Raw genomic sequence first — 72,089 nt, forward strand, 5'->3', positions numbered from 1 at the left:
CAACCCATCAATCCCATCATGTCAAGTACATGTCAAGTACACATCACATTTCACCCTTTCCCAAGCAAGCCCCAAAAGTCAAAAAGTTCTTACAAGCCCATACCTTTCTTACACCAAAAATCTCAAAAGTCAAAAATCTCTTACACACCCATTACTCACCCCATCCATCACTCCATCACCCATCACTCTCTCTCTCCCTTTACAAGTCTCTCTCTCTCATTTTCAAACTCACCTCCCAAGCAACCCAAGAGCACCATCCATCCAAGCCTCTCCCATTCCTCTCAAGCTTCAAGTGTGGCCCATTTCCCACCCTCTCATCTCCCATCTCAACCATCCAAACCTCATCTCCTCCATTGGAATCGAAGCTAAGGAGCTAAGGAAGCCAAGGGAGCAAGAAGATCAAGCGGTGGGTGCTTTGATAGGGTAGTTTTAATATTTTTAAGATGGGCCAAGTGAGGCCAACCGATCAATGGTTTGGATCTCACTTTGGACCCTAAGTTATGGCCGATGGCCCACTTGGATCATCATGATCATTCCATGATGGGGCCATTTTCCATGGACCCCATCATGATGTTTATTTTACTTGCATACTTAGGGTCATCTAGACCGTCTATTTTAGTGGAGAAGGGATCTCCACCATTGGATTTCGATGTAATGGGCCCACATGTAATGGGACCCACTTGATTTATATTGTAGATCATTGAAGGGAGGGCCCATAGTGCCGGGGTCCCTCCGTCACGCGTGTCTCACTCTCTATCTCTCTCTCTCTCCCTCTCTATTTCATTTTCTTTTATGAGATCATGATATGGTTGTGTGGCCCACTTGAATGGACCCCACCATGAGGCATGTATTCTACCCAACCATCTACAAGTGGGACCTACTTTGTGTGTGTTGTATCCACACCATACTCCATGAGGTGGCCCACCTAAGCAGGGCCCACTTCAAATGCACATGTAAGGCTAAACCATCCAATGTCCCTGGACACTGGACAAAAAGGGAAAACACAAAAATATCAGCTTGTTTCCAAGCTTATGGGTGGCCCACTCATGTAGGCCCCACCTTGATTCATGTGTTCAATCCACGCCGTCCATCCTTTTCCTCAGACTATTTTAGGCGTTGAGCCGAGAAATGAGGTTGATCCGAGTATCTGGTGGACCATAGCTTTAAAAACGGTGATTTTCACCTTTCAAATTTGCTTAAAATTTCTTATGTGCCAGGACATGTCCAATATTGGACTCATTGGGTCTGTCTTGAGTAGTAAAGACCAATGGCTGGGGTGGATTTACATGATGCGGGCCGCACACCTAAAAAAATCTCAAGAAAACACGATTTTTAAAAAAAAAAAATTGGGCAGCAGCGTTGCGGGCGCTGCCTGCGCACCGGCTGACGAGCGGGTGGTCAGCAACCCACGGCTCTAGCCGTGGGCCCACCCTTGATGTTTATTTGTCATCCAACCCGTTCATGAGGTGGGCCACTCTCAGTAGTGGGCCCCCTCCAAATCTCAGCTCCATCCACAACTCAGGTGGCCCACACTCCAGGAAACAGTGGGATTAAACTTCATCTAGGCCCACGTGGCCTTACCAACGGGTTGGATGGAAAGCAAACATTACGGTGGGCCCCACATGGAGCCCACAGTGGTTTATGTGTTTTATGGCACCGTCAGACGGACGGTGGGCTGCGGTGGAGCCCACTGTGAATGTGTTGTATCCCCATCGTCCAGGGATGGTGGGTGTGTTCAGGTGCGTGCGTGTGTGGGTGTGTACGTGTGTGTATATATATGTATATATATATATAATATTATATTATATATAATATTTTATGTACTATATATATATATTATGTATACTATACTGGTGGTGGGAGGCCCATCTCAGTTGCTGCATCCAATCTGTCCATCCATTTTAAAAAGCTTCTTTTATGGCATGGGCATAAAGAATGAGCCAGATCCATAGTCCAAGTGGACCCCACCTTGGCATGTTGTGAGGCTCATTTGATGTATTAGGGGCCCATGGTTTAAGGCCCATTAAGATGTATTGGGGCCCCATTGGTGTGGCCCATTTGATGTACATTTGAGGCCCCATTGGTGTGGCCCATTTGATACACATAGACCCATGAGATTAGGCCCATTTGATGCATTCTAAAGCCCACGGGTTATGGCCCATTGCAATGCACATAAGGCCCATTGGTGCGGCCCATTGATGTGGCCCACTTGATGAATATAAGGCCCATATGATATGGCCCATTTGATGTATTTAAGGCCCAATGGGATGTACCTAAGGTCCATTGCAATGTGCGATCCCAACATGGTTTATGTAATGATGTTTACGACGGGCTATGCCTTGGGAGCAATGGTGGTTTGACGTCCACATTGCAAGTATAATGTTGGTTAAATGTCCATATTACAACTCTCCCTAGGGCCCATTGATAGGCCCGTACCTGTTGTGTGTAGGCCACCTGGGCCATCTGTGTTGTAAGGATAGTGCATTACTTTATAACATGTTTAGTTCCATGATTCATGATCATATGCATCATACGTATGCTTGATATGAGAAATGACTGATCATAGCATATGCCTTCGGGCAGATTGTTTAGGGGCTCCCGGATAGGGGGTGTTGCCCTACATGAGCGCACGATACGCGCAGGATTGCTGTATGACTGGATAGTGTGACTCATGCATTCGCATTGTGTGATATGGTTACTGTACGCCCTAGCAACATCAAGGCCGTAGCCTCCACAGACGTATCGTGGTTGGTAGGATTGGATACTGAAAATATTGTTCTACATGGGATGCTATAGATATCCCTGGGTGAAAGTCCCTAAACCCTTATGGTACCAAGAAATTGCTCCAACATCTAGACCGAGTGGGTGCATAAGCGCCAAGTGCCGATTACCAGACGGTTGCGCTTTCCACTGTGTCGTGGTCAGTTGGAAGGGGGTGTGACCTTACCCGCTCGAGAGGAGGGGGCAAAGCTAGGCTGAGTCTGACCAGCTTGAGGAATGGGTCCGCTATTGACGAGCCGAGCCCGATATTGGCAGGCGGATAGTGAGGTCTTTTCCACTCACCTTATTGCGCGCGATGGGGCGGCAATCTGGCTTGGAGTGTACTAGACCCCGGTGATATTCCAGATTTGAGCTGTATTGATATGTGGACTTAGATGAGGATTTGTATGCTTGAGTTGTATTTCGCATTACATGGTCTTGGTATGGCCGACATCATTCATGCTTTGCACCGTATGGCCTTGGTACGGCTAATGGCATTCTTGGCTTTCATCAGCATGTTCCGCATTACTCTGATACTGCATAACTGCACTACTACCTTACGCACACACTTACACCACCCTCTAAGCTTTCTATAAGCTTATGCACGACCGTTGCGTGCAGGTGACGTTGGATCGCAGCAGCGCTAAGGCAGGAGCACTTAGCAGATCATTTTGGAGTTTTTGTTCATCATCATTGTATTTCCCTTTATGCTCATTGTACTTGTAAAGTTTTTTATCATAGTGAAAATGTGATGGAGTTTTTGGTTGTTGTTTGTGGGTTATACCTTTGGTTATGCTTATTACGAATCAAAATGATGTGGAAAATCCTCCTCGTAGTATCCCAGGATTGGAATCTGGCGAATGGGCACTGGGAGCCAAGAATGGGGTTCTACGGAGGCTATCGGCGCCGGATTCGGCGATTGAGAATTTTGTGAGCCCGATTTCTAAGTTTGGGGCGTGACAATTAGGATCTCTAGATTTTTTTTAATTTTAAAAAATAAGTGAAAGTGGGCCTCTTTTCCTATAATAATCCTAACCATTCATTGTTTATATATATATATATATATGCATTATATGTTGATATATGGCTTGACTTGATTGTGCATATCTTGATCCAACCGTTCAACCACATGATTTTTATGGGGCCCTATTGATCCTTGATATGAGGTATATGCCATGCCATTCATTGTCCATGGATTCATCTGTAGGGGCCATGTTTTGGGCAAATTTTAGTGCAACAGAAAAATCTGCACATAATAGATTTAGACAATCAGATTGCATTTAATTTTAACATATTTTTAGACCTCTCTTGAGAAAAATAAACCATACATATGATAGTACTCATCGATAGCTTCAAAAGTAGTGGTAGCATGCCTCGATTGGATATAAGATGGCTAAGATCTAGCTAGTTCAAGTTGGGCTGTCTAAGTGCATGCAGACTAGCTGTTATGGATAGAGCTTGGCATCGGTCCGAGTCGGATCGGATTGGGTCCAACTTGATCCGATCTGAAATCTCAATGGCCTGACCCGAACTTGATCTGATCTGGGACAGAGTCCGGGTCACCTGACTTGAACCGATCTGAAATGTACATGGCCTGATCCGATCCGAGTTCGACTCGGTCAGGAAAACCGAGTCGGATCGGATTGGGCACAGTTCAAATCAATCCAAATTTAAATTATTAAAAATAAAAAATAAAAAAGCTTAAAATGAGGCAAATCCACGGTGGGAATTAAATGGAAAATGATGGAAATTTCTAGGAAGTGGAGCTACGTTTAGGATAAGCTAATATTTATGGTTTCCCTTCATCTAGGTGGGCTTAGGAAGCTTTCAACAGAGGGTGTCATTATCGTTCCTACTTCATGTGGTGTGGTTCACTTGAGCATTGGATCTGCATAATTTTTTAGCTTATACTCTAAAATGATATGAAAAAAAATTGGATGGATGGTGTGGATCATAAAGCCCATACATCACGGTGGGCCCCTGCCTGTGCCGAGCTGGGACAGGGGGGATGTAGTACCCAATCCATGTCCCTATCAGGGGTGGCTATCAGGGGTTGGCTACATATTTCTACAGGATTAGATGGGTATTTTCATCACTAGGTATCAACTGCCAGTCGTTGCCAAGATAGTCAGTTGTTAACGGTTTCCATATATCTATACTCATGTACAACCGATGGAAATGTGAACTAGTGCTGTAAGCTTGTCTAAAAACATAGTAGAGATTATGGATGAAGAAGCCAGCCAAACGCCCACAAACACTAACTACAATCTCCCACCAGAAACAAGGGAAGGAATCAGATGGTGGCTCCTCTTGCTAAATTACGCCGCTATGGCAACCGACACCATAGGCGGCCCACTTATCAGTAGACTCTACTTTCTCCATGGAGGGAGTCGAAAATGGGTGCCAAGCTGGTTTTAGATGGTATGTGAGTCCAACGCTGGGCATCGGTCCGAGTCGGATCAGTCCATATCGGATCCAATCGGATCGGATCGGTCCGGATTGGTATGGATCTGAACTCAACCCAAAAAGGCTTTCAGATCTGAATTGCCCTACTCGATCTGCATTGATCCAGGCCATCGGATCGGTTCGGATCGGGTTAGATCTGGTCGGATCCGGTCAGGATTGCCCAACTCTAGTTATGGACAAACAATAGCCCATTACTACCCACTTTTGGACCCTTTGATGATTTTCTTTGGAAGATTAGATTGGTTGATTTTGTATTTCTCATCAATGGCTTCTAAAATAAGGGTCGTTTGCCCTAATTCGAGTTCGGACTCCAAAGTTATTGGACAGAAAATATTGACTCTCCGGTGACTAAGCAATCATATCTATTGCATTGATCATATCTCATGTTTTGATGATCCTTTTGAGATGAAATTTTATATGAGGGATATTTTGGATGTGCTCTTTAAAATGGTTAAAGTGGATTGGATATATTTTTTCTAATCCTGAACCATCTATTGGCTCATCGTTGACCATTAACAAACTATTTTGATCAAATTAGACTAATTAGAAATCAGATTGGGCTGAAAATTACTCCCTGGCCCAATGGGCAGATTCTGAAAACATCCATTGGTTCAAATTAACCAAAGAATCACTCGATGATAGAGAATCGATTACATCTGTCCATGGGCCTTTCTTAATTTGGCTTGGACGGTTTGATCTATATTGTTTTGCTATCTACATTGTGTGTGTTCTTGTTTCATCCTTGATGGTTGATCTTGGTTGGATGTCGACTCTTGTGGGATGTGTGTGGCCCATCATACCCTTAGTGGGAGTGGTCCAATGTCTAGCCACTTATGGCAGTGTGTGGTCCTCACTTGTGTGGATGTACCCTCACCTACCATGCCATCTTAATGTTAAGGTTAATTAGATCTCCATTGATCATGAGGTTAAAGGCTTGGCCAAAGCTTCATATCTCTCTTCTTTAAATTAAAAAATTAAATTTAAATTTGGATATTTATTGTATTATTATTATTTTTAAAAAATTTAGGGTCATTACATTTTCCATCTGTATGTTGAAGATAAAAGATCGAGGAGGATTTTCACCTTAAAAACTAGTTTGGAAAGGACCTTGTTAGTATTGATATAAATTGTGGGCCCTACCATGATGTATATGACTTATCCACACTGTCCATCCTTTTTACTAGAGTATTTTAGAGCATGAACCCAAGAATGAGGTAGATCTAAAGCTCAAGCTAACCACCCCTTAGGAATAGCGGTCCAAAAGACGTCCAACGTTGAAAGTTGTTTCCACCCTACGACCCATAGTGATGTTTATTTGTCATCCAACCTACTCAAAAGGTCACATAATCATGGATAAGGGGAAAACAAATACATCACTACGCCAAAATCGTGAATTTACGACCGACCAAATCCATCGTAAAATAAAACAAAACGACGGATTTCGTCCGTTGTTTGGTCCATCGCTGTTTACTGGGTCGTTTTTTTCACAACGGATAAAATCCATCATTAATATGCGACGGATAAGGTCCGTAACATATTAACAACAGATAAGATCCGTCGCAAAAAATAAAAAATCCGTCACTAAAATTTGAAAAAAACCCACTTGAATTAGGCGTCATTAAAAATATTAGCGACGGATAAGGTCCGTCGCCAATATGAGTAGAGTGACGGATCTCAACTCAGCCATGCCGCGAAAATGATACAAAATAGATATAGAAAATCTTCTTTTGGGGGCGATTACTGGACCCTTTCCTTTATTTTATTTTATTTTATTTTATTTGGATCTTGAATACCGTTTTCTTTATACCTTTCCAAAACAAAAAAGAAATCCCTCCTTTTTCTGATTGGATCCGGTTGTTCTCTTCGATTGATTGTATAGTATTTCAAAACACACAACACCTAAAAACTTCCCTTCCCCTTCTCTAAAATATCTGTAAATTAACAAAATATATATCTTCAAATTTTTAATTTTATTTTATTTTTTTATTTTTTATTTTTTTTTTTGAATCTTACACCTGATTGTCATTAAAAAAATAATTCACTTGATTGTTTAACAAGAATCCTATTCACAAATTGGTAACAACTCGTTTCAATAATGAGGAAATGGCCTAAGTGGATCTAACCCAAACAACTAAAAGTCTAAGCCATCCTATTCATGAATAAAATCTGGTAGGCAATAAGGTAAGATAATAAATTTGCACTACCTGAGGGAATGATTTAGCCACTGACTCAGCATCAGACAGACAACTTTCTGATTGTGCTTCTGTACAACTGTCATTCTTCTCCAAATTTTGGATAGTTGGTCTAGAGACTGGGGTGGGCAGGGCATAGGGATTGCTTGCAGCTACAAGAATACAATGCTTCTGTCCATCCATGTTTTGTTGAGTTTGGTTTCCATTTGGAGTTATGGAGAACATCTGATCATGAAAAATATATTTAAAAAACGAATTGAAAGTAGAACAATCGAAATGCTCATATATCAACAAAGCATCATGAACACGAACGTAGCTGGTTGTGTTGAATTATTGATCCTTCAGCAGTCTCATTTTCCAATAAAAATGCTAAGACCGCAAGTGATAACCTCCTAATTTGAATATGCAAATCATCAAATGAGTGACAGCTATTTCGAATCATTGATCCCTCAGCAGATGGATACTCAGGTTTGTACTTCAACTAATGTTTGACTTGGACTTCATTAGGGTGGAAATCAAATCCTGTTTTTCAGAATTCCCAAACATCCTCTCCCACAATTTTCTTCAAAAGTTCCAAAGGTGGAAGGGCTTAGATCGCTTTTCCTCCATAGCGTTGTGGTCTGTCTCATTAGTGGCCTCAAGCATTCTAAAAGGTAGAGCCATGAGGTGAGATGTCTAGAACTATTGGAAAGTGAAATGTACGCCTTAAGGGGCTAAAACTTCCCATTGCACCTCCTGATTTAAATTTCTATTTGAAAATAGAAAATGATAGATAAATGTGAAAATTGAGGAAATTATACAAATACACACACACACACACACACACACACACACACACACACACACACACACACACATAATCATAATAATAATAATAATACAAGTACAAATACATAACATACTTCAACAACTAATGCATTGGAATAGCATGCACGAGCAACTATATTATAGTTAAATAGGATAAAACAATTAAGAATCAGATATAATACTAGGATTAGAAGGCTAATTCATACATCACATGAGGAATAAAAAAAAGGTTTCCGGTTACATTGCTTCAGGAAGTGAAATTTGAATTAATAGTTAGTAGAACTCACACTAGCATCTATATTGATATATTTTCGCATGTTGGGAAGGGTGCAGTTTAATACATGTTTGAGGACACTAGTTTGTTAGGGTAGACTCATTCAGTTCATTTTTTGGGTCTTCCAATTCACAATTCTACTTCATGTAGTTTTATGAACTGACTTGATTCTTGGTTTGAAACAATTCAATGCAAAAATTCAATTTGTGACAAGAAACTCTTGCTTTAGCTGCTAAAAAATGAAAATAAAAGATAAGTAATAATCGTTTCATGAATTGGTCCCATTGTAGATGTGAGTATAGCCCAAACAAATCAGATTGATTGACAATCCTAAGCTTGTGATGGATATTGTTTGCTTTTCATATATCTATTTGATGATCTATAATAAGATAATTTAGGGGTTGTTTGGATGCAAGCAAAGTTGTGACCGGCACAAGCTACCCAAGATTTAAAAAGAATAAATAATAATATAAAAAAAAACTGTCCATTTTTGTCTAAACCATTTATTATGCACACGAACCGAGTCCCCAAATTTTGACGGTTGGCAAGGATGGCTGGGGTTGTTTGGATGCAAGCAAAGTTGTGATCGGCACAAGCTACCCAAGATTTAAAAAGAAAAAAGAAAAAAGCAAAAAAAAACTGTATTTGCATATCTGTATTTGCATGCAACCCATGTAAATTTCATGTTTAAAATGCAAGTGTGATGCCATAAACTATTTTTCTTTTTCTTTTTCTTTTACTTTTACATTTTTATTAAAGCCATCTGCATATACAAGATACACACATTATCGTGAATGCCTTTGAATGTATAGAAAGATTAACCGATTGGATGCTCAAAATCACTGTGTCACATCGGCTGATGAAGTCGGCAATAAAGTCAGCTGAAATGCCAAATCGGGTCTTCTAGGGAGGCTAACAACTAGGTGGCAGTACCTACCCAATAAGTACAAAGCAATCACCACTCCGAAGGGACCACTTCAGTGGGTATGAGAAAATAGAGCCCAATGCCATCTCATCTCCATCAATATAGATTTTCAGATTTTTTTGAGTTCATTTTTTTGTTTTTTTGAGTTCATTCCTTTCTTGTTCTTACTGTTAGTGGACTTAACCTGCCATACACTACTATATTGGCAATTAGACATCAATATTTGTCATTATTTTGATCATTGGACTCTCGGAAGAAATTTCTTTCAGAGACCAAATTTGGTTTCTAAATTCTTCCTGCACTTTCTGTCACTCATCCCACTCTAGATTTGGAGCTTGCTTGCTTGGTCTCAATGCAAACTCTACTTTCTTTGTTAGGTTTTAGTTTATTATCATTGTTTAAAAATATATAAAAAAAAAAATCATGGGGCTATTTGTCAATCAAATCAACACACGGAAATTGCTAAAGCCGAGTGACACCAATTTAATTCATGTTGATGGCCAATCTTCAGTTGTAATCTCGTGCATTTCGAGTACACCTGAAGGTATTCTAGCTAGAATTTGGGGATTTTTCCATACGACTGCCTGTCATTTAGTACATATACAAAACACCGCTTTTGAAGTTTTTCTAAATAAACGCTACCCTTTCAAGTATACAGTCAAAAAAAGCAGCTACTTTGACCAACAGACAATTAATGAATGAGAAGGGCCATTAGCAGCCTAAAAGATAGTTTTGTCCCTTTTGAACATAGTTTCCATTGTTTTACTCCAATTGCACATGCCCGACCTGAGCTCGGATAAGCTAAAGTTTGGTGGGGCTCACTGCAATGTCCTTGTCACATCCACTCTGTACATTAGTTTCCTAAGCTCATAGTAGGACATGAGCTCCATACTAGGCAGATTCAAAACTCAGGTAAAGCCATATTGTAGAAACAGTGGAATTAAACACATATCATTGAAAATTTTTGGGATCCTCAAGTTTCAAATGAGGTTGATATTTGTATTTTCCTTTCATCCTTATCAGCATATGTTGCGATATGTCTTAAATCTGAGTCCTTTCGCAACTAGGATGCGAAAGGGTCCCTTCGCAATTGGGATGCGAAAGGGAAGTTGCCTAAACTATAAATAGGTGTTCCTAGGGCTTTTCTAGGGGATGAGAAATAATTCTAAGGCTTTCTAAAGGGGTTCTAGGGAAATCAAAGGGTGTAGCAAGGGTGAGATTCGAGGTTGTTCAAATCGGGTAAGTCCTCTCTCTTTGTAATTTTTATTTTCACGGTGAAAATCTGTCGCTTTGTGCCGTGGTTTTTTCCCGCAAGGGTTTTCCACGTTAAATCTTTGTGTTCTCTTGTGTTTACTTGCTACTCTTAGATTGCTATCTTAGATCCAAATTTATGTGATTCCGCATCACAAATCTCAACAAGTGGTATTAAAGCAATCGTTGGGGCACAGATCTGAATTTGAGGGATTAGTAATAATGGGAAGCACTAGGTATGATGAAAAATAATTTTGAGTTATGGAAGATCAAGATGATCAGTTTCTTAATCAAGGTGAAGTTGGTGCTCTTGAGTAGCGAAAGTCTACTATGACTGATAATAATTGGAATACTCTTGATAAGAAGGCCTTATCATCGATCCATTTATGTCTCACGGATGAGGTTCTCTACAATGTCATGAGGGAGAAAACTGCAGCTAAGTTGTGGGTGAAATTAGAGGATGTCTATGCGAAAAAATCATCTAAAAATTGCCTACACTGGAAGCGGCAGTGGTATAACTTTAAGGTGGCAGAGGGTGGAGATCTGGAGGCTCACATTAGTAACTTTAATAAATTGGTTTGCAAATTGCTATATATGGAGGAAGTGATGAAAGATGAAGAACAAGCATGTATGTTGCTGAATTCTCTTCCAGCGTCGTATGAGTCATTCAAGGACACTATGTGCAGCACGAATAAAACCCTGAGTGTCGACACCGTTATCTCGGCCCTTCAAGGGAAAGCTATGAGAAAACTTAACGTCGACATGGGGATATCTTCTGAGGCACTGCTTACAAGGGGTAGGAATTCTGAATAAGGTACAGGTTCTTCAGGTCTATGTCTAAATTCAAAGGCAAAGGCAAAGGAAAGGTAAAGTGCTGGAACTGTGGGAAGGAAGGACATGTGAAGAAGGATTGTGAAAATCCTAAATCAAAGAGAAAAGATTTTGAAGTTTTGTACAGGGAGGCCAATGTTATCACGTTAGATGAATTGAGTGGATGTGATGGTGATGTTTTGTCTGTGTCTACTATCAGGCGGCCATACGATGATCGTAAGGACGGATGCTAGACACAAGGGCATCTTTTCACATGACTCCTCATCGAAGTTGATTCACCAACTACAGGGAGTGCAATGGTGGACAAGTATTTATGGGCAATGACACTCCCTATAATGTTGTAGCTGTTGGTTCAGTGCGGATCAAGATGTTTGATGGGGTGGAGCGTACCTTGACTGATGTCAGGCACGTTCCTGATTTGAAACAGAATCTGATTTCTCTTGGTGTACTTGAGGCAAAAGGATGTAAGTACACAGGTATTGATAGTACTCTTAAGGTATCTAAGGGGGCACAGGTAATCATAAAAGCGCAACGACTCGGTAACATGTATAAGTTGATCCAGAGCACTTCAAAAGGTGGAGCTGCAGTGGATGTAGCGGATTTCACCTCTGCATGTGTGTGGCATGTTGGACATGGCCACATGAGCGGGCAGGGTAGGAAGGTTGAGACGCACGGACAGGGATACAAGCAGGTGGAGCAGCCACCTGTGAGAAGAATCACACAACATGATCGCAGGATATCGGCGAGGTACATGGACGACTCCAATATCGCAGGGGATTTATCTTCTATTCAGATGGCTCTAGGTGAGCCTGGTGCTGAAAAGTGAAAGGTGACTATGGGCGATATGATGGATTCGTTGTACTAAACCGACATATGGGAGTGGGTGGAGCTTCCAGTGGGCCGGAGAGTAGTTGGATGCAGGTGGATCTTCAGGAGGATACATCATAGATATAGAGCGAGGTTGGTAGCGAAGGGTTATGCTTGGAGAGAAGAGATCGCCTTCTCAGAGATATTCGCACCGACGGTATAGCAGGTGTCTATTAGATCCGTGATTGGCGCTGGTTGGCCAATGTGATCTTGAGCTGGAAGGATGGATGTGGAGTCTGCACTTCTGTAAGGGAAAGTGAAGAGCAGATTTACATGAAGCAACCAGAGCAGTTTGAAGTTAAAGGGGTTGAGAAAAGACTTTGCAGGAGGTCGTGGTTCGACCTGTCGCCTAGGCAGTGGTTTGATTCCTTCATGGTGAGTTAGGAATTGATGACATGTAGATCGCCAATTATGACATGTCTGAAATCAATGTACTGAAGACTCGGTTAAGTGGGACATTCAGGATGAAGGATCGGGGGGTTGCAAAGATGGTTCTCGGCATTGAGACTGAAGGAGGAGTAGGCTTTGGTAATCACAGGAGGAATACCTTGTGTGTAGGTATTGATCAAGGATGTGATGGGTCAGGTAAAGCCGGAGAGCGTTCCCTACGCGTCTCTCCTCAAGTTTTCCTCAGGACATGTCCCAAAACAGATGAGGAAAAGCAGGATATCTCATGAGCCTTATTCGAATGCGGTTGGCAGTGTATGCCATGGTCTGGATTAGACCGGTTATTTCACAGGCTGTCAGTGTTGTGAGCAAGTACCCCGGCAAGCAATATTGGGTAGCGGTGAGATGGTAAGAAGACTACGTCTTTCCTTTTGAGAAGACAGGAGCAAAGATGGTTGGGCATGTGGATTCTGATCCAATGGACATGCTCTCCTAGATCGTTCCTGTAGAGAAGTTCAAGGTCTGTAAAACTTCTCTGGGCTTGGCGATGGTGTAAAAGGAAGACGGAGTGTGCAAGAGAAGCTATGATGTGATGCAGAAATAAGAGAAGAGGTCAAGAAGCTACACGGTTGAAGATTGAAGACATGGTGGAGATTGTTGCGATATGTCTTAAATCTGAGTCCTTTCGCAACTGGGATGCGAAAGGGAAGTTGCCTAAACTATAAATAGGTGTTCCTAGGGCTTTTCTAGGGGATGGGAAATAATTCTAAGGCTTTCTAAAGGGGTTCTAGGGAAATCAAAGGGTGTAGCAAGGGTGAGATTCGAGGTTGTTCGAATCGGGTAAGTCCTCTCTCTTTGTAATTTCTATTTTCATAGTGGAGATCTGTCGCTTTGTGCCGTGGTTTTTTCCCGCAAGGGTTTTCCGCGTTAAAACTTTGTGTTCTTCTGTGATTGCTTGTTACTATTGAATTGTTCTCCTAGATCTAGGTCTGTGTGATTCTGTAGCAAAAATCCCGACAACATCACCTTATGAATAGGTTTAATGAAACATACAGATGATGGTGGGGCCCATGAAGATATCAGCAATGGGCATTTCCATCCCCCACCTCTTTCCCATGGTGTGGCCTATATGAGTTTTGGATCTGCCTAGTTTTGGGGTCACCTCCTACCATTAGCTTGCGAACCTGATGGATGGAGTGGATGTCATAGAGACATCGTGGTGGGTCCCTGAAGGTTTCAGCTGTGGGTGTTTCCATCTACTAGTGTTTCACTTGATTTTTTTTTTCTGCATTGTGTGTGTGTGTGTTTTTTTTTTTTTTTTTTTTTGGTCCCATAGTGAGTTGGTGAAATTGATGGACATAGTGGATGTCACAAGGACATAGGGGTGTGTCCCGTGGAGCTTCGAGTTATAGGGCCTATATGTCACATGCAGCATGTCGAGATGACATGGTATATGACATTTAACCTTGGATTAGGTAGTTAGGTGAGTTAAAGGGAAGTTAATAATGGGCTTTTTAGTCATTTAAAAAAATATCATACTTTATACATTTATTTGAAAAAACTTTAGAAGTAGTCGTGTTTTTTGTACATGCACTAAACAATGAGTGGTCATATGAAAAAATCCCTTTGTATTGCAGAAGAAGGGAGGTTTTGGACTTTGGAGTCTCATAATATGATGGTTCTTGGAGAGATTGGATGGTTTTTGGAGAGTGAATTTGGGAAAAAATAATAATTTTTGATGCCTTTTCACTGATTGATAGATAGTCAGAATGAGCTTTAGCTAACATTCCAGGCATTTGACAGCATGACATGTAGGTGCGAGATCCAATCCACCCATCAGGTTTGGTTACACAATTTACACATTTTCACAAAAACATCTCTTAGGCTAGGGCATTAATATTAGTGGTGCCTTTCCGATGTATGGATTGGATCTCAGACCCATCTTGCCACACTGGCACGTGTGGCGCGCAAAAGACCTTTTTCATGTAAGAAAATATTCAAATCTCCCTACCTATCATCCACATAGCAACAAGAACTACACAAGGATAAGGCTCGACACATTGGCAATGCCTTGTAAACGAAAAAGACGTGGAGGAATACAGTACCATAGAAATCAAGAAAAACCTATCTCTACTAGATACACTAGCTAGTCCATCATCAAAGGGCCACCAGGGATCAAAAGGCTAAGATGTTGGGAATCGATAACAATGCTAGAACAAGCATAAATGGAAGGAAAATGCAGATGTAATACATAACGTACAAGGATTTTTGTTACTGAATTTGTGAAGGCAGTTGAAGAACATCTCTCACCTTCTCCCCCATGGCCTCTTGAATGAGTATGGTATCCCCCGACATCCTCCCAATAACCTCTCCGGCTATCATTTCCTTGTCGAAGAATGTGATGTCCTACCTCAGTATGGTTTTCAGATACATACTCCGAATGTGCGCTGCTTGTCTTTCACCCATGACCATCCAGCTCGAAACCTCTGCAGTGTGTAATGGTTAGAAAACCACTGCCTACATTGAGATGGCAATGTCTTGTATCATGGTCAGATCAAGTCCCCTGGGACAAGGTGGCCCACCTAGTCCATTGGTTGATCCAGTGGGGTCCACCCAAGTCATGTGTTGTCCCACTATAGCTGATAGGGCGATGAACTTCAGACCATTTCCCCTTTCTATATATCAGAGATGTACTTTGATTAGAACTAACACTACAAGAAAAATAGGCTTTACCGGCGGCCAAAACCGCCCCTAAAAGCAGGGAGATTTTTTATTTTTGGAATGGGTCTTTGATTGCTGAGATGGGTTGGTTATGTTCTTGAGGTGGACTTTTGAATTGGAGCGAATTTCGAATTTGATTGTGGGGATTGGTTTGAGAAATGTTGTAAACTTGTAATTTGTATAGATGATTTGTTTTCCTATCCTGGCCAACGTCTCACTTGTCTAGAACATCTGAGTGGTGCTGGTGGGCCACAGCATAAAGATTGGCAGTGGCGAGAATCAGACTAGTCCACTAAGTGGGCTGCATCCGTACATTGAGTCAGGCCAACGGCTGTCTGCTGATTTGGATGGTGAAGCACACCTGATTACTTTGGTTTTTGCACTTTGTAACCTTTATATTGTCGACCACCATTTGCATGGCTACAGGAAAGAACATTGAATGTTATTCTGGAATGTTTAAGAGAAAATTTTCAGCAACAGTCCATATTCAAGGAGGAAACAGCAAAGGATCAAAGGGCTAGAATCTCCTAATCCAATAAAGGGCCCACCTGATCAATGATCTGAGTCATGGAAAGCCCCCCCTTTTCTGGATTTTTTTTATTATTTATTATTTATTTTTAAAACATGGTTTTGTGGTTCTAGAGCTGCAAATGTGTGTTATATGAACTTGTGTAGAATTGAAGTGACTTTGAAAACTTGAATGATTTTAATGAGGTTTTTCTTCTTCTTCTTCTTCTTCTTCTTCTTCTTTCTGGGATTCGAATTTCCTTGTTTGGTTTTGGATCTGTGATTGAATGGTGCAAGAATTTCCAGAGAATAGTGGTGACTTTGAATTGGATTTTGTTTTGTTTGGGTCTTTTCTATTGAACTATTGAGGTTTTTAGAGAGAGTTTTCTTCTGTAGTATGTGACTTTGTTTGGGGATTGGGATTTCTTTCTTCCTGAGTTGTGTTTGTTCAGAATTGTTGTTTTTATTGATTTTCATTTTCCTTCCTTTGGGTGCAGAAAAGCAGTATGAACCAGAACAAGTATATTCAGATCCAGGTATTATTGTAGAGCCTTTTCTTTTCTCTTTTCTTGATTTTAATTAAAGAATGAACTGTTAGTGATTTAACATGAAATAGGGGAATGATCACATAGCTATTAGGGGCTCACCGTGATGCATGAGTGCCATCTAACCTATCCATTATATGCATGACCCAAAAATCTAGCCTGATCCACAACTAAGGTGGGCCACACAAAGGGAACAATGGAGGACATTTGAGGGGGAGAGACACCATACAAAGTTCCAGATGGCATGTGAGGTCCACCATGTTGTGAAAGCAAGCCAGTTGAGAGAGTAGATGAGCCTTCCCCTATTTACAGTAAGGGGAGGCGAGTGGCTAAACCCCAAGCTGATTGGAAATTCAAAAGATTTTATTTTTGGGATTTTATTTTTATAAAAGTTTGAGTACTGTTTCTGTGATGGGTTTGGCTGAATTCGTATGTTGTTGGATTTTTAGTAACAAAGTTTGATTTAGTTTACTTTGATTCTCTTTTTTCCAAATCGATTTTGAAATTTTGAATGTTAGAGAAGTGCTATTGTGATTTGTCTGGATGTATTTAAGTGACTATTTTGTGTGTTCTCTACACCATAATGAAGGACCACAGCTGGTCACAGAAAGTTGTGAGGTGCATTGGACACAGAAAGCTGAAGGAGATCTAATAGTCCAATGCTCCTGAGCTTTCAAGAAGACCATTTTTCCTGGGAGCCTCTCTGCATTTATGTATTTTTTGTTTTAATTATATAGGACATGAAGATGGAGCAGGAATTCTAACAGCTTCAATTGCAGGATTGTCCATTTTAGCTTTAGTAGTCTAAAATAACTTGTTATATATATATATATAAATAAATAACTTGCTAGTAAAGAAGCAATTTGATTTGGATTTTTGCTTCTTCTTCTTCTTTTTGGTTTTTGGATTGTTGCAAAAGAAGGCTCTAAACAAATGTACAGCTCTGAAAATCTTGGTTGAAGTTCTCTAAGACATCCACCTATTTCCAATCTTGGGATAGGCCCCAATATATCTTGCAGCCTATGTATTGAGTGGACCAGATTTATTTTTTGGGAAAACATGTACAGGTCGGACCAACCTGATGGACGGATTGGATTTTGCATCCATTTGCCATGTTGGCATGTGTGGCATGTACATGAGCTTTATTGCACATGCGTGTTTGCTTAGCAAAGCTTTGCAATTTATTAGTAATAGGTTGTTTCAAGTTACAGAAATAACTACTTTTTGTTTAAACCAGGATCTACAAAGATTTGCTTGGCACATTTTGTCTTTGGACAACTAGTACAGGACTAAGAAAATGCTGGTGTCTTGGTAAACAGGTTGGGGATGCTGGGCCGATTCTTGACATTATGGCTGTTGTGTTGGAGAATATCTCAACCTCTACCATTGTGGCAAAAACAACAATTTCTGCTGTTTATCGTACTGCACAAATAATAGCAGCAATCCCAAATTTATCATATCATAACAAGGCAAGTTGATAGGGTATATATTTGGCTATTTAGTATTTCTTCAAACTGTCACTTGGTTTTTGGTTCTATTTTGCCATGGTTGCATCTAATAACTATTTTGACTCACAGGCATTACCTGAAGCATTGTTTCATCAATTACTCCTTGCGATGGCCTATCAGACAATGAGATCCTTTCTCACACTTTCTGTTTGCTATTGTGAGGGAACTATTTACTGCACTCCATTTTGTAAAGGTGGAATGTCCATTGACCATCTTTCTTTTTGTGAGCCTCCTTGATTGGCAAAATAAACCAAATGCTAGGTGGTTGGCTTTAGCCCTTCTATCTTTTGTGAGAAGGCTGGAGCTAATCAAATTTATGCTCTATTCACTTCACATTTATCTGCATTAGTGTTATTGAAAAAGAAAAAAAATCATGAATTTTGTGGGGGCAATTCCAAAGTTCACTTAGTCAGTTGGTGATGAACCAATCACCGCTGAAGGTGTACTGGGCATTGTTCTCATCCATCTCTAGCAAGGCCGACAAGTGGTGCTACATTCTACTTTCTTTTCATTAAAATCTATTTTACTTTTGAATATGTATGTGATGATTGTTTAACTCTCACATGAGGATTTTAGTTCATGCTATCAATAATCACTACAAGAAATCTCCTTATCAGCGGCGCACTCTCACTGGCGGCCCCAACGAAATGCCAGTGTAGATATAAAATGTGCGGCGTTTTTACATGATGAGCTGACCAGCCTGATTTTAGGCTAGAGCAATTGTGCAATTGGACCCACCTCATGATAGCTTGTTCTTGCACCCAATGTCAACATTACGGAGTTCATAAGCTTGGGGTATTTCATCTATTTTCCTGTTATTTCTGTTGTGGGATGAGGCTAGGATGATGATGATGGTGATGTAAATAAATAAAGAAAAAGAAATTCAAACAAAGATTAGTGACTGACCAGGGAGTATTGGTGTGAAAATGGAAAATGGTTGTTAAGCTATTAGCGGCTCTTACTTTTTTGGTTGGAGAGCATTCTGATTACAGTATATCTGCATCCAACATGACTGTTCATTTTCTGATACATATGTATCCCACCTTAGAGTTGATCACTTTGGTCTTTTTTCTTTTTTCTTTGGGTGAAATTGGGCAAGTTTGAGTTGAAGCTTATTGAGTTTGGAGTGTGTGGGAGAAATGTCGAACAAGGCTACTGTGTTGAAATGCATTGAAGCAATTGAAAATGCTGCTTAGTTCTCTATGATCATTACTTGGTGTCACCTTGAGTCACTCTATGATCATTCCACCAATCCAAACAGCTATGTAATTCAATCACCACCCTATATGGCCTCATGGAAGCAACAAGCACACGACATCGTTAAGCTGTAAAAGAATTTAGAAACAAACCTGAAAACTAACCCTGAAGCTTGAATCTAAGCAATTGATTATATATATAATTGCAAATGAAAATCTCTGCTTTCCCTAACAGCTCAGTACCTCTACCTTAATAGATTCCTCAATCTGTGGTATCTCATCAGCCAACTGCATCTATGAAAATATCTGCTTTCCCAAACAACTCACTAACTCTACCTCTTTTTTTTTTTTTTTCCTTTTCTAATTGCAATTGTATTCTGTGAAGAAGATTTGGATAAGGCTACACTATTGAAGTTGAGATCCATGATGGCCCATACAATGTCATCAAGAACTGGAACTACATTGCATTGATTGACGCCATCCACAATGGCGAAGGCAAATGTTGGACAGCCAAGGTAAGTAGGAACCTTTTATGACGCCATCCATAAAAACTTTTGAGGTTTTTATGCTCCCAATGGCAGGTTATTTCTATTCCCAGTTAGGACGGTTAGTTATGGATGATAGGTTATGCTTTAAACTTCGTTGATGTAGTGAAAAATAAGAGTTTCCTTGGTATTTCATTGTAGATTTTAATCAATCTCCACCATTCACATTACACATTTCAGCTCGATTGAACTGTAGAAATTTGTACATAGGCACATGCCCATCATTCGGGCACAACAGATTTTTTGTGTGGGTATTTGAGATCTGATAAATGAATTGGGTAAATTAAAGATGGTAGTTTGGAATCCTCATGATTCATTTGTTGTATATTTCAGGTTATGTGAAGGTGGGTAACACTTAGAATACTTTTCAGATGATTCTTTGTTGATTACGTTTATTAAGTTCTGTCATCATGGTTTCATTGCATTCAAACATGAACTCAAAAGAATCAATCCTGAAGCTTTTGAAATGGACTATTGTGTAGTTTAATGCATTCAAAATCTGAAAATTTGAGATTGGTGGCTGTTAAGTCGATTGATCTATGGCCATGGATTTTGTTAACAGTTTCAACCCTGTTTGCTACATGCCTAAAAATGATTTCATCTCATTTCATTAACAGTAATTATATTTTAGAGATTAGGAACTCTAATACAGAATTATTTTTAACGTGAACTCACAATGTATCAGAGCACCATATGTCTAATAAAAAATAAAAAAATTACAGTTAATTAAAAATGAGATGAACTCATTTCAGGCAACAACCAGACGGCCAAAATATTTTATGAATAACCTCTGCATTCTTCGAAAACTAATGTAAGATCGTTGCTTTCTGAAAAGTTAAAGCTAAGAAAACCATACTGCTTGGTTAATTTCGAAGCGACCTCCAGTTTTAACTTTTAAGAAAGAGCTAGAAATGGTTGGGGCTGTCAATGAGCCAGGCTGGAGCCATGTGAAATCAAAATTTTGAATAGGTCTGGTCTCTTGACATCCCTAGAAATATTGTCAATGAGCCAGGCTGGAGCCATGTGAACTCACTATGGGCTATAAGGAATGGCCTGGTGGTGATCTATTGGATAGGCTGTCAAGGAACCAGGCTTCATATTGCCAAATCCCAGTAAAAAGTCCTCAAAGCTAGCCCAAGCTTTGAAGACTATAGAGTTGTACTATTCTATTTCCGAAAGTAGAAAAAAAAGCTGTGTCTACCAAACAGGGTGAGTATAGATATCAATTGCTGATTTTTTTTAGTGTGATATTTTTACATATTCATATGGAAAAGATTACGAAAACACTGCATGAACCAAGGTCAGGCATAACATGTTATTAAAATTATAGTATTTTAATACATTGTACAGGAAGTATCACGTAAGAATTCTCATAGATACATAATCTAGTTCGGTCCAGATTCAAGCATGGGCAGGGGTGTAACAACACCTGGTGCATTTATTAACCAGGCTAAAAAACTTACCCAAACCCATGCCCATGCCCATTTAGCCAAACTCTAGGTGCAGGAACCTGTAGGGCCTAGCCAGCTCATTTACAGCCATACTGAAATGTCTTTCTTATCCATTTGCACGTTGGATTATGCAATATATGCTGATTTTTATGAAACAACAGTTCTGCATTCAATTTATTTTAGAAAGACCCATGTGATGCTTTGTGGAAGTTGCAACTCTTCTAGTATCGCCCATTGCTATAATGATAGATCTGCTGATTTCTTCCTTCTCCTGTCATTTCAAAATACAAAGGCACCCACTAGTGTTATAATATTGCCAACCCACCTCCATTATTTGAAATTCACCAAATTCTCTAGATGTGTTGAAAACTTTGTTAAATGCTCCTTATGTTGAAACTGAGTGAGACATTAGAAGTTTGAAGTAGCTCCAGATGAATTGAATAACAAGGTTCCAATGCATCAGGTTGTGTGAATCTTTTCTTTTCCTTATCTTTCTTTTTCTCTCTTTTTCCCTATTTCTTTTTAGTTCTAGACATCACACAAAGCTGGATACTCCAACTGGTTAGAAGTATATTGGATATTAGATGCATCATAAACCTTTTGTTTTGAAAATGCAGCCTGAAACTGACAGGGAAGCAGGAGGAAACAAGGAATCATCAGTGAAGTTTAAGTCCAGCTAGTCCTTTAGCCATTGTCTACTTATAGAGACCTAGAAGCGTTAGCGTAAGAACAGATACAAAGCAATAATTTATTTATTTGTACGGGGTTTTGACAAATCTCTTGATGTGGATCAGGTGAAGTTCTATAAATCCTTTACCTTTATGAGTGTATGCATGTGCTTGTAGTAGGTCTTGTACTTGGGAGTACTTCACTAGGGGTGTTAGACAACTTTATCTGAAGGAATGCTACTCTTGGACCTGCATCCATGGTCATTCACATGTGTAGAGTTGGCACACGTGCATGGTCCAAATTTATTTTGTCCTTTTTGCCTTTTTGTTTGTTGGTAATTTGTCTGTTATACCAAATCTTGCTAGTGACATTTTCGGTCACTGACCAATGGGCTCACTTGTACAAACTGAAAATCGAAATAGTACTCTGTAATCCTTCAGATAGAACAATGTATAATACATGTTGTACATCATGCATACCAACTGTTGGATGAATTACCTCAATAAAGAACATTTTGTGTGGATCTCACTTGTGGGACCATCTTTCTCTATCGATGAATGGGCACACATGGATGTATGGTTGAAGACTATACCATTGATGCCCCTTTGGATAAAAGTAGAGCTGGTCTAACCATTTAAACTTTCCTTTCATCATTATGTGTTTTTACACCTTATAGATTTGATGAACTTTAACCATTTTTTCTTTTAGCCCTGTTTGAGGGATACCATTCCTATGATAAAAATGCAATTGCCAAAGTAATTTTCAGTCTGTCCAGATACATAAGGATCCATCAGAGGAGGGATGTTTCAGATCATCAAAATATACAATCATGTGTGCTTGGCTTGTCCATAATTGCTTGAGCCAAGATATGGACCTCAACCACTAATTATTCTTATATCGAATGCTTACATAGATGCATTGAGGTCGGAAAGCCTCGAGCGTGTGCAACCCAGCTCTCTTACAATCCAACACAGGCCTGGATAGAAGGTGTGCAATATCCAAGCTTTCCATCAGGTGGTTCCCCACTTCTTGATGCCACGGTTCAAAAATCAGGCAAGTCCACTCCATGTAAGGATCACCAAAAGCAAGGGCTCCACACCCTTGGCTTATTATTATTATTATTATTATTTTTCTTACCAATCTTCTTTGCTTCAATATAACGAAGGGTTTTCATAATGTTTGACTTGTATTATGTATTTATCTTTGGTTATAAGATGCTTATTCAAAGTGGAAGTAACTATATAGATTGTAGGCTCAGGGGTCCACAATGCTTACATGGATGCATGATCAAAACTGCTCATCAGGTACAAGCCGCTATATGGCTTTCCTTGTGCTGAATTCAGGTCCATCCATATTGAGTTGCATGCTAGTTAATGCTTCTGTAAAAAGGCTCATATTGAGTTGCATGCTATGATGCTTATGATGTAGTTTTATCCTTGAAGAAAAAGGGAAGAAAAATCTGTCCACATTTATATATAAAAAAATCCATAGCTATTCTCCTCCATCTGCTAGTTACAGGTATTTATTGGTTCCTTTTATTTTATATCAAATTTGTTTTTTGGTTATTTTATTTTGTTTTGTAAACTTTTGTCTTTGCATTGGTAACTAAAGGTGGAGCATTTGGGGTGGAGCATTGGTAACAGACGGGAGCTTTGCTGCTTAATATGGGGATGGATATGGACTTCATTCGGTATGGTTGTTTTTGCAGAAAATATTTATAACTGAAAATTTAATTTTAGATTGTGTAACTTAGATTATAAGTGTACATACTGTTTTATTACTTGACCTCTATGCATGGCAAGGTGGTGCTGACAAAGGTCTTCTATATGGCATGAATTCTGGTTCTTGGGGTGCATTTGAGAAGTCTCGCCTTGGGTGTCGTTGAAGTCCATTGATTTTTATTTTTTTTTTCCTTTTGCTTTTCCTTGTACCTCAATTTGTAAATTTTCTGTCCATTATATAACCTTTCATTCTCAGGCCCCTTGTAAATGAGGCTGGTTGTAAATGATTTACAGGTTGTGTTTGAATGCTAATTTAAGCCTTTTATGGTCTTTTGATTTAGAAGATTCAGCCTAGCATAATTTTTAATTGTTTATATTATTTTTTCTTTTACATTGTAAATGATTTATTGGCGTTTCAAAAAGATTTTATCGGCGTTTTTAAATTTCTCATTAGCATTTGTTATAGCTTTTTACCGGCGTTTGTTGCAAAATTTATTGTGTTTCTCATATCTTTTTTTACCGACGGTTTTTAAGTTTTTAGCGACGTTTTGTAAATTTTTCCGGCGCTTCATATCATTTCTAGCGGCGCTTTTATAGTTTCTAGCGGCAGTAGTAAAGTTGCCGGTGAATGATAATAAGCGCCGGTATAAAGCCAATTTTTAGTGGCGGGCGCCAAAAACGCCGCTAAAAAGGACGAACGCCGGTATCTGATACAGCAACGCTCCCCTTCTGTGGCAGCCGCCCGACCGCCGGTAATTATTATACCAGCGGTTTTTTGGACTTTTAGGGGCTGTTTTGGCCGCCGGTAATGACTATTTTTCTTGTAGTGATAGTAGAATCGAGGAACATATCCTTATAAATCAATCAGATCGATTACCATTTTCACGCTTCCTTATTCTTTCTGGTTCCATCTTCTTTTTATTATGAGGGTTTCTACCTGTAGTCCATTCCTCATATTTTCACCATTATTCACCTCCAGTACTATCTTCCCCATGGATTGTGCTAAAACTCTGATACCGGTTGTTGGGCCTACTTCTTATCTGGTTGCTCCTTTGCTTGAGCTATTAAAAGACTTACGCTCTTAATAGGTTTCCTACCTTTTCTCTAGATCTTTCTTCTCTTTCTCCTTTACTTTTCACTTTATGAAAGGGAAACCTTCCTTTTGGATTTAGACCAACTCAACTGGTCATATGGATGCCTAACAAATAACATAAAACCTGGCCTAGGCTTCATAAGTGATGGTTGAGTTGGTTTAATTGCGTGAAAGTTCAAATTAAAAGCCTTTGGAAAGATGTGGGTCTTCATGAATGTCTCTGTATTTCCCATTATGACTTAACCATCAATGTCCTCCTTGTCGACTAGTTGCTTTTAGAGTCAGTCGATCAATGTCTTTCATTTTCGATGTGGACCTATGAGTCTTACCATTTTTCACCTTTGTGCCCTTAATGATCTCCCTGCTTGTGGTGAGGTAATTTATTTAGGCTTTACATTTAAGGCCCATGATGAATTCTTTAATAATAAGAATCTTGTATTTCATATGGCTCTTTCATGAAGAAAGAGGCTAAGATGGAAGGGCTAGTCTCTAATTAGAGGCATTGCATTTTCCTATTAATGTGGATATACCAATACGTTTTCAGCATTCTAACTGGACAAGTGACTAAGGAGTATATGCATTTGGTCGAAGCTTTAGCTTCCGGCCATGGGTTAGCCTTAGCTCCTTACATTCCTTCTCATCATTATCGTGGTCTTCATAACATTTACTCAAAGGATTTTTAAATGATTGGAGGACTCTTGTAGAATTTACAATTTTAGATGTATGCATATTTCTTTAACCATTTTTGTCGGCATTGACTATATAGATGACAAATTCTTCCTTTTTAAGAATAGATAATTCAATACTGACTGGTTTACCTATCAAATTTTAACCCCTCAAACCTTTATTCAATTAATCAAAAAGACTATCTTAAAGCTAGTTTACCTCTTGACCCAAGACATTCTATTTTGCAGGGATTTTGTTATTAAAGGATTAAATGCCAAATCACGCATTGAGATGTACTCCCTAAATCTTTATGCCAACCAATTCAGCCTAACCCAGTCAATCCCTTTTCCATCTTGTCATTTCATAAAGAATTAGCCCTCGATGGCATCTCATTGGTGATTATGCTGATAAATTCACGTCATTGGGCATTCGTTATAGAGCTAACTTTTTGGACTTTTCTTTGCTTGATCTTTCAAGCCAACCATCATTAAACAACCTTTTTAAATCCTTGTGGTCATCTTATTTTGACAAAAAGTGGACCAACTTGCTTGCGTTGTTGAACCAACGACTATCTCCTCCAATTTCCCTCCAAAGCCACCACCCTCATCTACCACCCCAAAAGGGTCGAAGAAGAAAGTTATGGCCTCTTCTTTTATAATATCTCGAGTATTTTTATGGGTAAATTAGTATTTTTTGCATTATTGTATGTTAATGTTATGTTTTCCCTATTTTAGTTATTATGTGGAGATTTGATGTGCACACTTAAACGTACATGCACACTTACATTAAAGTAATCATTATCCTTTCATACGTGAATCTACACTTACCCAATCACTAGACCGACCCTAAAAACATTTAGTCAACCTAAGATTTAGCCTCCCATCTTTTTTATCCTCGTAGGACCATTCCTTCCTAGTTATCATCTTATGACATTAGATTTATAACGCCCCAAACTTTTCAATATTCGAGAATTGAAAGTTCTCGATCGTTACCATAAGATCCAACCTATTATATACATGGGTATAGCACAATCTATTTATCCTTACACACATTCTCCAACATCGATCTGACCATGAGAGATGATCCCCATGCCTAGACAAAGCCATTTGCTAACTGTTGATTTTAAAACAAGATCATCATATATCCAAGTAAACCCACTTGCAACCATCTGTCTACAAAACTAACTATACACCCACCTACTTACATGACTAGACTACTGACCGTCAAGTTTTTCTACTTTAAACATATCATCTGACCATCCATTATATGGTTTGATATATGTACATTCCCGAATTAACTAGTGAATAACTATTTATTCATAATGATTTATATATAAGTCCTTTTGTAAGAATTACTTAGAAACATGCCTATGACCATTTAGAACCATTAGATTTCCCAAAGCTCTTATATTATCAATAATTATGATAATGCCACTAACCTAGACCCTTGAATTCTTGATCACTCGGTTCCCACGATCTGTTTAACGTGAAATTTTATACCATTCCTATGAATCATAAATTAACTATACACGTTGAATTTCAACCCTTAGATCATTGTAAAAGCGACCCATTGAAAGATCAACCATTAACCATTGATTTTGGGGCCCACCTAACCTTTGGATATGCTCCAATTTTGGACTCAACCCTTTAAATTAGATGAAAAGACGAATGGATGGTGTAGATTTCTTAGAAAAACAAGTCTGTGGGCCCCACCTTTGATGCATTTGCACTCGCTGTGCACGGTCTCATAGAGACCCGGTCAAACCGGTCTGACCCGTGAAATACAAAGAAAGAAAGGAAATTTCCTTCCTTTTATAATTCTCCCGCCCGATAACATTCAAATGAACGGACTTGTTTACATTATTTGTGGGCCACCATGATCAGCCGACAAGAAGATCCAAACCATCCATCTCATTGGCCACCTGAAACCGACCAGTTCCCACCTCTGACCAAAGACCAGCGAACGACAAATCTTGATGCACGCTGTGATCAACCGCATGGGCCACTAGAACACGAATCGGCCCAAATGTTAGACCATTACTCTAAATCTCTCCATCAGGCCAACGAAAGGATCAGATCCTCCAAAGAAACAATGGAAATGGGCCCCAAAGACTCCAGTAAGAAATTGAAGTTGATGCTCTCTTTCCGCAAACGATGCCAGTGAAGAAAATGGGCGCACTTTCCTCACGAGTAGGAAACCGCGAGAAGGCATCCCAGATGAAATCCAAGCCGTTCAATCCACGACTGGGATGATTCCGACTCCAGCCAAGATCCTTGAAAGAATCGGAGGTTGTGAATTTTGACAGTCTTCCTGCGTAAAACATGTATATTGGATTTGCTAGGGTAAAACTGCGATCACACAAGTCAATACAAGGATAGAAACAGAGATGTGAGGGCCTTAGAGCGTCGGCCACAAGATCTGGGACGTTCATTTGACGGCCCTCCGCTGGAGAAACTTTTCCAGTGCTCTGATTGTAAGAGATGTAAGAGGGCAACGACCGGCAGGAATAGAACCGCAACAACTCTATTTCGTCTTGTCACGCAACCCATGACTACATAGAGGAATCTTCGCATTGCGTAAGAAACCTTACACAAGGAATATGCACTCGTACTGGCTATAAATAGCCTGCTGGTTCCGTAAGTAAGAAATTAGAAAGGGAGAGAGATCAAGAGAGAGTTTCTTTACTGGTCACACCGGCAAGAAGGAAAGGAAAGGAAAAGAAAATGAAAGAAAGAAAAGAAAAGAGAAAGAAAAGAAAAAGAAACAGAGAGAGAAAAGAAAGAGAAAGAGAGAGAGAGAGAGAGAGAGAGAGAGAGAGAGAGAGAGAGAGAGAGAGAGAGATCATGTAGATTTGCTAGGTCCTTGACTAGGTCTGGGCTAGATTTGAGTTGAGGTGAGGGTTTTATCCTTTAAGCTTACTCTAATTTAATTAATATGAATTATCTTGATTTTTCATTTTTATATATTACTGAGAGTTATCCTTTCAATTGATTGCAAATTTACCATAAACACTTATTTAACCTTTTGGGAATCACGATTCAGTTTACATTTCCTATCACTACAAGTGATGTGTTAAAGGTATCACAACTAGTGAATCAAATATTTATCATGGACGTAATGCGTTACGGGTAGCGGCCCTCTTAGTCGGAATGTAATTCCGTGGGTTGGTTGGCGTGGTGCACAATCGATATGTAAATCGCAAATGCAATGTTACATCAACTTTTAAGGATTGGATGTCTTAAATAGTCGCTCCATGAATACATTGTGTTACGTAAATCCTCCAACCGCGTTGTTGCGTCACCTTGAGATGTTCGCATAAATCCACGTTAACGTGGGATATGCCGGCGAATATTCGTATAGTAAGAGCGCAGGTCGAGCCAGATATCATGAACTGTTTTCCACATTGTGATAGTGATCACTACCTATGATAAGCTGCACACACTTTTCTAGGCATACATTCATGTAGATTATTTGCGCATACTGATATCTCTCGTAGTGGTGGAGTACGTGACATATTAGAACCCTTACGTTACTTTTATGATTCTCTTGAATCATTGTTAATCTTAAAGGATAACTATCACTATAAGTAGAACATTGACCCTCTCCCAACCATACAGATGATGCAGGTGATGTACAGATTAAAGACCTAAAAGACCATCTCCCTATAGAAGACTATACTGAAAGAATACGATGATAGTTTTATTATTTAATTTTATACTTCCGCTGTGAACTCGATTAATGTAATAAGCTTCCATTGAGAAGGCATTTGATTATTTGTTAAATTTCTTTACTCTGATGAAATAATCAATCCAGTCGATTTTATTCTTATGAATGTTACCTTCATGAATGTATCTGGATGTGATCTAAATGGAAAAAGATAAGGTGCGATTTCTAAAGCATCCAAGTTTTACATTATTAACACCCGATTTTCTCGGGCATGAGTATAAACTCTGGTCGTAAAAATTCGGGATGTTACAAGATCTACATGTGTCCTTGACCATCCAAGGATATGAACCAATCATTGCCTTTATAGATGCACATGAACATTTCCTACAATTAATTGTCCATTTCAATGGACCCTTATAGGTTAACTAGAATTTTAGAAAGATTTAAGGGCATATATAACCATACCTCTTGGGCCATGCTCAAAAGCATGTTTTCGCTTATTTGATCATGGTGAAATTTTAACCAAACATTGCTTGATTCTTTAAAATCATACACCTAAATTTTTTTCCTTTAAATCTTAGAATCCAGCTATTTATCATAATTCCATGTTATTTCTCCCCAATGGCCTGTCTGATCACTAAACCGTGACCACCATTAGATTCCTCTTACTTTTCCCATCAATCCCATAGGTTTACTTTTTTGTATACACAGTGTTTGGACATGTTTCCTGGACCGTCAAGCCATAGAGAACCTTTGGTAAAGTTCCACCAGCTTTAAACTCTTAAATGCATTATACACTTGCCCACAACCACAATTCATAACTCTCCACCTTGTTAGTGCACTAATTTGTGCACCTACTTGTTAATCACGCTCGTCTATGTGTTAGTGAGTCAGTTGAGCCATTGAAAGCTGAAGACTAAATACACATGAAGACTTCGAGCATCAAGAAAGTGAAGAACAAGTACATCAAGGTGCCTTGGTGACCTTAACCTTAGAACCAAAACAACCTAACCTCCAGATGATCCTAAACTTAATAGGTAAGTCTTGATTAAACATCCATTAGCTTTAGGATCCTAATTTGAACACGATAAGTTAGGCTAAAAGTAGTGCAAAGCTATTATATTTGTATCTGCCTAAAATAATAGTTTTTGAGTGGTCCTCGATCCCATCAACAGGCTCTCGATGGTGTAAGGCTCGTATCCTAGTCCGTACCATTCCTTAGACCCCCGCAATCCTCCCCGTCGAATTTTGGCAACCCGTGACCTGTAACCGGCATTTACACGTGATCCTAAGTCACATCCCATAGATCAGAGTTGACTCGACCCGAGACTTGTACCATTGCGACCGCGCCATCGCCGTGATTCCAACGCTGAATCTTGCGCACTGATGCAATACCCGGGCCAAGAGTTGTGGGCCCGCGTATATTTCGAGGAAACACTGTGCATTGCGAATTTCGAGAGAATCTCTACCCAAACATCACATCAATTAATCAATCACATGTCAAGTACAACCCATCCCTCACCCATACCTCTCTCTTCAGCAAGTCAAATGAACCCATGCCTATCCCATCCCTTTCTTAATAATAAGTCAAGGCAACCCATACCCTATGCCACCTCATGCCCCAATAAGTCAACAAAGCCCATGCCCTCCATGTCACCTCCTCTGACAACACCCTCTCCTCTCTCATTCTCTCTACCTTTTCCAAACAACCCAAAGAGAGTGGATGTCCAAGCTCTTCCAAGAGAGCCTAGTGTGTGGCCCACTTCTTACCCTCTCATCTCTCATCCTAACCCTTCAATCTCTATCATCCTCCATCAAAGTTGAAGCCATGAAGCCTAGCATTCCAAGGAGTTAAGAAGAAGACCATCGATGGGCGATCTTAGGATTTTCATCATTGATCTTGATGATTTGAGGGGCCACATGTGGTGGGACCCATTTGATGTATACATTGTACGATAGGGAGGGCTCATAATGGCGGAGCCCCTCCCCTCCACACGTCTCTCTCTCTCTCCTTGTATGTTGGCCCACCTAATGTATGTGAATCCAGGCCATCCAGGGCTAGTGGCCCACTGTGATGCATGGAATCCATGCCATCTGTCCAACGAGTAGGCCTTGCTGCTTGTACGTGGACCTACCAGATGTATATGCTCATCCGCACCGTCTAGCATTCTGGATGGTGGGACCCACCATTGATGTATCTATATATCCACACCGTCCAGCATTTTCTGGATGGTGGAACCTACTGGCACGTGTGATCTGCACACCATCTAGACCCTGGACTGTGAGGCCTGCTATGATACATGTGTTTTAATCCACACCATGCATCTATGTGGCCCACCTTGATGATATATGTTTTATCTAAATCGTCCATCTATATGGACATCAACAAGTTTGTGGACCTGATCATGAAGTATGTGTTATATCCCAACTGTCATCTGATGGGGCGTGGATCTCACCCACGTGGGACCCATTGTTGTGGGAAAAACGGATTGGCTGGTGTACCTTGCACAATTATATAACTGTTGTATTGACGTCAGCAAGTTCTGAGGGTCTGATCATGAAGTATGTATTATATCCAGACCATCCATCCATTTTTATTTGGATGTGGGACCCACCCACACGTGTTGCACATGTGGGGTGGGGCCCACCTTGAGGTATGTGTTATATCCATGCTGTTCAATCATATGTAGAGATCGTTTTATGGCATTACAAAGAGAATGAGATAGATCTAAATTTCAAGTGGGACCCACTGTATGAGTTTTATCCTCACTGTCCATCTAGACGCGGGACTCCACACGTGACGTATGTATTGTATCTACACCATCTGGTCCTGACGGTGGGACCACCATGATATATGTTTTGATCCACACCGTGAATCCGTGGGACCAACATGATGTATGTATTTTGTATCCACACCGTCCAGTTGTCTGGACAGTGAAAGCCACCATGATATATGTGTTTTATCCTCGCCATACATCTATTGGGGTTGGCCACCTGCTGGTTGTGCAGGATCCACCTGCTACGAGGCCCATTGTGATGTATTTGAGGCCCATGGGATGTGGCCCATTGTGATGTATTTGAGGCCCATGTTTGAGGCCCAAATGTGATGTATTTGAGGCCCATGTTTGAGGCCCAAATGTGACGTATTTGAGGCCCATGAGATATGGCCCAATGTGATGTACATGTGAGGCCCATTGCGATGTGTATGAGGCCCTTGAGCGAGGCCCGTTGAGATGTATGTGAGGCCCTTGTGGGAGGCCCAACCCGATGTATATGAGGCCCGATGTGATGTGCGATTCCACCATGACGTATGTAATAGTGTTTATGATGCCCATTCATCTTCTTAGTTGGTTCTAAATGGGCCATGCCTTGGGAGCAATGATGGTTTAATGTCCACATTGTAAGAGCAATGATGGTTAAATGTTCGCATTATAACCCTTCCTAAGGCCCATTGTTAGGCCCATTCTCATCTTCCCTTAATGGGCTAACCTAAATGTTGGGCCCCCATGTTTGTTAGGCCCATCCTTAATATGAGTAGGCCGTCTAGGCCCATCTTTGATATGAGGAGAGTACATCATCATCATATAACATGCTCAGTATGACTTCATGATACATGCCCATACGCATCATATGTATGCTTGATACAAGGAATGATTAATCATAGCATATGCCATCGGGCAAATTGTTATGAGACTCCCTAATAGGAGGAGTTGCCCATATGAACGCGCGATACGAGTAGGATTGCTGCATGACTGATAGCGTGATTCATGCATCTCGCATTTGTGTGACATGACTATTGTACGCCTTAGCGACATCAAGGTCATAGCCTTCACAGGCATATTGTGGATGGCAGAATTGGACACAGGAAATCTTTCTCTACATGGGGTGTAATAGATCTCCCTGGGTGAAATTCCCTAAACCCTTATGATACCAGGAGGTTGCTCCAACGTCTAGACTAAGTGGATGCATGAGCGCCAAGTGCCGAATACCAGGAGGCCGTGATTTTCACTGTGTCATGGTCGGTTGGAAGGGAGTGCGGCCTTACTCGCTTGAGAGGAAGGGGCAAAGCTAGGCTGAGTTTAATCAGCTTGAGGAATGGGTTCGCTATCGACGAACTGGGCCCAATATTGGTAGGCGGATAGTGAGGTCTCTTCCACTCACCTTGTTGCGCCCGATAGGGGGGCAATCTAGTTTTGAGTGTACTAGACCCTAGTGATATTCCAGAGTTGAGCTGTATTGATATGAGGATTTAGATGAGGACTGACATGCTTACATTGCATCTCGTATATGACATTTGGTTACATAGGCCTCACATCATATGGCTCGGTATGGCCGATAGCATTCATGTTATGCATCGCATGACCTCAGTATGGCTAATAGCATTCATGCCTTACATCGCATAGCCTTGGTATGACTGATAGCATTCATAGACTTACTAGCATGTTTTCTCATTACTCTGATATTGCTTATTCGATACTTACCTTGCGTACACACTTACACCACCCTTTAAGCTTTCTATAAGCTTATACACGACCATTTCGTGCAGGTGACGTTGAATCGTAGCAGAGCTGAGGCAGGAGGGTGTGGCAGATCATCTTAGAGCTTTTGTCTATCTTTGTATTTCGCTTCCGCATTGTACCCAAAGTTTTTGATATAGTGGATATGTGGTGATGTTGTTTTTTGACTTGGTTATGCTTGTGGTTATACTCCTTTACAAAAAAAATCATATTGGAAATCCTCATTTTACGATCCCAGGATCAGAATCCGGCATATGAGTACCGTGAACTGAGAATAGGGTACTACGAAGGCTGTCACTACCGGTTTCCAAGTTTGAGGCGTGACAATGGGACTCGATGGAATCAAAGGACCGCTCGATGCAATCAATTTAATAGTCCAAGAATTAAATAGAAAATTCATAGATTTTCTCAATGGGATCGATGGACAGTTCTATCCTATTGAAGAGCCTTTTGATCCTATCGATAGAATCGTTAATTAGTCGTTGCAGCATGAAATCTATAAAATGGGTTTTCGATTATTGGGCATTTGGATGGATTTTTGGTGTAATAGAAGCGTAGGTGATTCCCTACTCATATCTCTCATCCTAAGCCTCTAAAACAAAAAGATAAATCATATTCCTTATGATTTATCACTTGAATAAGCATTCCAAGATCCCTTTGAAGATGAACTTGATCTCCTCCATGTGCTAAAGATTAGAAGTGAAACCTATAGTCAAATCATTGTCTAAATCCTCTAGAACACCCATCTAGGTGAATTCCCTAGAAAATCAACTATCCATTAGTTATAGGAGATCCCACCACCTCCCTTGCCTTGGTCACCTTATTGGCACATCACATGTAAGTCAAACAATCGTAGGAGCTAAAGCATCAACATCAGCATCATTGATCGAGGGAGCATAAGGGGAGCTTATTGAAGCACGGGAGATCATCAATCAATTAACCCAAGTAAGGTGCATCAACAGAGCTCAATCCAATAAGTAAGGTTGTCAATTTAGAGTTCATACACTCTTTCCTTATACAGGATTGAGTGTAAGAGTTTGTGACCCAAATTCGATAGGTTCTTGTGTAAGACCTAGGCTCTTGTGTAGGATTGAATTTACTGAATATAGGTGTGTACATGTTAGTCTCCATGGGGAGCCTTCGACAAGAGTGTACGTAAGGCATTGGGTTAGGACCACTAGTGATTGTTGGTTAGCCGATAAAAAACCAACTTAGTCTTCGCATGAGCCACTGACATGGGTGAAACTAGGGGTGTACATTGAGTCCAACCGAGTCGAGTTGGCCTCAGCTTGGCCATAAGCTGATCTTAGCTCGAACTTGGCTCAGCTTGGACCTCGAGCTTGACTAGCCAGCTCAGCTCGGTTATGTCAGCAGCTCGAGCCAGTTCGACCCAAGTTCGAGCCCAAATATAGCCAAGTTCGGCCGTGCAACAATTCCATAAACACTTGGACTGCACCTTCAAAATCCCACTTTAAGTAAAACAACAGCAAAAAATTTTCATGTATTTTATCAAACACCTTCTAAACAACATAAAAAGCATACACTTGATGAGCAAATTGGCCAAGCTATATGTCCTAGAGGGGGGAGGGGGGGTGAATAGGACTATGCCAAATTAAAAATAAATACAGCGGAATATGAAATAAAGAATAGATAGCAATCACATAATAGGAATGGAAAGTAACCTAAAATAGAGAAATAGAAACACAAATTGTTCTAAGGACGACCTTACACCAAAAACTAAAGTTTACGGTAGGACAACCTTATTTCTAAAACAAATAGAGAAACAGAAGTACAACGTAATAAAGAGATAGCAAAAATATAATGCTATAATGTAAATCTAAATTATTACAACATTCTCTATTGTACTTGAAATGTAAAATTTATAATATTCACATCCACACATACATTCCACAATTCTGAATGATAAAAGATAGGAAATATAAGTCACACATCCACAGCGCAAAGAATTATAGTGGTTCGCCTGTGTGTTCACCAACTATTAAACAATAGCCACACAGAATGCTACTTCACTCTTAATATCCTCACACAGGGGATATTAGCGTTCACAATCAAATAGGTTTTCACAGGCTCACCCAAAACCTTCACAATTGTGTCTTTTTCAAAGGGCTTACACAATTCAAAAATCCTCACTTCTGAGTTTTCTGTCTCTCCTCAGATAACCAACAACTTTGAGATTTTTTTGGCTTAACCTCAAATAAAACCAAACAATGTAAATTACACAAATTGTAAAATACCTGATTTTCTCCTTTGTTGTAGTAGCCCAGAAGAACCAAGTCGAAGTAGAGATTTGAATGTCAAAGTTCAATGTCCAATACTCACTTTATAATGGTTCTAGGTTCTAATAGATTTTAAATTAAAACAAAAGGGTTAGCTCTAATTGATTTTGATTCCAGAAAAAAGAAAACAACAATTCCTCTTTTTCAAATTAGATTGGAATGCAAGAAACAAAATCAATTAACAAAGCTAAAGAAAGAGAATATTAAATTTACACACTTAGCTTAAATGGAACACCGACTTATCTCTCAGAAGATCGAATTAATTTAGCTTAAAGTTCATGTTTTATTCTGAGATTCGTGCTCTATTTATAGGTGAGCAAATCACACCTTTAACTGGTCTAAGGACCTCTACGACTGATTGTGAACCAACAGATTTAAAAAATTCAGTCGCGATAAGATTTGACAGTTTTACTACTGGTCATATGTGGTTTATGACTGGTCGTGGGTCTCCTATGACTGGTCGTAGATTACATGACTGGTTGAAGCAGGTCAATTTTCAGCGTTGTACATTAAGTCGTAGCTCTACAACAGATCGAAGAAGCAGTCGACACTGTTCCTACGACTGGTCGAACAGTCCCCAGGACTAGTCGAAGCCTAACAGAAATTTTCTGATTTTTGTAACAAGCTTACGACTAATCCATGAATTTCTTAGACAAGTCGAGGTAGTGCTAGGACTAGTCGAACAAAGTCCAGGACTAGTCTTAGAACAGACCAAACTCACTTATAGAAAATATATGAATTATGTATCCAAAATGACCTACTCTAAAGGTCAACCTAAGGTCAGTCATACCTCAATAGTGAAGTAAGGACATTGAAACTTTAGAGACGAGTGACCTTTGAAAGTAATGGAGTTTGAAGTCTTGATGGAGCTCAATCTTGAAAGCTTCTTGAGATCTTGAGGTAGAACTTGAATTCATCTTGAGATCTTGATAACAATCTCACTTTCTCGAGTCTTGACTTGTGAACAGTGATTGTTAATCAAAATTGATCTTGAGTAGAGCATTGTTCTTCATATATGCAAGCTTCATAGTAGTGTCTTTGGCACCACAAATTTGACAACACACAGGCCTATAAACTATGTCAATTACAGACTCCAACGTCGAGATCGAGTGGATATATGAGCGCACTTTCAAGATATGTTTCATAACACAGAATATCTGATTAAAGAATCATGCACCAGTTATTATCAACTAGCATCCTGCAGACTTGTAAATCAATATTTAGTCCACCTCTAGACACCACTGCACATACTCCCCCTGAGTAATATACTCATAAAACATCATACAAAACAATGCTACTCCCTTCTCATGACAACATCCCAATGCTACTCCCTCCTCATGACAACATCCATATATACATGTCTCATGACAACATCCCAATGCTCATGACAACATCCATATATACATGTCTATAACATATCCATACTCCCCCCTTTTGTCACAATAGGACAAAGGAAGCATAAAATAGATGGCTGAGGAGAAATAATCAATGAGAAATATGAGAGGTAACTAGTTAAGATATGAGAACATAGTATAAGCAACACACATAATTCATTAACAGAGTTACGTTAAAGAGAGTGACAAACTCAAAACAAGTTAGGAGTAATAAAGTTATTATAGACCAGTAAACTTAAAAATACTAATCTGATCTAGATGAAGGAGTAGGAATGGAAGGATTAAGTTGATGCATGCCTTTGTTCAAGCGCCTAAGATATTTACGCATATATTTGAAATGTAAATCATGGGCAATAGACATGTTTTCCATTTTAGCATTTAGACCCTCAACTTTATCTTCCAATGCACTTAGGCGTGCATCAAATGAAGAAGGCTCATAATCTGGATCATTTGTAAAATCGAACTCAAGCTCTTCAAAAATATCATCCATGTTAATATCATCAGGAGGAAGATCACCAGCTTCTTCCTCATGTTCAGCTTCCGCACCTCCAACATCATCACCTTGGCCAGGAAGGTAATCTAATTTCATCTTATTGATATTGGAATTGTTAAATATCAAATGATGGATAGGGGCCTCTCCAACTGGCATGTCAACAGACATATGTGTAGCCAACACAGTCATCAAATATCCAAAAGGAATGTCACTATGACCAGGATGGAGACGAAACTGAATGATGAAATGATAAATCAAGGATGGTAAACAAATGTTAACACCTCTAATAACAGAATAAAAAATACGAACCATGAAGGACGTCAATTCAGATTTATTACTTGACCGAGGATACAAATTAGACACAGATTTTGTGAAGAATTCTGTATTTAGGTAATAAATACCTTGAGGGAAGCGCATTCCCTTTATGCGTCCATTGTACGTCCAAATTGCATAAGTCCTTAGTCAGCATACATTTTTCAGCGACAGAGGGTTTATCATATAAAGTATGGATATGAATACCCTCATCATTCACTGGAATATCCATAAGGGCTGAAATCAAATGTCGATCGACTTCAAATGGTCCTTCTCTTGTGGAGATAGAAAAAGTTAAATTTTCTAGAGAGAAAGCACATATGCATGCAAACATGGATTGGGCAATGGACCGGTATGCAGGCCCACCCCAAAGCAATAAGTTATTCCAACCTACAGATTGGAGCATAGGAAAAATATCAAAAGGAGCAACATGATTATTATCAACTGGATGCTCAACAATAACATTACGCAATCGGATGTCCCGAACATAAGATGGATCGTTCTCAGGAGCCCTGAGATGACGCTTAGTGATAGGGGCTGACCTGGAAGAAGAAGACGGACCATCGGACATAGATTTTCTTCCTTTAGAAGTCATATGCAATAAAGATTTTAAGAATATAGAGAGTTGCAAAGGATTGAGAAATGGGTTTTCTCAAATCAGATTTTTCAAAAGAAAATCCCCAAATCTTAACTAAATTCGAAATAGACAACTCCAAGAGAGAAATAGAAGCAATCTAGACATAAATCTACAAGCAAAAGAGCACTAACCTTGAAGATTTTGGAAGATGAGTTTGACTAGTCGTGTGTCGGCTCGTTGGAGAGTGAAGTTGAAATGAAGAAGAAGATGTTTTTCCCAAATTTTAAGTGAATCCACGCGATTCATGACTGGTCGTGGATATACACGATCGGTCATAGCACGACTGGTCAAGTACAAGCCAAAAAATTTAATTTTTGCATATTTTTCAAGATTTGAATACTAAACTAGCAAATGTATACACTATGATACAAATAGGCATAATTAATCATTTTAAAATGCACATGCCGAGATCAAATTTCATTTTGTTAAACCTGGTTTTGTCAAGTAGTTTAGTGAAAATATCAGCACTTTGATTCTCGGTAAGGATATATTCTAAAGATATAACCTTTTCTTCAACTAATTCCTGAATATAATGAAATCTAATATCAATGTGCTTAGTACGAGAATGTTGAATTGGATTTTTTAAAATATTTATGGCACTGGAATTATCACAATATAATAACATAGAATCATGTTTAATTCCATAATCACTTAGCATACGTTTCATCCAAACAAGCTGTGTACACGCATTACTAGCTGCGATATATTCAGCTTCAGCTGTTGAAAGTAATATAGAACTTTGTTTCTTGCTAAACTAAGAAACTAAACAGTTTTTGATATAAAAACAACCACCACTTGTTGATTTTCGATCATCAAGATTACCAGCCCAGTCAGCATCCGAGTACCCAGCTAATTGAATACTAGTTTCATGAGGATACCAAAGACTGAGATTAACAGTACTTGCGACATATCGTATAATCCGCTTGATAGCAGTCAAGTGTGACTCTTTAGGTTCAGACTGATATCTAGCGCAAATACCAACACTTAAAGTGATATCTGGTCTACTAGTAGTTAAATATAATAGACTACCAATCATACTCCGATATAATTTCAGATCCACATTTTTACCTGTAGAATCTTTTGAGAGTTTCAAGGTTGTACTCATAAGAGTATCAAAGTTCTTACCATTCTCAAATCCAAATCTCTTAATCAAGTTCATAGCATATTTAAATTGAGAAATGAACACTCCATCAGGTTTTTGTTTTACTTGCAACCCGAGGAAATAATTCAATTCCCCAACTAAGCTCATTTCAAACTGAGATTTCATCAAATCTGCAAACTCAATAATCATGTCAGTACAGGTAGATCCATTAATGATATCATCAACATAGATTTGTACTAATAAAATATGATCCTTATGTTTTTTAATAAACAGAGTTTTATCAACACATCCCATTTGAAAATTATGGCTTAATAGAAATTTTGTTAGTTTCTCGTACCATGCCTTAGGAGCTTATTTTAAACCGTAAAGTGCCTTTTTAAGACAATACACATGATCAGCATTTTTAGAGTCTTCAAAACCCATTGGTTGTTCAACATAAACTTCCTCATGCACATCGCCATTTAAAAATGCACTTTTACATCCATTTGGTAAATCTTAAATTTTCTAAAACACGCAATGGATATAAAGAGTCTGATTGATTCAAGACGTGCTACTGGTGCAAAGGTTTCATCATAGTCAATTCCTTCAATTTGAATGTAACCTTGTACCACTAGCCTAGCCTTGTTTCTAATTATATTGCCAAGTTCGTCAGACTTATTTTTGAAAATCTATTTGATTCCAATGATGTGTTTATCTTTAGGTCTAAGTACAAGATACTAAACATCACTTCTCACAAATTGGTTAAGTTCTTCTTGCATCGCAACAATCTAATTTTCATCAGCAAGAGCTTCTTTTACGTTAGATGGTTCTATCTGAGATGTAAAACATACGTAATTGCATATATCCTCAAGTTGTTTACGGGTACGAACACCAGTGGGAGGGTTTTCAAGAATCTGTGTGGTTGGATGATCTTTAACAGTCCTCAGTTCAAAATTAGTCTGATTAGATGAAGTATCAGGTTTATCAATTACAAGAACTTCATCATTATCTGAACTTGAGACAGGTGTGCTTAAGTGATCATCAATGACCACATTAATAGACTCTTGAATCACACTGGTCCTTTTGTTCAGAACCCTATAAGCTCGACTGTTTAAAGAGTATCCTAAAGAGATCCCTTCATCACTCTGCATATCATACCTTCTCAGATTTTCACGATCTCGTAAAATATAGCACTTGCTGCCAAAAACTCGAAAGTATTTGACTGTAGGCTTTTTATTGAACCACATTTCGTAAGCCGTTTTATTATTACCTTTACAAGTGTAAACCCGGTTAGTAATATAGCACGTTGTATTGACTGCTTCAGCCCAAAGATTCTTAAAGAGCTTCATATTGTTCAACATGACATTAGCCATTTCTTGAAGCACTCTATTTTTTCTTTCAATTATTCCATTTTGTTGTGGAGTTTTGGGCGCTGAGAATTCATGTAATATTCCTTGGTCGCTATAGAACTTCTCAAAACCGATATTCTCAAATTCAGATCCATGATCACTACGAATCTTACTGACTTGAGAACATTTTTCAGTTTGAATCCTTTTAAGAACCTTTTTTACTTCTTCAAAGGTTTTTGATTTGTCCCTTAAGAAGACTACCCATGTATATCTGGTAAAGTCATCTACAATTACCAAGATATATCTTTTGCCACCTCGACTTTCCATCCTGGTAGGTCCTACTAGGTCCATATGGAGAAGCTCGAGTGGTCTTGATGTGGTATTGGAATTCACCTTTTTGTGTGAGTTCCTTGTTTGTTTGCCAATCTGGCATTCACCACATATTTTATCTAATTTTTATAGTTTGGGTAAACCTCTTATAAGTTCCTGTTTGCTCAATATATATAGATTTCGGTAGTGTACATGTCCAAGACATTTGTGCCATAAGTCAGTCTCGTCTGTATGGACCATGTAACACGATTGATTAGATGAACTAGATTCGCTAACAATATAGCAGTTTTCAGACGTTCTACGTCTAGTTAGTATTACTGAACCCTTGTTGTTTAGAATCTCATAGCTTTGATTAGAAAACCGTACACTATGGTTATTGTCGCATATTTAAGATATGCTAAGCAAGTTATGTTTAAGACCTTCAACATATAAAATATTTTTAAACAAAGGAAGGTTATAGAGTTGAATAGTACCTTGGCCCATAATCTTGCAGTTGCTGCCATCACCAAATGTGACTGAACCATCAGTCATGTCTTTGAGATCGGTGAATAAACCTTTATCACCAGTTATATGCCTTGAGCATCCACTATCTAGGTACCACTTTGAATGGCTTGTTGCTTTGAAAGTGGTGTGAGTAACCAAGCAGACAACTTTAAGAACCCATTTCAGAACTATTTTGGGTTTATGAGCATAGTTGGTCTTCTTCTAACTGATGTTGTAAGAATGACCTACTGAGCTAGATTTTAAGAGCTCCTTGAGTACATCTACTATCTTTTCAGCAAGAGGATTTTGGTTCTGATTTTTACAGTTGACATGGCTACTTTTAGATTTTTGAAAAGTTTTTGTATTTTTAGAAAAACTTTGATAAGTACTTTTCCCTTTTGAGTTTGAGGACTCTCTCCTTTCACAAACTTGGGAGGTGTATACTTTTGATTAGGAGGTGTATTCTTATCATAGCCTAATCCGGATTGATCGCCACTTTTTCTTGATCTAGATAATAGTTTTTCTAACTTTGGATCTCCTTGGGCATACCTCCATGTATCCTTTAAACTCAGAGGAGAAGATACTTCATTTTTAAGTATCCCATTTTCAAATTTTAGATTTTCAATCAGCGAGGTTTTGAATTCTAAGTTGAATTTTGATTTTTTAAAACAATCTGAAATTTGAGATTTTTCTAAAACAAGTGATTCAAAACATTCTTTGAGTTTAAAAAACTTTTCTTTTTGAAGTGTAAGTTTGACAACAATTTTACAACTTTCTTTGTATAGGGCATTGTAAGCATCTTGAAGATCATCTTCATTTTCATAATCACTGTTCAGATTTTCTTCGCCAATCGAATCATCATGATCTGAAAAGGTGAATTTGGCTAGAGTCATAAGGGCTTCAACTTCACTGCCCGACTCGGTCTCAGAATCTTCTGATTTAGAAGAAGCTTCAGAATCAGATGATTCATCCCAAGTAGCAAACATACCCTTTTCTTTTTGTTTGTCCTTTTTAGGACATTTGTTTGCTAGGTGCCCATACTCTTGGCAGTTGTAACATTGACTATCTTTCAAAGACTTCCAACTTTTAGATCTAGGTTTATATCTTTTCTTATAATTTGATTTTTAAAAATCTACCCTTTTCTTGCTTTTGAAAATCTTGTAAAATTTCTTCGCTAAAAGAGCCATATCGTCTTCAGAATTTTCTAAATCTGAGTTTTCTTGAGAAATAACTTTAGAAGATTTGAGAGCAATGGATTTACTTTTAGGAGCTTTAAAGTTTAACTCATAGGTTTGCAAAGAACCAACTAGTTCTTCTACCCTCATATTATCCATATCACGAAGTTCATGGATTGCGGTTACCTTAGAGTTGAACCGTTCAGGAAGTGAGCGTAGTATCTTTGCACATGCTTTACTTTCTGGGATTTTATCACCAAGACCCCACATTAAGTTTACAATGTCATTTAATCTTGTGTAAAAGTCTATAAACATTTCATTTTCCTCCATATGAATTTCTTCAAATTTAGTTGTGAGGAGTTGGACTTTAGATTTTTTTACAATTGTAGTACCCTCATGTGTCATTTCTAATATATCACAGGCTTGCTTTACAGTATCACAGGATATGATTCTTTTGAACTCATCTGGTGATAGTGCGCAAGTGATTGCATTTAGTGCTTTTGCATTGGCACTACTTTCATTTTTCTGAAGGGTGGTCCATGAGAAATACGGTGTTACTCTCATTGATTTTGAACCATCGATACTAGTCACTTCAGTGGTAGGTGGGTTCCATTCAGTCACTGTGGCTTGCCACACATTCTCATTTATTGATTTGAGGAAGATCCTCATCCTAGCTTTCCAACAGGCATAGTTGGAGCCATCAAAGGGTGGAGGCCTAGTGACTGATAGGCTATCAAAATTTGACATCTTTTAAATAGCTTAGATCGTTAGCTCAGGAAATAAATCCAAATAAAAAGCAATAAGAGCAAACTATTAGGCTTTGATTCCACTTGAAATGGCCTAGCTATATGTCCTAGAGGGGGGAAGTGAATAGGACGATGCCAAAATAAAAATAAATACAGCGGAATATGAAATAAAGAATAGATAGCAATCATAGAATAGGAATGGAAAGCAACCTAAAATAGAGAAATAGAAACACAAATTGTTCTAAGGACAACCTTACACCAAAAACTAAAGTTTATGGTAGGACAACCTTATTTCTAGAACAAATAGAGAAATAGAAGCACAACGTAATAAAGAGACAGCAAAAATATAATGTTGTAATGTAAATCTAAATTATTACAACATTTCCCACTGTGCTTGAAATGTAAAATTTACAACATTCATATCCACACATATATTCCACAATTCTGAATGATAAAAGATAGGAAATATAAGTCACACATCCACAACACAAAGAATTATAGTGGTTCGCCTGTGTGTTCACCAACTGTTAAACAACAGCCATACAGAATGCTACTCCACTCCTAATATCCTCACACAGGGGATATTAATGTTCACTATCAAATAGGTTTTCACAGGTTTACCCAAAACCTTCACAATTGTGTCTTTTTCAAAGGGCTTACACAATTCAAAAACCCTCACCTCTGAGTTTTCTGGCTCTCCTCAGATAACCAACAACTTTGAGATTTTTCTAGCTTAACCTCAAATAAAACCAAACAATGTAAATTACACAAATTGTAAAATACTTGATTTTCTCCTTCGTTGTAGCAGCCCAGAAGAACCAAGTCGGAGTAGAGATTTAAATGTCAAAGTTCAATGTCCAATACTTACTTTATAATGGTTCTAGGTTCTAATAGATTTTAAATTAAAACAAAAGGGCTAGCTCTAATTGATTTTGATTCCAGAAAAAGGAAAACAACAATTCCTCTTTTCAGATTAGATTGGAATGCAAGAAACAAAATCAATTAACAAAGCTAAAGAAAGAGAATATTAAATATGCACACTTAGCTTAAATGGAGCACCGACTTATCTCTCAGAAGACCGAATTAATTTAGCTTAAAGTTCATGTTTTATTCTGAGATTCGTGCTCTATTTATAGGTGAGTAAATCACACCTTCGATTGGTCTAAGGACCTCTACAACTGATCGTAGAACCAATAGATTTGAAAAATTCGGGCGCGATAAGATTTGGCAGTTTTACGACTGGTCGTGGGTCTCTTACGACTGGTCGTAGATTCACATGACTGGTAGAAGCAGGTTGATTTTCAGCGTTGTACATTGAGTCATAGCTCTACGATAGATCGAAGATGTAGTCGACACTATTCCTATGACTAGTCGAACAGTCCCCAGGACTAGTCGAAGCCTAACAAAAAATTTTTGATTTTTGTAACAAACTTATGACTGATCCATGAATTTCTTAGACAGGTTGAAGTAGTGCTAGGACTAGTCGAACAAAGTCTAAGACTAGTCTTAGAATAAACCAAACTCACTTATAGAAAACATATGAATTATGTATCCAAAATGACCTACTCTAAAGGTCAACCTAAGGCCAGTCATACCTCAATAGTGAAGTAAGGACATTGAAATTTTAGAGACGAGTGACCTTTGAAAGTAATGGAGTTTAAAGTCTTGATGAAGCTCAATCTTGAAAGCTTCTTGATATCTTGAGGTAGAACTTGAATGCGTCTTGAGATCTTGATAACAATCTCACTTTCTCGAGTCTTGACTTGTGAACAGTGATTGTTAATCGAAATTGATCTTGAGTAGAGCATTGTTCTTCATATAGGCAAGCTTCATAGTAGTGTCTTTGGCACCACAAATTTGACAACACACGGGGCTATAAACTATGACACTTACACAAACACTTGGTGAGAAACATCAATATCAAAGTAACTGAGTCACCGAACTGGTTCAATCCGAGTTGAGTCGAGCCGGGGCTAGCTCGACTCGACTCGAACTTAACTTCGAACCGAGTCGAATCGAGCTTTTTTGAGTTAAACCAAGCGAGCTGACCAAGCTAGCTCGGTCGTGTACACCTTTAGGTGGAACCGTGTTTCTCCAACATGGGAGCGTACGTGTAGGATCTCTAGTGGTTGTTGGTTAGTTAATAGAAACCCAATTTAATCTCTGTGGGAGTTGAAATTACACATGGGATTGTCTACCACGACACGAGGAAGCTTGGTAAAAGTAAGGAATGAATCGCTATGTCCTAAAGGAGGGGTGAATAGGACTAATACAAAATTTTTAATTAAAACTAAGTTCCTCAGTAATTAAACTAATTTTCCAATTTAAACTAAGTAAGATAATTAACACTAAGGCTTCTAATCCAAAGTGGATCTAATCACATATACTATAATAGATATGCTAATGAAGTAACTAGCCTATAATCAATAGTGTGCTTTTGTGTGTTTTCCACGTTAAGTGCCTAGAATATAATTTAATTCAAGCATTTAAATGATTTACATGATCAAACATATAAGCATGAATTAAACATGTACGTAATTTATAATTACAAACATAAGCATGTATAGTGGTTTAGTTTTCCTACTTGACTCTCGACAAACGCACTCTTCCTGAGTGTACCAGTATTCACTATCGAAAGTTTTAAATCAAGTTCACATTTAACCTTTACATCCATACATAAGATCAAGGTCCTGCGTAAGGATCGAGTGTACACTCTCATCAGAGGCTCCCATAAAAGACTTTAGTTAGTTTTTTTATTAGCTAATCAACAACCTCAGTCTTAGTCTAAGGACCTATGTTAACTCCTGTCAGAAGCTTCCACGGAGACTAACACGTACACACCCTTGTTTGATGAATTTTTACTGGACAAATCTGAGATGACCAGTCGATGCAATTGAGTGGTCTATGATACTATCAAAGACCCCTCGAGGACTACTCGATGGGATCAAGACCACTCGAAATACTACTATTTTGGTCATATGATTTCATAGTAGCTTCGCACCTCTCGTAGCCTTAATTATCATGTTCCAATTAGGACCTTAAGGTTAAGTGATGATCAAACAGTGTTTACCTATTAAGCCATGATTATTTAAAGGTTCACAGGTTGTTTCAGATCAAGGTTAGGGTCACCAAGGCACCTCATATACATGTTATTCACATCTTTGATGCTTCAGTCATCACGTTTCTTTGATCTTTAGCTTCCAAGGGCTCAACCGACTCCCTAAAACACTGACACACGTGATTGACAAACAAGGTGCACTAACAATCTCCCTCTTTATCAATTATTTGATAAATAACTAACCTAAACTATGCCATGGTCCATATCAATGATATACCGAAACAACCAAAATTATTGTACGTCAAATAAATAAATATATAACTCGATACAATGGGACATGTTTCACTTGCATTGCTTGCCCATACTTGCTCCACCTATCTCCATCAATTCCCTATATAAAGAGATCCTGTAAAATTGAATACACTTAATTTCCTAGGACTTGATCTTTCTCCTCTATTTTTTCAGTACTTGACAAAGAGTTTGTTCCAATAATATACTAATAAAGACATCATAAGGAAAAACTCTATAAATCATATATATTGTTATAAGTACATAATAATAGGGGAATATGGTATATATAAATATTAAAAACAAGGAACATATTTATTATGGTCATTCAAAAGATATACCAATCGAAATAGGAACACTAATCATAGTTTAATAATAAACATATAATATTAAAATCAAGCAACTTTAACGATAAACTAACAAAATAAAATGAGGCTTAATCTTTATATTTAACTATAGTGCTCACGATGAAGCTAAATCCTTGAATGTACCAATTAAGCACAAAATGAGGAAAGAATCCTCTAATTTTTCAATAAGCCCACATAGATCCTCTTTTCGTAGATTTTGCTCTTTTAGTTGCATCTCTTAAAGATATATGTTTAGTAGGAGATTTTCTTCTTTGTTTCTTACCCTTATGATTGTTGCCTTAACTAAGAATTTTCCTAGTACGTCTATTTAATATAGCAACTTGTCTCATTGTTGTGAAATATTGCATATCTCTCCTTATTTATTCCTTAGTTTTATGAACATGATGTTGCTTAATCGATCTATTTCTACATGTTTGTATTGCAAGGTGATTTTGAGAGCTTAAGGTGAAAATGATGTTAAAATCATAAATTTGATGCTCTTAGATTACCAAAGCAAGGATTAGATGTTTGAAGGTCAAGATTGGAGATTTCAAGAGTCCAAGATCCAAGAAGACCAAGAGAAGAAGGAAGAAAATCGAGATTGCAAAGTGTAGAAAACTAGAACTGTTGAACTTGACAATTCAATGACATCAAACACATCTTTCATGCCATCGAAGTAAGTGTTCGATGACATCAAAGGAGGCTCGATCACATCAGAAAAATCATAAAAAATCAAGTTTGGTTGCTAGACAAATGGGTGCAATTCTCGATCCCATTTAAGACCCCTTCGATCCCATTTAAGACACGTTCAATGTCATCGAAGCCAGTTCAATGACATTGAAATTATCATGAATTTTGGGTTGAACTCGCTGGAAAGTTTTGAACATTTCTCAATCCCATCGAAAACATGTTCGATGACATTGAAGCTAGTTTGATGTCATTGAAGGTCGAGCGATCTCATCGAAGGTTTTATGCAGAATTCAAAAGTCAGTTGCTGTCAGTTTTCAAATTTAAATTAAACTTGTCGATTGGACTTCGATCCCGTCGAAGTTCCATCGAAGCTCCCATTGAAGGTGCGTAACCTGCGTAAATTGAAGTTGGTTTTGAAGTTGATCCAAGCAAAGCCTATATAAAGTGATTTTTTAAGTTCTTCTAAGCATGAATTAGAGTAAGAAGAGTAAATCAAGGAGTGTCGCTGCTCGAAGGAGTTCTTTATTTCTTTTTTACTTAGTTTTTCTTATTTTTCTTTAAGAGTTTTAGTTTAATCATGTCTTTAGTTAACTAATATCTTAGCTAGAGCTAAGCAGTGAAGCATGTAGTTAATGTTAATACTTATTTTACTATGATTCAAGTTTATGTTGAACTTCCATTTATTTTTAGTTTAAATGAAAGAATATTTTCAGTTTATTGTGATCTATTGTCGACTCCAATCACAATAGATGCTTGGAAAACTTTTGATATGTGCTTAACTGTTTTGCAATTGTGTGATCTATAAAATTTCATGATCAACCATAGTTTACTGGCATGGTAGATGCTTTGAATTCCATGCGATCATTATATTGGTGTTATATGAAGGAAATAATCCAATGAAAGTTCAAAATCCCATTATGTCTTAACCGCTCTATCATCCAACTGGATAGGATAGGACTTCGATTCCAGTTGAAGTATTGATTGAATCAAGGTAGTATTAAGATAGCTACAAGTTGATATTTGGCATTCTAGTTCTCATTATTTTAATAGATTCAATTCACAACAATTTCTCTCTAAATTTCTAGATTTTAGATTCTAGTTCTATTACTAGTTTATTTTAGAAAGCACACATATAGTAAGTCCCCATGGATTCAACCTCGGTCTCACCGAGATTATTATTATAGCGCAGCCCTAAAATTAGGGTTGTGAACAAGTTTTTGGTGCTGTTAACGAGGACTTCGGCTGTGTTTTTCTGAAATTGATTAGTATTAGAATTAGTTAGGATTAAGATTACTTTTTGCTTTATTTTTTATTTAGATTTTTTAATTTATTTTTAGGAACTAACTTGTTTTATATTTTGTAGAAATATAACATAGCAACTCCAAATCCAATAACTTCTTTCCAATCTTCTCTCTTTCTAGATTTCTTATTTATGTAGTTTCTCTTTCTTCTTAGTTTTAGTTTTAGAAATTGAGGGTTGAGAGTGTTTCATACCCAAGTGGGTCTGTGATAACACTCTATGTGTCCTAAGTGAAGGAGGATTAATCAAATGATTGCCTATCCATCACCTAATATCTCATGAGCCAACAGAAATCATGGCTGCGGATTAACCACATCATCATGTTGAGTAACATCAAGATGAGAATGAGGTGCACAATGCCTCTCAACCAAGAATGATGAGAGATTATCTTTAACCAGTGAGGGAAAGTACACCTTCCTACATCGTGTTCCCACACAATGTAGGAAACATGAACTTCATACCGGGAGTGATCCAACTGCTTCCAAAGCTTCATGGACTTGATTTTGAAAGTACATATCTACATCTCAAGGAGTTTGATGAGATCGTAGCAACCTTGCACTTCCTAAATGTGACAGATGACATTGTGAGGCTTAAATTATTTCTTTTCTCTTTAAAGGAAAAGGCCAAGTCATGGCTACATTCCTTACGAGTGAGATCAATAGGAGCATGGGTTGAGATGACCTAGACTTCCTTAAAAAATTATTCCCGGTTCATAAGACCAACACATTGAGGAGAGTAATAATGAATTTCTCCCAAAAAGAGGAAGAGACATTCTTCCAAATTTGGGAGAGATTTAAGGACCTTTTGAACTCTTTCCCACATCATGGATAAGAAATTTAGCGGGTCATAAGATTTTTCTATGATGGACTGACTTCGCCCATGCACTAATTTGTAGAAATGTTATGCAATGGGGAATTTATGAACAAAGAAGTCGATGATGCTTGGGACTTTTTTTGATTCACTTACTGAAAACATGCAGTCATGGGACACCTCCTCAAAAGCCACAACTTCTAGGCCCAACCAATCAAGATAAAAGGGAGGAATGTACATCTTTCGGGAAGAGGATGACATGAGTGCAAGGGCGGCTAATCTCACAAGGAAGATTGAGGCCATGGAACTAAGGAAGGTGGAGACGGTCAACCCGATGAGACTGTTGAAGTTACATGTGTTATTTGTGCCAGTAACATACACTTGACACAGGAATATCCCACCATTCTTGCGTTTCAAGAGTTGTTACATAAGCAATCGAATGATGTATACAACTATCAAAGGCCGTTTAACACCCCCATCTCAAATACTTATAATCCCAGCTAGATGAACCATCCCAACTTCAGTTGGAGGAATGGTCAAATGGCTAGTACAAACAAAAATTCTCAAGGGGCTTTTCCACAATTTCCAAATCAGTAAAGACCCCAAGAGGATCCGGTTCTCAAACACATTTAAAACCAAGAGCTCTTCAATTAAAATACATTACAAGCATTCCAGGACCTTAACAAATCCATTCAAAGGATTGAGTCACCTAACGATTAGGGAGAAAGGGGCTTTTCCAAACCAATCTCTCCTTAATCCGAAACCACAATGTTAAATAAGTGACCTGAGCTCTTCGGATCAACATGTGGAACAAGCTAAATCCATCACCACTCTTAGAAGTGAAAAAACAATTGATAAAACCATCACGACAATGGCTGAGAAGCCTAAGGACTCGGAAAAAATATAAGAAGAATGATGGAATTAGTGAAGTCTCACATAAGAAAGAACCGGACACACAATACAAGTTGGTTGCACCGTTCCCACAATGGTTGATCTCACCTAATACTTTGGCCAACACTTAGGACATTTTAGAGGTGCTTAAATAGGTGAAAGCCAATATCCCTCTATTGGATGCTATTAAGCAAATTCCCTCATATGCTAAGTTCCTAAAAGATCTATGCACTATCAAAAGATGACAAAACATACAAAACAAGATCTTTTTGACCAAAAAAGTGAGTGCCATTCTCAAGCAAAATGTGCCACAAAAATACAAGGATCTCGGTAGCCCAACCATCACTGGTGTGATTGGGAATCACCGGATTGAGCATGCACTTCTTGACTTGGGGGCAAGTGTAAATATAATTCCTTACTCGGTCTACAAACAGCTTGGACTAGTGTATCGAAACCCACCAGGACCACAATATAACCTTCTGATCATTCGGTTCTTGTACTGAGAGGAATTATCAAGAATGTATTAGTCCAAGTTAATAAATTCCATTATTTTGGACACTCAACCCATCATAGACATAAACACTCAGATTTCCGTCATCCTTGTTCGACCATTCCTAGCCACATCAAATGCAATTATTAATTATAGGAATAAAGTTATGAAATTATCTTTTAGGAACATGACATTAAAGTTGAACATCTTTTTCAGTATGTGTAAATAACCTGAGGATGTTAATGATACCCACGATGTTAACTTGATCGACTCATTCGTGGAAGATAAAGCATTTTTTACTTTATACGCCGACACATTGGATGTATGTTTGTCCCACTTCCCTGATTTAGATGATGATATGATTAGGGATATTGATGTCTTGCTTGATGCGACGCTGGTACTTAAAATTAACCGGTGGAGGCCACAATTTGAGACTTTGCCCCAATTCGATACATTACCCCTACTGTCTAGTCTCAAGGCACTGAAGCTTGACCTAAAATCTTTTTCCCGCCAATTTTAATATGCTTATTTAGGTCGAGACAAGACATATCCAATGGTGATTTCTTCCCACCTTGATGAAGAATAAGAGAGTATGCTCATCTCTACTCTCAAAAAACATAAGAGAACTCTTAGATCGACGATTGTGGACCTCATGAGAATTGACCCTTTAATTTGTACTCACTAAATTCACCTTAAAAATAATGCAAAAACCTCCCAACAACCAAAACACCATCTAAATCCATACATAAAGGAAGTGGTTAAGGTTAAGGTACTTAAGTTGTTGGATGTGGGTATTATATTCCCTGTATCTGACAGTCAATGGGTGAGTCCAACACAGGTGGTTCTTAAGAAGTCCAGAATTACCATCGTAGCCAATGCCGAATATTGAAAGTTCTCGAGTGTTACCATGAAATTTAACTTATTATGCATATGTGTACGATACCAATCTAGCTATCCTAACCTTACATCTATTCGCCAACACGAATCTGACCGTTGGGACTAATCTCCATTCATAGATCAAGCTATCTGACTGTTGATTTTAAGATAGGATTAATATATACCTAAATATTCTCACTTGTCCATCATAACTAACCACTCAGTCAAATATACGCTGCTAGATAGAGACATCTAACTGTTTGGACCACCTGAGCGTAGTAAACTAGCTACTTGATCTTTACACCCGATCATACACATTAAGTTGAGATTCTGATCCGTTCATCTTGTTCATCACCTATGAATATGCTTAACCCACCATCAGAACTACAATCTGAGAAACTTACACATGTGAACAAGACACTCGAATCTAACGATACACATGTCTACCCCCTAATCACTCCAGAAACCCACCATTTACAAAACTGATCTTACATATACCTATATACACTGTTAGAGTATCAACCATCAAGTCTTCATATTTTAACACGTCATCTGTCAGGCTCCAAACTCGGTAACCGGACTCACAAGGAACCCGATGGTCGGTTCTGGCCACAACAGCCTCCGTAGTACCCCATTCTCCACTCCTGAGGTAGGTTCCGATCCTGGGATCCTACAAGGAGGATTTTCATAAAAGTATAATCATTTTCTAATATGAGCATACCCAAGATCACAACAAGTACATCTGAGAATAATAAAGGCACACATCGCAAAATCCACTATGAATTTAAACTTTTACAATCATCCATAAGGTCCAAAAGGACATACATGAGAATAAAAGGAAAAGAGAGAGAAATTAGCAATACTGGAGTCCTCACTGTTCAACTCTACTCCACGCTCTGCTGCTATGGTGCCTGCCTAGAATCTCCTGCACGCATCAATCATGCATAAGCTTATAGAAGCTTAGAGGGTGGTGTAAGTGTGTGACAATGGTGCACAGAAGAATAGTATGAGGTATAAGGAGAGAAGCATGATTAATGAGCATATCATTAGCCTTACCAAGGCTTACCATGAACGCGATGTAATGAGTAATGGGTGCCATACCAAGGCAATGTATGAAGGGGGCTTGCACAGCCAATGCTAATGCGATGCAAGTAATGTCAGTACTCATATCTAAACCATAAGTCAAATACATTTCCAATCATAAGGAAATCACTAGGGTCCATTACACTGCTAAATGACTGCCGCTTTGCAGACCCCGTACAGTCAAACGAGCGTAAGAGACCTCACTACCCACCTGTGGACAGCCAATCACCAGCAAGGTCTGACAGTAGCGGACCCATTTACGAGCTGGTCAGACTCAGCCTAGCAATGCCTCCTCACACCAGGTAGGTAAGGCCACACCCCTATCCAATCGACTACACAATAGTGGGAGTCGCAGCCTAACGTTATAAGGCCCTCGTGTGCTTATATATTGCACCCGGTCACAGTGTTGGAGCAAATCCTTGGTACCATGGAAGTTTTGAGAATTTCACCCATAGGCATCCTATGCACCCGGTATGCTCAACTAATATTTTTGGTGTCCACACATACGACCATCCATGAATACCCCTGTAGAGGTAAGGCCCTGATGAAGTAAGGGCGGATATCCACAAGCTATGCAATGCTGATGCATGAATCAAACAATGACCCATGCATCAATCACAAGCATCCATCTCTCAGGGAGATACCAACATGTCCTACACAATGGCACAACCATAACCAATCATACCTCAACCAAGCATGCATATGATGCATATGGGAGTGGGCCATGAAGATGAATAGAGGTGCCAATGAGGTGAAGATGAACTCTCTACCTAACCATGAAGGGTCTAGGTACTTAACCAATTCCTCATAAGGAATACAACCTCTAGTGGGGGCCCATATACCTGGGGTAGCCCATGAGACTAAGGAGAATAATGGTATGGGCCTAAATAGATGGAACGGGCCTAGCAAGGGTCTATGGTGGGCCTTTAACCACCCATAGAAGCCTATGGGCCTACCTTAGGGCCACCAATGTGGGCATCCAACCACAATTGGTCCCCAAGAGGTAGCCCATCTCTAATTGATCATGGATCAAGGCCCAAGGCCCACGCAACATCAGAAATAAGAAACGGGCAACCATAATCGTACCACAAACACTCAAGTTGGGCTTCAGAAAAGCAACCTAAGGCCTATCCAAAACATGGGTCCAAGGGAAACATACATAGCCCAACCCATATATACCACTATGAGCCCAACATAAAGGCCACTAATCCCATATATTGTGGTGGCCTAGTGGGCAGCCCATTGCTCAAACCACATGGGCAAATGTTATACTCTTAGTCAAGTAAGTTGGGCCTACAACTCGGCCTAAGTATTAAAGTTGATTTGGTGGGCAACCAAGGGCCCATCTACTAGTGTAATCTGACCCACTAACCCAATACAATAGTATGGTAAAAATGGCCCAAGAGTTCAATAGGCCTATCTGGAAAGTTTCAGCCTAATTGGGCCTAAAGAGTTCAACAACTAGCTACATTTATGGACCCGATTAAATTCAACTGTGGTGGGCCTCAAAAGTGCATTTATTAAGCCCAAAGGTATAAATTATTTTCTCTATGATCTTTACAATGTGATGGGCCCCACTCCTCAAAATTTCAGCCCAAAGGCCAAGAATAATTATAACAAGTTGCTGGATTTTTAACCCAACAAGTTTATAGGCCTTTTGGAGTCCAGTAATTGTTTCATTTGATTAGGACATCAGCCCAAGTGGTCCAGCTATCAAGTCAGAGGGCCCCACCACATAGGGTTACATCGACACAAGGGAGTAGGTGGGCTACACTGCTAGACCAAAGTCCAGCAGGTAGCCCACATGGGGCGTCCCATATGGGCCTGGGCGGTCCAAGGCCTGGACGGCTTGGCTATACATACATCAAGGCGAGCTCCACGTATACTAAAGTGGGTCCCACAGGGGATGTACACGTAGGGTAGACCCTCCTTACGTGGGCCACCGATGGATGGGACGGCTAGGATATACAACACATCAAGGTGGGCCCATGAAGCAGGTTGGACACCCCAGCCTAGGCATCCCTGCCTAGCTGGCCACTGCCGGCCGTACCACGGCTAGGTCAAATGTCCGTTGGGTCTAAAATTTTATAGAGTGACACTTCCATAGGTGGACACTTATGAGTCTAAATCTCAAACCCAAGCCCCTTCCAAGATCACCCATAATATCAAGCCCAAAGGCTTCCAAAACATGACAAGAATATGGGGCAACAAGGTGGGCCTTGACATCTAATCACTTGGGCCTAGTTGCATGGCACATCAAGTGGGCCACACATATATCAGATTTACCATAAAAACAGAAAAGAAAAAATGGAGAAGAAACACAATCCGGCCATGGGGTAGGGCCCCGCCACTAATGGGCCCTCCCAAGAATGAATCATACCCATACAACTACATTGATTGTACATGCAACATAAAATTACTACATGCATGATCTATAATTGTTATGAATGGTTGGGATGCCATCCCAACATGATCCTTAGGGTCTAGATGACCTTAAGATGGAGTGGATCATTAAATACATCATGATGAGGTCTATGGAGAATGGCCCCATCATGGATCATGACATGCATGTAGGATGGGCCAAAGGGCCTCATCCATGGGATCAAATGGGATCCCCACCATGGATTGGTGGGTCCTATATGATCCATCTAGAAAGAAAAATAAGATCAAAAGGTAGAAAAGAAGATCAAAAATTATAATCACCCACCTTAATGGATCCCACTCCAAAGTTACATCAATCTTCTCTTCATGCTCCAAGGGACATGTTTCAATGGGTGAGATGGATTATTGAAGGTTAGATGGGAGGGGATTTGAGGGAGAAGGGGCTGGAGAAGAGAGGAAGATGAAAGGGAGGTTGCTAGAAATTCTAGCAATGGAGGGAAATAAGAGGGAGGGAAGAATAAAGAGAGAGAAAAAGCCATTATTATTTTGTAAGAGAAGTCATCATAGCATAGGGAGGAGATTACAATGTTTAGGCCTTTAGACTAGTCTTGGGTGGTGTTTCCATAGCATTTGTGTGGTGTGTGTAGTGTGCATGGGGACTTGTGCCATCGGTGATGGTGGTCCACATGCATTCCACCTAAGTGGGCCACATGATCAATGGTCATATAATGAAATGTACACAACTTTTGATCTACATATCGAATTTACGTACAAGATGCGGCGTTGAAATCGCGGCAACGATGTGGTCGTAATGACATAGGTCTTGGGTTAATCCGAGTCAGGTCTACGTGATCGAACTCAAGGATGACCGCAAACACTATCTAAGGGTTGTGGGTCACCAGAATTTGACCGGTAGGACCGTGAGACCAAAATGGATAGAGTACATACTCACACATACATATGCATACATGCGAACTCGGGTCGGGTCTCACATCATCTGACCATCCATTATTGGTTGATATATGTATGTTCCCTTAGTTAATTTAGTGAATAATTATTTATTCATAATGATTTAGATATAATTTTTTTTATAAGAATTACTTATAAACGTTCCTATAACTATGTAGAACCATTAGATTTCCCAAAACTCTCATGTCAGTAATAATTATGAAAATGCCATTAACCTATCCCCTGGATTCTAGATCACATGGTTCTCATCATTCCTTTCATACAAAATTTTATACCATGCCTATGCATCATAAATTAACCATACACATCAAATTTCAGTTATTACATCATCATAAAAGTGGCCCGATTGACAAACCAGCCCCGTAACCGTTGATTTTGCTGTCTATCGAGTGAAGAAAAGTCATGGGTAGTTGTAGTAGGACATTTCTCTTTATATGAATGACTTGGATTTCCCATCATATGGACCAAGTGTGAAATATAAAGACTCCACTTTGGTAGGCTTTTCCTTAGGCGCGAAATTATCCTTTCGAGGCTTATCAACTCCTTATAAATTTGGATCTTCTAATTTAACCACTTTCATCTGTCCATCACAACTCAAATTTAGACTACACTTTGGTCTCATATGACTATGAGGTTATACAAAATTTAGGTCCCGATCTATAATCTTACACCATTGAAGGTTGAAGCTAGTTCCTTCTTTTTGGTAAAAAAGGTGAAATTTTAGATTTATGCTTTTTCCACCATCGATCAACCACAAATTTTATCCAACTATTTTTCTATCCTGACTACACATTTCTCTCAAAATTGGGCCCTGATCATTAAGTGTGGACCGTTAATTGAAATTAAGTTCATTTTAGCACCCGTTAGGAGAATGTTCAAGATAGATCAATTTAAATTTCAAATTACTAAGAAAATTATATACCTCAAACCTATTCGATGACCCTGACACAATGGATGAACTAGATTTAAAGAAAGATTGTCAAAAAAGGGAAAATTAGAGAAACTCAATCCAAACGAGATGTGAAACACGCCCCTCTCACACGCCCACTCCCTTTTTAAAAGGGGGTGTGTGTTCCCCTCTCCACTCACACGCCCAAGGAGGAAAGAGAAAGAGAGAGAAAGAGAGAGAGAGAGAGAGAGAGAGAAAGAGAAAAAAATAAAAAAAAAGAAAAGAAAAGAAAAAGAAAGAAAGAGAAAGAGAGAAAAGGAGAAAGAATAAGAAGCCTAGACGCCCTCTTCCTCCTCCATATGTATGGTGTCTCCCTCTTACTCAAACGATATCGTGATTCATGTGAAAGCTTTCATGTAAAAGCTTTTCTACATGGATATCTACCCAGGGTTTAGATGTAAGGCTAAGTTGAGGAAATCCTTTAAGCTTACTTTAATTTAAGTTGATATTATCTTGTCTTTTTACATGGTCTCATGTTATTATGATTCTCTCTTTACAATTGTTTAATTTACCACCAACAATTATATACCCTTTGAGATTATGGTATGATGTTAATTACGAGTGATCTTTATTATTTTTATGTGGGGTGATGGATACAAGCTTTGCCCTTGCCTTTACCAATTTTGTTAAGTTGGCCATTACCACTGTCCTCTTTGTTGAGTTATCTATTACTACACTCCTCTTTCTTTTGTTAACCTTGTGCTATCTATCTTTAAGGCTTGGGCATGTATCTTTTCAAGACTCTCATGATTCAATTTATATTCTCTTTGATGCAAGTGATGTGTTAAAGGTATCACAACTAGTGATTCAAATATTCTATTATGGACGTAATGTGCTCTGGGTAAAGACTCTCTTGGTTGATGCGTAATTTCATGGGTTTGGGTAGTGGTGCATAAATCGATATAAGTAATTTGTAATGCGAGTTACATCACTTCTAGGATTGGATGTCGCAAATAGTCGTTCCATAAATAAATCGTGTCACATAATTTACCTGACTCATGTGTTGTGTTGCCTCGAGGTGTTCACGTAAATCCACGGTAGCGTTGGACATGCCGACGAATCTCCATAGTGTGAGAATGCGAGGCTAGTCAGGTTTTCTATGAATTATATTCTACATTATGATGATTACTACGTATGATGAGTTGCACATACTTTGCTAGGCATGCATTCATGTAGGTTGGTTGTGCATACTAATACCACTCATAGTGGTAGAGTATGAGACGTGTCAGAACCCTTACATTACTCTTATGAATCTCTTGAATTATTGTGAATCTTAAAATATGACCATCACTATGAGCAGGTCGTTGACCCTCTCCAACCATCTAGATGATACAGGTGATGCACAAATTGAAGACCTAGAGGACCATCTCACTATGAAGGATTATACTGAATGAATAAGAAGATAGTTTTATGATTTAGTTTTATATTTCCACTGCAAACTTGAAAATGTAATAAGCTTCCATTAAGAGGGCATTTGATAATTTGTTGAATTCTTTTATTCTAATGAAATAAGAAATATAGTCGATTTTATTCTCTTGAATGGCTGCCTTCATGAATGTAACTGAATGTGATCTAAACGAAAAAAAATAAAATAAGGTGCGATTCTTAAAGCATCCAATTTATATATTATTATCACCCGAAATTCTCGGGCATGAGTATGTAATCTGGCCGTGAAAATTTGGGATGTTATACTCAAGTTGTTGGATGTGGGTATTATATTCCCTATATCTGACAATCAATGGGTGAGTCTAACATAGGTCGTCCGTAAGAAGTCCGGAATCACCATTATAGCCAATGCCGATAATGAATTCGTGCAAACTAGAGTTGCTACTGGTTGGAGGATGTGCATTCACTACAGGAAGTTGAATACCATCATTAGGAAAGACCACTTTCTTTTACCCTTCATTAAATAAATTTTAGAAAGGTTAGTAGGTCCTTCCTACTACTATTTTCTAGACGGGTATTCAGGCTACAACCAAATAGAGATAGCCCTTGAAGATCAAGAGAAAATGATATTCACGTGTCCCTTTGGCACATTTGCCTACCGAAGGATGCCATTCGGATTGTGTAATGCCCAGCCACGTTTCAGCAATGAATGTTGAGGATATTTTCTAACATGGTAGGGCAATATCTAGAGGTCTTAATGGATGATTTCTTTATCTTTGATCCATCCTTCAGCGAATGCCTTAAACATCGTAAACTTGTGCTAAAGAGATATGAAAAGAAGAACCTTGTGCTGAATTGGGAGAGCTGTCATTTCATGGTTTTAAAGAAAATAGTCCTTGAACACATAATATTGTCCAGGGAATCGAGGTTGACAAGGCTAAAATAGACTTGATCTCTAACTTACCTCCACCTAAATCATATGCATCATGTAATCCATTTTAAGACACACCGGTTTTTATAGGAGGTTCATTAAGGACTTTAGTCATCTATCTTGTCTTTTATGTAATCTTCTTCAAAAGGACACCCCATTCGAGTGGAGTGAAGAGTGTTAGAGAGTTTTCTTTAAGCTTAAGGGTATGTTGACTACCGCTCCTATCATGCAACCACCTGATTGGTGTGCTCCTTTTAAGATCATATGTGATGCAAGTGATTATGTTATTGGAGTGGTGTTGGGCCATAAAAAAGATAAGAAGCCCTACATAATCTACTATGCAAGTAGAAATCTAAATCTTCCCAAGTGAACTACTCTACTACCGAAAAGGAACTCTTAGCTGTAGTGTTCACTTTTGACAAATTTAGGTCCTGCTTGATCAGATCCATGATCATGATCTACATTGATCAAGCAGTGCTGAAGTACCTTCTTTCTAAGAAGGTTGCCAAGTCTCGCCTAATAAGATGGATCTTCTTACTCTAGGATTAATTCGATATTGAAATACATGATAAGAAAGGAGTAAAGGATGTAGTGGCTGACCATCTCTCTAGACTTGTCCTATCAGATTACCTTAAGTCGACACCAATTAACGACATGTTCACTGATGAACAAAATTTTAAGCTCCCCCAACTACCTTGGTTTGTTGACAACACAAATTATCTTGCTATGGGTTTCACGTCGACTCATTGGACTGCACAAGATGAGAAGAAATTCTACATTGAGATGCGCAAGTTTATCTGGAAAGATCCATATCTATTCAAAGTATTGCCCAGATCAAATCACAAAGAGATGTGTGCTCGACAATGAACATCAAAGTGTAATCTCCTTCTATCATTCACAGGCCTGTGTTGGTTACTTCTCTGCTGAAAAGACCATGACCAAAATTCTATAGTGTGGCTTCTACTGGTCCACTATGTTTATAGACACTCATGAATTTTGCAAATCTTGTGAGTATTGTCAAAAGTTGGGTGGATTGTCCTATTGAAACATGATGCCACTAAACCCCATTCTAATTATTGAAGCATTTGATTGATGGCGCATCGATTTCATGGGACCATTCCCCCAATCATTCGGAAATCTTTGCATATTGCTTGTAGTTGACTATGTTACTAAATGGGTTGAAGCAATCCCATGCCAAAATAATAACCACCGCATGGTCATTAAATTCTTAAAAGAGAACATCCTTTCTCAGTTCGAAATGCCTCGAGTCATTATTATTAATGGTGGATCGCACTTTTGCAGCAGGCCATTTGAATCATTGATGAAGAAATATGGCATTACACATATAGTAAGTACCCCTATCACCGGCAGACAAGAGGTCAGTCTGAGATTTATAACAGGGAAATTAAACAAATTTTGGAGAAAATGGCAAATCCTGATCATAAAGATTGGTTAATTCGATTGACCGATGCATTATGGGCTTACCGTACAACTTATAAGACCCCTATTGGAATGTCTCCCTTTCGACTCATCCATGGGAAGCCTTACCACTTGCCTTTAAAGCTGGAATATAAGGCCTACTGAGCAATTATAAATCTGAACTTCAACTTAGACAACACCGACTTGCTATGCAAACTTCAATTAAATGAACTTGAAGAAATCTGGAACAATGTATACGAGAATTCAAGAATTTACTAGGACAGGATGAAGGTGTTCCATGACCGGAATATTCTTCGCAAATCATTCACGCATAATCAAGAAATTCTCTTGTATAATTCTTGACTTCACCTTTTTTTGGGTAAGTTTAGATCTCGTTAGACCCGCCCTTTCATTGTTAAAATAGTCTATCCTCATGGGATTGTTGAGATTGAAAATCTGATGAATGGCAATATTTTTAAATGAAATGGTCATCACCTCAAACCATTCGTTGAGAAGTTTGATCAAAGGTTACGTCCATCCCTCTAATTGATCCTGTGTATTAGGATTAACCTCCTAGTCTAATGGAGGTATAGTTAGATTTATTACTTTCTAAGGATTTAACATTAGGATACTTGGTTTGTTTTAGTTTGCTAACCACTTTCAATAGTGAAGACTTCAAACTGTTTCAAATCTCCTTCTTCAAGTACTATCTTTTTTATCACTCCTCTTTTATTTTCATTGTCTCATGATGATTTGATTGTTTATATATTTTACATTGAAGACAATATAGATTTTAGGTTGGGGGTGATATTAGGTTGACTAATTGGTGTTTTTCCTAGTTGTTAAGAAAAAATATTTTTGAAAGTTGTTGAGTAAAAATCTTTGAAAATTTTCAAATTTTCAATTAAAAAAAAACTCTTAGAAAGTGAAAATCTATGTAGTTGAGTATATTTTAAGTATTATGATAAGATATAGAATGGAATTTTTAAAAATTTAGAATAAGATGAACCGAGGAAACCATTGGATAAGTTCTTTTAATGAATTGATTGATAGAAAGTTTGAGCATCAATTGAGTCTAGCTCACAATTCACACTTAACTAAATTTTTGTGAAGGATACTTGAATTTCTTACTTTAGCATATGCGTTACTAAAAAGTGCTAGGAACTAAATCTGGAGATCTTTTTCTACCTTAAAAACAATGAAAAAGAAGAAAAGAACCAACTAAAAATAGTGAAAATGAAAAGGGCTAACTATTTTTGTGTTTCACTAAAAAAAAATGAAGAAAAGACTGAAAATATTGTAAAAGTCATCGGTATAAAATTGAAAAGCTGGAAAATAAGTTTTTACAAAAAGGAGATAGGTTCGGAATCAGTAACTTCTGTTAATCTATCCACTTTGAAGTAATGAACATGGTTAATGTTCACAACCCCAACTGCAGGGTTGCGATGCAGTAATAATCTCAGTGAGACTGAGGTCGAATCCATAGGACTAATCTCGTGTGTATTCTGAAAGAAATTAGAACTAGAACTAGAAAAAGATATGAATCTAAATCTAGAATTAAAGGGAGTAATTGTGAAGTGCGTAATTAGAAGCTTAAGAATTCAAAGGTGGGAACTAGGGTTTCCAAGGATCCACTTGTAGCAATCAAGGTGAATGCTTACTTGACCTAAGTAACATAATTAGAATTAGAGTCCTATCCTATCCAATTGGAAGATATAGCAATTAAGATCAAATCTGAATTTCCTTTGACCTAACTCTCAAAAGAGGATAATTATGATAATTGGCAGGGATTCCATCACCAAACCATGCCCATGAGATGATGGCAAACAACAGGATTTACCAATCCCATAATCTCAAAACAGGAAAAGAAGATACTCAAAGCTAATACAGATCTATTGTAATTTAAGTCACGATAAATCATTAAAAACTAAAAGTATTCCTTAAATATTAAAGAATCAAAGTAAGTTCAAAAGAAACATGAATCAAAGCAATAAAAACATCCCATCACACTACAAGCTTCACCTCTTAGCCTTAGCTAAGAGGTTTAGCCAACCATAAACAAGATTGGACTAAAGTCTCTTAAGAAAAACATGAAAACAGTTAAGGAAGAAGAAGAAAAACTCTTGGCGACAGCTTCTCCACCCTTTTGCTCCACTCTTTAAACCCTAGAAGATGCCTTGGAGCATCCTAGGGAGTCCTAATTATAGTTATAGAACTCCAACTTTTGCACCTAGTTGGAAAACTCTAGAAACTGCTTCAAATTTACGTAGTTTGCTAAAATAGACTTCACTCTACGCAATTTCATGGAATGACCCAGAGTTTTAGAATATGATTTTTCAAGACAATTTCAAGAATATGTTTGTTTGCAAGATAATTTCAGGAATATGTTTGTTTTCAAGACAATTTCAGAATTTCTTTTCTTCACTTCAAATATTTGATTCTCTTCATTCTTCACTTAGTTTTCTTAGATCTTTGGTATGTGAATTCTTCAATCTTGGTCTCCTAAGATCCATCCCTTGCCTTGGTGATTCTTAAGCATCAAATCTATGCTTTTAGCACCCTTTTCAATCCAAGCTCTTAAATTCACCTTGCAACACAAACATGAGTAAAATAGAACATTAAGCATTACCATGTTCATAAAACCAAGATATAAATGGGGGATAATATGCAATATTTGACCCTCAACACAATCCCCAACCATCATTTTGCTAGTCACTAGTAACGTATACATGAAATAAATCTCATTGCTTAATGTTCAAAACCTCTCTAGGAGAACTATCTTTTGTATACTCAAGTATGAATGGGTAGAATTAAGATACGAAAGTGGGGTTTTGAAAACATAGAGTCAAACCACATAAGCAACCAATTAAGTAAATTCTTTATCCATTAAATCGAGCACAATTTGCATATCAAGTTTTTCAATGCGCTCAGTGAAAATCAACTTACTTCTTGTATGAATACTATTAGTTCATCATGTTAGCCATACTCATCACTTCAAAATCAATTTAAAAGTCAAGCAGTGATTCCGAACTTATCCCCTTTTCCTTCTTTTCCAGTCTTTGATTTTATATTAACGGTCAATTTTTTATTCATTCTTTTAATTTTTGCATTCTTTTCCATATTTTTCATTCTTTTTATTCTTTTTCATGACCTCTTTGTCGATCTCTTGTTTTTTTAACTGGTTCTTTTCTTCTTTTAAGGTGGATATAATTCTCCAAACTCGATTCTCACCATCTATCAATGATCCACATACTAACAATTAGAACTACTAGCAGTCTTATAGAAGACAAATTCAATGTGTCTTATGATTTAGATTACCTGATATTCAAACTATGTCTTAATCAATTGAGTGTAAGAACTTAGTGATAGATTACTTAGTTGATTAAACTCAAACAATCCAAAATTCAATCTTTATTTTTATAATACCCAATGCATTCTTAAATACACAATTCATCGCTTCTCAAATAGATTTCAACTTGAAACATTGAAATTTTTTAAAATTTTTGCTCAAAACTAAGAAAACACTGATTAGTTCACCTAATCCCCCATCCCCAACCGAAAAATCTACATTGTCCTCAATATACAAGAAATAAGCATGTAATGCAAAAGAGGCAATGAAAAGAAAAGGAAAGTGATGGAAAGGTAATACCTGAAGAAGGAATTTTGAGGCTTTTCGAATGGTCTCAGTGTGAAGATGGGTTAGCAGAAGAATTAAACCAACAAAAAACAAACTATCCTAAACAGTGGAAAAAAAATTATCCTAAATAGCAGAAAGTAAACTATCATAATCCTAAATCATATGAAAGCAAATAAATTTACCTATACCTCCATCAGATTAAGAGGTCAATCTTAGTAAATAGAGTTAATCAGAGGTATTGTCATGTCCTCTAAATCAAAATTTTCAACAAACGGCTTTAAACAATGTCCATTTACTTTGAATTCATTGTCATTCTTTAGATTCCAAATTTCGACAGCCCCATGAGGATAAATATTGGTAACAGTGAAAGGGCTAGTCCAACGAGATCAGAGTTTACCTGGAAAGAGATGTAATCGAGAATTGTACAAAAGGACCTTCTGACCTGGTGTGAATAATTTTCGAAGAATGTGTTGGTCAAGAAACACCTTCATTCTGTCCTTGTAAATTCTCGAGTTCTTGTATGCATCATTCCGGATTTTCTCAATTTCATTCAATTGAAGTTTGTGCAGCGAGCCAGCGTTATCCAAATTAAAGTTGAGATTTTTAATCGCCTAGTAGGCCCTATGTTTCAACTCCACAGGTAAGTGGCAAGCCTTCCCATATACAAGTCTAAAGGGAGACATTTCAATAGGAGTCTTAAATGCAGTACGGTAAGCCCATAAAGCATCGATCAGGCGGATTGACCAATCCTTGCAGTCAAGGTTAACCGTTTTTTCTAGTATGTGTTTAATTTTCCTATTGAAAATCTCAGGTTGCCCACTTGTTTGTGGGTGGTATAGAGTGCTCACTTTGTGAGAGATGCCATATTTCTTCATTAAATTTGTAAATCGCCTACTGCAAAAGTGTGATCCTCCATCACTAATGATGGCTAGAGGCGTTTCGAACCAGGAAAGGATGTTTTCTTGTAAAAATTTAATGACGGTTTGATGGTCATTGTTCCAGCATGAGATCGCTTCAACTCATTTAGTGACATACTCTACTACTAGCAAAATATATAAATTTTCAAAGGATTGGGGGAATAGTCCCATGAAATCGATGCTCCAACAATCAAATGCTCTAATGATCAGAATGGGGTTCAAGGACATCATATTTCGATGTGACAATACTCTCAATTTTTAACAATGCTTATAAGCTTTGTAAAACTCATGAGTACCTTAAACATAGTGGCCCAGTAAAAGTCGCACTGCAGAATTTTGGTCGTAGTCTTTTTAGCAGAAAAGTGACCACCATAGGCTTGAGAATGACAGAAGGAGATGACACTTTAGTGTTCATTATCTGGCACACGTCTCCTTAAGATTTGGTCTGGGCAATATTTAAATAAATACGGATTATCCCAAAAGAATTTGCGTACCTAAGAGAAAATTTTCTTCTTATCTTGCGCAGTCCAATGTGTCGGCGTGAAACCTGTGGCAATATAATTAGTAATATCCGCAAACCAAGGTGAATGGGAGACTTTAAACAATTGTTCATTAGGGAACATATCATTTATATTCATCACCTCAACAGAATCAGAGAGGCTAAGGTGGGAAAGATGGTCAGTCACTACGTTCTTTACTCCCTTCTTATCTTTTATTTCTAAATCAAATTCTTAGAGTAAGAGGATCCATTGAATCAAGCGGGTCTTAGCATCATTCTTAAAAAGAAGATACTTGAGCACCGCATTATCTGTATAGATGATGATCTTGGATCTGATCAAGTAGGACCTAAATTTGTCCAAAGCGACTACTACAGCTAAGAGTTCCTTCTCCGTAGTTGAGTAATTCACTTAAACAGGATTTAGAGTTCTACTTGCGTAGTGTATAATATAGGGCTTCTTCTCTTTTCTCTGGCCTAACACTACCCCAAGAGGATAATTGGACGTATCACACATAATTTCAAAAGGAATGCTCCAGTCGGGTGGCTGCATAATAGGTGTAGTGGTTAACATGCCCTTGAGCTTAGAAAAAGCTTCCTGGCATTGCTCAGTCCACTCGTATGGTACATCCTTCTAAAGTAGATTGCATAAAGGACGAGAGAGGTGACTAAAGTCCTTTATGAATCTCTTGTAAAATCCGACAAGTCCTAAAAAGGATCGCACGTCTCGTATGTTCTTGAGTGGAGGTAAGTTAGAGATAAGATCAATCTTAGCCTTATCTACCTCAATTCCTTTGGACGAGATGATATGTCCAAGGACAATCCCCTTACGAACCATGAAATGACACTTCTCCCAATTTAATACCAAATTCTCTTCCTCACATCGCTTCAGCACACATTTAAGATTCTCCAAACAATTGCTAAAGGATAGACCAAAGACAGAGAAGTCATCCATGAAGACCTCTAAATATTGTCCCACCATGTCAGAAAAAATACTCATCATGCATCGCTGAAAAGTGGCGGGGGCATTACACAGTCCAAATGGCATCCTTTGGTAAGCAAAGGTGCCAAAGGGACATGTGAATGTGGTCTTTTCTTAGTCTTCAGGGGCTATCTCTATTTGGTTGTAGGCCGAATATCCATTAAGGAAACAGTAATAGGAATGACCAGCTAGCCTTTTCAAGATTTGATCAATGAAGGGCAAAGGAAAGTGATCCTTCCCTGTGACGGTATTCAGTTTCCTATAGTCAATACACATTCTCCAACCAGTAATAAATCTAGTTGGCATGAGTTTATTATTGGCATTGGCTACGATGGTGATTCCGGACTTCTTAGGAACCACCTGAGTTGGACTCACCCATTTGCTATCAGATATAAGGTATATGATATCCATATCCAATAGCTTAAGAACCCCGACCTTAACTACTTCCTTCATGTTTGGATTTAATCTACGTTGTGGTTGCCGAGAGGTCTTTGTATTATCCTCTAGATAAATGTGGTGAGTACAAATCAAAGGGTCAATTCCCTTGAGGTCCGCAATTGACCATCCAAAGGATCCCTTGTACTCAATGAGAGTAGAAATAAGCATACTCTCCTGTTCTTGCTCAAAGTGGGAAGAAATCACCACCGAGTATGTCTCATCTTGAATTAAATAAACATATTTTAAATCAGAGGGCAAAGGTTTTAGGTCAAGCTTCGGTGCCTTAAGGTTCAACAGTAGAGGCACTATATCCGTGTGGGGAAATTATTCAAATTGTGGCCTCCACCGGTTAACTTCAAGTACCGGCACAGTATCAAGCATGGCACCCGTCTCCCTAATCATATCATCATCTAAATCATGGGAGTGGGCCAAGCACGTCTCTAGAGGGTCAGAGGATAAGGTCATTTAAGTTTTATCTTCCATGAAAGAATTAATTAAGTTAACATCGTGGGCATTATCATCATCTTCTGCCTATTTACTCATATTGATAAGGATATTGAGCTCCAATGTTATATTCCTAAAAGGAAAATTCATGACTCCATTCCTACAATTGATGATTGCATTTGATGTAGCAAGGAATGGGCGACCAAGGATGACAGGAATTTGAGTGCTCATATCCACGATGGGTTGAGTATCCAGGACGATAAAATCTACTGGATAGTAAAATTTGTCAACCTGGACCAACACATCCTCAATTATCACTCTTGGCTCATGAACTGAGTGATCAGCCAGTTGTAATGTGGTCCGGGTAGGTTTTAATTTACCTTGACACAGTTATTCGTAGACCGAGTATGAGATCAGATTTACGCTCTCTCCTAAGTTAAGAAGTGCACGCTCAATCCGGTAATTCCCAATTACACAGGCGATGGTTAGGCTACCAGGATCTTTATACTTCTGTGGCACATCTTGCTTTAAGTTGGCACTCACTTTTTCTGTTAAGAATATTCTCTTTTAAATATTTTGCCATCTTTTAGTCAAAATTTGGTATATAAAGGTATTTGTTTTACGGCATCCAGTAGAGGAATGTTAACCTTCACTTGCTTAAGTACCTCTAGAATTTCCTGAGAGTTAAAGAGAGGTTTTGGTGTTATCAATTGTTGGGGAAATGGAACAATCGGTTTGCTTTGAATTTTTGGTTCTACCTCATGTGAAGCATTGCTAGGTCTATCAGTCTCATCTACATCCGGGTCCTTAGGCTTCTCAACCTTTACCGAAATAAAATTGTCAATTATCTTCCCACTCTTAAGAGTGGTGATAGACTTTGCTTGTTCAATTGGATTTGAAGAGCTTAGTTCACTAACTCCGTATTGCGGTTTAGGATTGGGGATAGGTTGGGTTGGAAGCATCCCTTTCTCTATAACCGTAACGCGTGAGGCTATCCTTTGTAGAGCCTTTGTGAGTTCTTGTAAGGCTTGAAGAGTACTTTACTGGATGAGCTCTTGAGGATTTTGAACTAATTCCTCTTGAGATTTCCCTTGATTTAAGAATTGATTAGGGATTCCTTGAGGTATAATAGATTGTCCATTCCTCCAATGAAAATTCGGATGATTTCTCCAGCTAGAGTTGTATGTGTGCGAAGTGAGTCCCTTAAAAGGCCTTTAGTAGTTGTTTACAGCATTCGATTGCTCATTCAATATTTCTTGAAACGCAGGTATTGTTAGGCACTTTTTAGTTGCATGAATGTTACAAGCACAAATACCACAGACAACTTCTTTATCCTTATCCTTCCTAAGTTTCATGGCCTCGAGTTTCATTGTGAGACTAGCCACTTTAGAGTTGATATCATCTTCCTCTTTCAAAAGATATATTCCAACTCTCTTCTTTGATTGAGTAGGCTTAGACGTGATGCTTGTTCTTGGGGAGATGTCCTATGATTGTGCAGTTTTAGTAAGTTTATCAAAGTAATCCCACACTTCATCAATATCTTTGTTTAGGAATTCCCCATTGTACATTGTCTCGACAAATTGGCGCATGGAAGATGTCAATCCTTCATGAAAGAAATTTGTTATTCACCACGTTTCAAAACCATGTTGTGGGCATGAACTGACAAGATCTTTAAACTGCTTCCAACTTTGGAAGAATGTTTCATCTTCCCTTTGGGCGAAGTTCATGATTGACTTTCTAATGGTGTTTGTTTTATGATATGGGAAGAATTTCTTTATGAACTCCTTTGGCATATCATTCCATCTGCCAATATATCATGGATGTAGTGAATGTAACCATGTCTTAGCCTTTTCTTTCAAGGAGAAGAGGAAGAGTTTCAGTCGGATTGTGTCCTCAGACACATTAGGAAACTATAATGTGGTTATGATCTCATCAAACTCTTTCAAGTGTAAATATGGATTTTCAGATTCAAGCCCAAGGAACTTTGGAAGGAGTTGGATCACTCTTGGCTTAATGTCTATGTTTTCTATATTTTCTGGAAAAATCATATAGGAATGGGTGCTCACCCCTCCGGTTGTAAATATAGTCTTGGAAAGTATGAGGCAGGGGTGCTCGATGCACCTCATTCTCATCCTGAATTTCTTCCACCCTAGGTTGGGGTAGATATGGAGGTTGATTGGCCAGTTGATTTGCAGCCATAATTTGGGTTAACTCCGTGGATCTTGAGTGGTGTCTAATACTGTGATGGGTAGATAACCCCTCAACCAATCCTCCTTCACTCAAGAGATGTCGAGTGTTGTCACGGACCCATTTGGGCATGAAACACTCTCAGCCCTCAATTTCAAAATCTAAACTAAACCTAAAAAGAAAAAGGAAAATAAAAATCTAGAAATAGAAAGAGAGAGAATTAGAAAGAAGTTACCAAATTAGAAGTTTCTATGTTAAGATCCTGCAAAAGAAAAAGAAAAGTGAATTAGTTTCTAAAGAGACAAATAGAAAGTTTCTAAAAATAGAAAGATGAGTTCATTTCTTAAAAAAAAAAATAAGAAAGTTTGTAAAAAAAACAACCTAATTTCCAAAAATGAAAAAGGAAAGTTTCTAAAAACAAATTAGGAAAGTTTCTAAAACTAGAAAAAGGAAAGTGAGTTAGTATCTAAAAAAAAAACTAAGAAAGCAACTTAGTTTCTAAAAAAAAAAAAAAAAGGAAAGTAAACTAGTTTGTAAAAAAGAAAAAGGAAAGGAAATTAGTTTCTAAAAACAGATTAAGAAAGTTTTAAAAAAATTAGTTTCTAAAAACAAATTAGGAAAGTTTCTATCCTAGAATTAGAAAGTAAATTAGTTTCTAAAAACAGATTAAGAAAGTTTTTTAAAAAAAACTAGTTTCTAAAAACAAATTAGAAAAGTTTCTATCCTATAATTAGAAAGTAAATTAGTATCTAAAAACAGAAAAGGAAAGTTTCCAAACCTAGAAATAGAAAGCTAAGTTAATTTCTAAAATAATTCAGAAAAAACCATAACCTGAAAATAGAAAGTAGAAAAACCCTAATCTGAAACTAATTCCAAAACTAGTTAATCTCAGAAAAACGCAATAGTTAGTCCCTTGCAACGGCGCCAAAAACTTGTTCACAACCCCAAGTGTAGGGTCGCGATGCAGTAATAATCTCGCTGAGACCGAGGTCGAATCCACAAGGATTAATCTCGTGTGTATTCTTAAAGCAACTAGAAGTAGAACTAGAAAAAGATATGAATCTAAATCTAAAATTAAAGGGAGTAATTGTGAAGTGTATAATTAGAAACTTAAGAATTCAAAGGTAAGAACTAAGGTTTCCAAGGATCCACTTGTAGCAATCAGGGTGATTCCTTACTTGACTCAAGTAACACAATTGGAATTATAGTCCTATCCTATCCAATTGGAAGATATAACAATTATGATCAAATCTGAAC

General features: G+C 38.4%; 1 protein-coding gene across 11 annotated transcripts; it reads left to right on the top strand.

The window, feature by feature from the left end:
* The first annotated feature begins 17,870 nt into the window (after positions 1–17,870).
* LOC131225625 (uncharacterized) lies at positions 17,871–23,966 on the top strand. 11 transcript variants are annotated; one of them, XR_009161433.1, is made up of 5 exons: positions 17,871–18,002; positions 18,111–18,234; positions 23,331–23,420; positions 23,514–23,592; positions 23,704–23,943. XR_009161433.1 is itself a non-coding variant. In XM_058221187.1 (4 exons), exons 1-4 carry the CDS (start codon positions 17,883–17,885, stop codon positions 23,540–23,542), a joined length of 363 nt encoding a protein of 120 aa, XP_058077170.1. In that variant the 5' UTR covers positions 17,871–17,882; the 3' UTR covers positions 23,543–23,943. The 11 variants fall into 11 exon arrangements, 6 of the variants coding, with proteins under 6 accessions (XP_058077170.1, XP_058077171.1, XP_058077172.1 ...); XR_009161437.1 differs by lacking the exons at positions 17,871–18,002; positions 18,111–18,234 and adding exons at positions 21,639–22,027; positions 22,816–22,970; positions 23,117–23,206 and having other exon boundaries at positions 23,514–23,966; XM_058221187.1 differs by having other exon boundaries at positions 23,514–23,943.
* Positions 23,967–72,089: the final 48,123 nt, after the last annotated feature.

Source organism: Magnolia sinica, chromosome 14, assembly GCF_029962835.1.
Source record: "Magnolia sinica isolate HGM2019 chromosome 14, MsV1, whole genome shotgun sequence".
Lineage (NCBI taxonomy): Eukaryota > Viridiplantae > Streptophyta > Magnoliopsida > Magnoliales > Magnoliaceae > Magnolia > Magnolia sinica.

Coding starts and splice junctions, on each gene's coding strand:
- LOC131225625 (XM_058221187.1), top strand. CDS start 17,883: ATGGCTGTTGTGTTGGAGAATATCTCAACCTCTACCATTGTGGCAAAA. Junction 18,003..18,110: donor ATTTATCATATCATAACAAG/GCAAGTTGATAG, acceptor TTTGACTCACAG/GCATTACCTGAAGCATTGTT. Junction 23,421..23,513: donor CCTCCATCTGCTAGTTACAG/GTATTTATTGGT, acceptor TGGTAACTAAAG/GTGGAGCATTTGGGGTGGAG.